Here is a 72,089-nt window from a genome sequence, read left to right as displayed (position 1 = left end):
TTTATTCATCCAAATATAATACATAGAAAAAAGCTATGGTGGGTACGCAATACAGTGTTCACCTCTGGTGCATGGGGTCCTTGGTTCGATCCCAGCTTGTTTCAAGTTAGCTTTTTGGTGCACAAACACTATGTGCGTGGGTTTTCTCGTGGTTCTCCTGCTTCTTCCCAGTTTCTTCATTCCACCATATTCATTCATTACTCATCATCACCGTCTCATTTAGTCTAGCCAGTATATTCGTTGGATGTAAAAACTTATAATAACTTTTATGTCGATATTTCAGTATTCAATAATCATATCACACATTATCCAATATTTTCGATATTTCATACAACTAAGATCCAACGGTTTCAGTAAATCCATATTTTAAGGCCAATCTATAACTCCTTTTCACTAAAAAAACCTCCGCTATATTTCAACAATAAACAATTCAGAAAAATAAGGTTTGTTCTCCAGTGTTTCTATTAAGATTTTTTATTTCCTTCTCCACCTAAAAACAATAGAAGAAATTAAGAATTCGTTATTTGCTGTATTACGATTTCCAATTACAAAATATACGTATAAAGTTTCCGTTTTACCTTCACTACTACATTTCATTATGGGTAATATGTTCAAACAATCTCGGGTCTCTTTTTATTGCTTTAGCTTTCAATATGAAAAACCCTTAAGTTCAATCTGCGGTAACTTTAAACGTTCTGTCGCCATATAACCTCATTGTTACACTAGCGTTTATGAAACAAAACACAACAGTTTACAATAATAATAATAATAATAATTCTTACCATATATTTTCTAAATACCAGTTATACGTCTTACACAATTCATAGCTACATATAAGTAACAACATCTGCTAAGCAAAATGTTTGCCGTACGGCTTTTCACGTGGAAGAGCTTTGGCTCGATTCCCGGGGGCGCATTCTGCAAACTCTCTCTATATTATATAATTTATATATACCGGTTATGTCTTACACAATTCATAGCCACATATAAGTAACAACATCTGCTAAGCATAATGTTTGTCGTACGGCTTTTCACGTGGAAGAGCTCTTGTTCGATTCCCGGGGGCGCATTCTGCTAACTTTCTGTACAATATATTTATATATACCTGTTATGTCTTACACAATTCATAGCTACATATAAGTAACAACATCTGCTAAGCATAATGTTTATCGTACGGCTTTTCAGATGGAAGACCTCTGGTTCAATTCCCGGGGCGCATTCTGCTAACTTTCTGTACAATATAATTTATATATACCTGTTATGTCTTACACAATTCATAGCTACATATAAGTAACAACATCTGCTAAGCAAATGTTTGTCGTACGGCTTTTCACGTGGAAGAGTCCTGGTTCGATTCCCGGGGCGCATTCTGCTAACTTTCTGTACAATATGATTTATATATACTTGTTATGTCTTACACAATTCATAGCTACATATAAGTAACAACATCTGCTACGCAAAATGTTTGTCGTACGGCTTTTCACGTGGAAGAGCTCTGGTTCGATTCCCGGGGCGCATTCTGCTAACTTTCTGTACAATATAATTTATATATAACGGTTATGTCATACACAATTCATAGTTATGTATAAGTAACAAGTTCGCACTGCAAGCAAAATATTTAGCGTACGGTTCTCCACGTGGGAGAATACTAATTCGAGTCCCGGTGCAATAAAAAATGTTGATTCCCTGTACCCTCCATATTACATTATACTATATCTTAGTCACGTTATAATTCCATAAAATTACACCAATTCATATCATTTTCAATGCCGGAAAATCCGCAATCAATTCCCGATTAAAACCAAACAGTTCCGTCCCCTTATACTCCAGACAATTACAATATGTCCCTTGTCCATATAAAAATGAACAAGTATAATACAAGAAAACTACAAAGTTAGTCCCTACTAATGATTTTTTCTTCCGGTGCCTTCTATGTATCAATTTTCTTCTTCCAACAGTATATTTGCGTTTCTTATCTCTTATGCGTTGTACGAATCATGCAAATAAATCGTTATTTTTATACCCTTAAATCTTTCCAGAAGTTTCGAGAGTGTTCTTTCCCCTATTCCAACAATAATAAGCTTAGAAAAAAGATCTGGAAGTTTCCACTGCTTTCTTTCACTCATACCAACGATCACAATTTCTAGAATATTCTCCAACAGCAGCTGTCGCGTTACATGTGCTGCATATTAATGAATTACCTTGTTCTACGTGTGTGATCTGCATATTTTATTTCCGAAAGCTTTTTTCTGTATTCTGCTTGTCCAATTAACATTTCTTTTCACCGGAAACCAATTTATTATGTGTCATGTTACCTCCGCCCGCACCTGCATACATTATGTGTCATTAATATGCGGGAAAAAGGGTGTATCCATTCTTCAAACTGTCAACCGGCCGTGTATTACCAAGTGCTACCATGTCAAAAAAGTAAACACTCATGAATATTCATGACTGTTTACTTTTGTATACGAATCTACTGACCTATTTCGAATTCCAGAAACTGTGGATGGTGGTTCTTATCAGCGTAAAGGAAGCTACACATTTAGAATCCAAATGTGCATATTGCATTAATTGTCAATAGGTGTAGAGGGTATTCCCTACAGGAGGTGTAATTCTCAGATATGCTCTCAATAGAGTTTTCAGATATACCCTGATTTCATGAAGGGTCCAAAGTAGGCAAAAGGTAAGCCTTGACAACAATGGACACCCAATGCTTCAGAGGGAATTCATAAGTGCTAGGAACCGGCAGCCCCATCTTTCTTTGTGTTTGGAATAACGTGTGATAATATGTATTTCGTCATGTTATATTTTACGTTTTCTTCACTTATAAGCGTGAAAGAATACATCGCAGCATGCGTTTTCCCAGGTACGAGAGACCATGCTGCTGACGATCATGAACACTTCCGACATCGCACCAAAGGATTCCGTCTTCGCTGCTATATCAATGCTTATCGTTTGCCTACTTTGGACCAATCATAAACTCAGAGCATATCCCAAAATTCGGTTGATGGCATGTCTGGGAATTTCACCCTGCAGGTAATACTCTGTACACCCATTGAACGTTAATGCAATATGAATTTTTGGATTGCGTATGCGTGACTTCCTTTACAATGATAAGGACCACCATCCACAGTCTCTCGAATTCGAAATAGGGCCTCTTGAAATTTGGCTTTTTCGCGATTTTGGATAGCCATAGCTCTGAAACTATGCACTTTTTAGCATAGGTCCATATGAGGTTTTTCTCTTATTTTGATGTGAGGAATCACCTCTTACGGTTTGTCGGTTAGATAGATAGATAGATATAGTTATAGATATAGATATAGATAGAGAGAGAGGGAGAGAAGAGAAAACCGGTTGTTAACGAATTTCAATACCACGACTGGGCGTTACCCGTGCAATTCCAGACCCAGCTGTCATGAACGTTCTTACTAAATTTTGACTTAAATATCAATGTTATTGGCTACGTCACAAATCTGCTTAGCGACCCCGAAAATTGTGAATTTGACACTAATTTAGGCATGGGTGCACACATAAATTTTTTCTGGGAGGATTCCATGCTTTGAGGTGGCTCAATAGTACAACCCACTACGTCTATGTAGTATTGAACGGATATTATTCTGCGATCGAAAAGACGATAAGTAATTGAAAAAATCCACCTTAGAGATGCTCACGAGACGAGTCGAGACAGGATTTTCCTGAAAAAATTCGAGTCGAGACACGGGCCTTTCAATAGGGAAATATACATTTTTCGAGTCGAGACATCACTTTTACAGCACATTTTCGAGACGAGATAGCCACAAATCTCTTCTCGTACTCATCCCTAATCCACCTATATTTTCAAAAAAAAAAAAGAAGAAGAAGAAGAAGAAGAAGAAGTAGATTGCTTTTATAAGAAAAAGAGTATAGATAAACTGTTAGATCAAATTTTCATGCTACATCAATCATTTCCCTTTTACATAAATATAGTTTTATTGGGAAAGTGTGCAAATGCGTATTGTGTTAGGAAATTATTTGGTAGGGTCTAGATCCGGTGGAACACCGCCATATTTTTTCCCGCTCGACCCTAGCCATAGGAACTAAATACAATTTTCTGATTGGTTGAAGTTATCTGTTGGCCCGCTCTCGTAGTACACATATTAATCGAGGTTGCACTACCCGAGTGTGACGTAACGTCACGTGGTATTATCATGTGGGAAAAGGTTGAATAAAATGAGCCCTGCTCAACTTGTAACGTCCTTCACTTGCTGACGCACGCTCAGCTATGTTTCGTAATGTAAGTGAATAACTTTTTTTTATAAGTAAAGTTGTGTGCACAAAGTTGAATAATAATCACGTGACATTATGTCGCGACCGGATGGTGCAATTTAAATGCATATTTACCTACATCCCAAGGAAGGCAAGAAAGCATATGCGTAACTTTCCCCCTCCTGGTCTCCGGCCCTCCTTTTCTCTAACTCCCTACTACCCCCTACAACCCACCGCTTTACAAGGGCCCATTTTCTTACCCTCCTGTTGGTTTATAACGTTATTGTTTATAAGAGCTAAGGAAAATTTAGGCATGATATATGACGTACAAAATCAAATGACCATTATTTTCAACTTATTTTAATGATAAAGGTGTTCTGAAAATTTAAAAAAATAAAGAAAAAAATCTTTCGTGAGGCCGGGTTTGAACCCATGCGAAATCGATTTTCAATACTAGCCCGTTTGCTACCATGTTCGGCTTCAAGGATCGACAGCAACTAGCGTTTGATTTGTGTTATATGTACGTATGTTACGTGGCGAGAAACGGATAACTCCAACCAATCAAAACCGTGTGTTTAGCTCCTATGGCTAGGGTCGAGAGTGATTGAAATATATGCCCACCGCCCGTGGATGCACCCCTAAATCTAGGTCATTTTGGACATTTTATTTCCATCTCTTCTCACGCCACACATTTTCTATGTCAATAGAGGCTGAACTTGAACTTAGATGGCATCAGAAGTTTCATTATTCATGTCAACGACCCCGAAAACTGTAGATTCGAATATAATATCGGTCGTTTTCAATTACTTTAAGCCTTAACCACTTCCTACCTCCCTATGGATGTCTTACCTCCACAGTATGTTTTCCAGATTGTAGGTCTATATGTGTAACGTGGGTTCCTGTCACCACATCATGGCACGTCCTCAGGTTGCGGATCGAGGAGAAGTCCTCTAGATATAGAGGTCAGCTGCGAATATACTGAATAAGCAGTCGCGGACAGACGACTAGGAGTGGTCCTCCAGCTTGGGGATTTGGGTAAGGCTAACAACCTCATCCTGTATAAAAAAAAAAAACACTTGTTCAGAAATATTCACGAAAGCCTCGGACAAGGACTGAAAACTTGGCACGACCTCAGCAAAAGAAAATGGACATGAGATTTGGAACTTGGAATATTAGAAGTCTTTATAGGGCAGGCGCGTTAAAAATCCTAACTCGTGAGTTAGAGAAATACAGGATGGAGCTAGTAGGAGTTCAGGACGTTAGGTGGGAAGGAAATGGATCTGTGAATTCCGGAAATTTTACGGGGAAGGAAATAAAAATCACCAGTTAGGAACAGGGTTTTTCGTTCACAAACGAATTTTACCAGCAATTAAACGGGTTGAATTTGTTACTGACAGACTTTCTTTTATTACTCTTAAGGGACGGTGGTATGATATGATTGTTTTAAATGTACATGCCCCAACTGAAGATAAGGATGATGATATAAAAGACAGTTTTGACGAAGAAGTGGAACGGATATTTGACCAACTCCCGCGATATCATATGAAAATTCTATTAGGGGATTTCAATGCGAAGGTAGGACAAGAGGATATTTACAAACTGATTATAGGGAACGAAAGTCTGCATAAGGAAAGTAATGCAGACTCGTGAACTTTGCAACATCCAAAAACCTAATCGTGAATAAACAAAATTCCCACATCGCGACGTTCATAAATACACTTGGACATCATCAGACGGAAAAACACATAATCAAATTGATCACGTTTTAGTAGATAGAAGAAGGCAATCTAGCATAATTGATGTCCGGTCGTTTAGAGGGGCTGATTGTGACACTGCTCATTACCTGGTAGCAGCGATAATACGAGAGAGATTATCGTTGAATAAAGGTAATATTCATTGTCCGAAAACGGAGAGATTCAATTTAAAGAAATTAGAAGAGAGCCAGGTAAGAGAGGAATATCAGATTGAAGAATCGAATAGATTCACGGCTTTAGAAGATTCGGAGTGCACTAGTATTCAGGATACCTGGATTGAAATTAGAGATAGCATTAAAAGTTCAGCAAAAGAAAAATTGAGACACGCGGAAATACGTAGGAACAAACCATAGTTCGACCAGGAATGCAGTAAACTAGCAGGGAAGAGAAAACAGGCAAAATTACGTTGCCTACAAAATCCGAATGAAATAACTACACAAAATTTCGCAGATACCAGGCGGGAAACTTCCTAAACTTTTAGAACAAAGAAACGCGATTTTTTGAAAGCTAAAATTAAGGAACTTGACGATAATAGTAAAAATAAAAACATCCGGAACATGTATAAGGGGATCAACGAATTTAAGAAAGGCTATCAACCTCATGCTTATATATTAAAGAAATCTGACGGAACAGTTCTCACTGATACAGATAGCACCTTAAATAGATGGAAAGATTTCTTTGACGATTTGCTTAACACGAACCAAAAACTAGTGTGCGTGGAGAAAAGGAGAAACACACCGCAGAAAAGTATATTCCAGAACACAACCGAATAGAAGTAGAAACCGCTATAAAGAAATTAAAGAAACACAAATCTCCGGGGTGTAGATGAAATTCCGGCTGAGTTAATTTTGGCTGGAGGCGGAAAATTGTGCAACAAGATACACAAACTCATTCTCCTTATCTGAAACAAGGAAAAATTGTCAAAAGAGTGGAAAGAATCAATCATTGTTTCAATTCACAAGAAAGGCGACAAAACTGACTGTAATAATTATCGAGGCATTTCTCTTCTGCAAACATCCTATAAAATCCTTTCAAACATTTTATTAGCGAGATTGACCCCATACGCAGATGAAATTATTGGAGATTATCAGTGCGGATTTAGACGAAATCGATCAACTATTGACCAAATATTTACCATTCGCCAAATACTCGAAAAAAAGTGGGAATACAACACCCCGGTACATCAACTATTTATTGATTTTAGAAAGGCGTACGACTCGGTTAGAGAGAAACATTATACAACGTTCTTACAGAACTTGAAATACCGAGAAAGCTAATTAGATTAATTAAGATATGTTTAAATGAATCCCAAAGTAAAGTCCGGATAGGAACATTTTTGTCCACGAGCTTTCACGTCGAAAATGGTCTGAAACAAGGAGATGCGTTGTCGCCATTATTATTTAACTTTGTTCTGGAATACGCTATAAGGAAAATCAAAGTTAGCATCCAGGGCCTAGAGTTGAACGGTATTCACCAGGTTGTGGCATATGCTGATGATGTAAATTTAATAGGGGATGATATGAGAACAATAGAAAGAAATGGAGAAAAACTAAATACATGGAAGAGCGTCGGGACCGTAACACGGCAAATTATGAATGCGTTAAAATATTAAATAGTACTTTTGATAAAGTGGATACTTTCAAAAATCTAGGATCAATATTAACAGAGGAAAATCACATTCACGAAGAAATTAAATATCGACTAAAAACAGGGAATTCGTGTTATTATTCAGTTCAAAATCTCTTGTCGTTGCGAATTCTGTCGAGGAGTTTGAAGTTTAAAATATATAAAACGATAATCATGGCTGTTGTTCTGTATGGTTTCGAAACATGGTAGCTTACTCTGAGGGAAGGACATAAACTGAAAGTATTTGAAAACAAAATCCTCAGACGAATATTCGGATCCAAGAGGAACCGGAATGGGGAGTGGCGAAAACTTCATAACGAGGAACTACATAAATTATACGGCTTACCAAACATTGTTAGGGTCGTCAAGTCTAGGTGGGCGGGTCATGTAGCTAGAATGAAAGAAAGTAGAAACGCTTTCAAAGTCTTGACTGGAAGACCAATCGGAAAACGATCATTAGGAAGACCTAGGCGCAGATGGGAGGACAATATTAAGATGGATCTCGCAGAGATTGGAGTACAAAGTAGAAAGGATGCAGTTAGCTAAGGATAGAAGTCAGTGGAGAGCTTTTGTGAACGCGGCATTGAACCTCCGGCTTCCATAGCGTAAAGCGAGATTGAACTGCAAAAGAGGCGTTGAAGATGGAATAAGAATACAAATAAAATTTCCTTTCACATTTTCATACACGGCAATAATGGCCAGGCCCTGGCAAACATTATTAATATATAGAGAGATAAACCTATTCAACTGAGTAAAATTACTTAAAATTTAGTAAAAATTAAACATATCTCTGCATCTGTGATAAAAGCTTAAGAACAGGCCGGTAGCCAACCCAAAAATGTAGGGGAGGTCCGGCTAAAGTTAGGGGGCCTGATCCTACCATATTATAATTCATCACCATATTATAGTTCATTTGCAAGCCTACAGTGAAAATTTTAGGGGGGGCAGCAAAAGTTTAGGGGGGCCGGCCCCCTAGACCCCCCTGGATACTGGCCTGCTTAAGAACAATTGAATATGTTATTTTTAATTGACAACTATTCACTGATCACCGTCAAGAACTTAATTGAATTGAATCTTTCAGTTTAACATTCCACGATTATGCCTCTTAGGCTAACAAATTCATCAACAACTAATGTATGCTCCATTGACCATTAAGTAAATAATGTCAATTATTACCTGGAGTCAAGCCCCGTATCCAGGGGGATCTAGGGGGCCGGGGCCCCCTAAATTTTGGCTGCCCCCTCTAAAATTTTCATGGTAGACTGGCAAATTATCTATAATATGGTTACATAGGGCCCTCCCTACATTTTTGGACTGCCTACAGGCCTGCCTGGGGTCTAAAGAAATGATCAACTTTTTGACAAAGTAATGAGATATTACTTTTAAAAAATGAATACAATTTTATTCAATTGAACTCTGAGCTAAAGTAACTTTCATCATAAGAATATCTATCATGATAAACTTAAGAAGAACATCTTAAGCTATACAGAGATTCAATTCAAGAATTAGAATAAATCTTCATATTAAATAAACTTAAATGGATAGTATTACAACAATTATAACAATCCTGGACAATATGAATATGTGTAGCATTACGCTTGGGACTAAATGTTTGCCACCCATTCACATGTGCGTGTCAAGATCGAGTGGACGAGAAAGGTTTACATGCTTTGAGCTGCATTAGAAGTGGTGGTAGAATTACACGACACACGGAATTAAACCAAATAATCAAACGAGCACTCGCCAGCATCGATGTTCCTAGCATCGTTGAGCCACAAGGATTGTATCGAAATGATGGTAAAAGACCGGACGGAGTAACTTTAATCCCTTGGAAAATGGGCCAGAGTCTTGTATGGGATGTAACATGTGTTGATACTTTCGCTCCTTCATACATAACACTAACATGTGAGGAAGCAGGAAATGCAGCAGAAGCAGCCGCTAAACGTAAACATACAAAGTACTCCAGACTGAAAGAAGACCATCTTTTTGTTGTCTTTGCTACAGAAACGATGGGAGTTTTTAGCAAAGAAGCCAGTGAATTTTTGAATGAGTTAGGATCAACTTTAATTAAGAAGTCAGGCGACCCAAGAAGCAAACACTGTTTAATACAACGAATAAGCCTAGCAATACAGAGAGGAAATGCAGTCAGCATTTTAAAATCCTTCCCATCAGTACAAGAGCTGGATGAAATTTTTTACTTAAAATAAGTAGTATAAACATGGTGATGGACAGCGATTTGTTTTTCTAAGTTTATTTAGTAAATCCGTTCTATTTCCCTTTATATTTCTTCGCTGGCATTATATTCTTATTTCAATTTTTTATCACTAATTCTGAAAAGATTTGCCTAAGATATTGAACTTAGACGGACTTCTTTCTTTTTAAAAAATTTATAGAGCTAAACTGTGGTCTCCAGTTCCTCTTCTGTGTTCTGGTAACATTGAATGTGTTTGTCGTTGTCGAAAATGGAGTGCTAAGTGTGTATTTTGTTTATTTTAATTCCAAAAACATTGTGATTTGCAGTTATTATTATAAGAATATAAAATTTAAATTTGTAATATGTAAAAAATAATAATAATAATAATAATATGCAAAAATATTAGTTAAAAAAAATATATGAAACTTACATTGACTTAGATTGAGGAGATCAAGAAGCTAACAAGGGAACCTTCCGAAAATGATAGTTGCAGGGAAAGATGTGACCTATGCCAATTGAAAGAGCTGTAACAAAGATGAGCATTCCCAAAAAATTAGCTGCCCATAGCAATAGGTTCAAGAAATATAAGAGGTGGAAGTTCGGGAAACAGCAAGGTTGGACAAGGGGGCAGGCCCGTAGCCAGCCTCGAAATTTAGGGGGGGCTAAATGTAAATTAGGGTGGGCACACACACAGATATATATATATATATATATATATATATATATATATATATATATATATATATATATATATATATATATATATATATATAATGTCTGTCTCTGTGTGTGATGATGAATAATTTCTTATGCTCTTAAAACTAAAACTACAGCCTGAAGGAATTACTATTAAAATTTTCCTCTATAGCGTTAGTACAATTGTACCTGAAAGCTAGAATACTATGTGTTTCCTTTTTATTTATTTGTTATGGCAACAAAATATTTCTTCCGTTTTCTCATCTTCAAGGAAATAAAAAAAATATTTAAAAAAAATAATTGGCCGAACGAACCAATCATTAAAATTTCCAAAGAACTAGTACAGGAAATACGTTTTTAAATTTTTGATGGACTGAAAAAATATTTGTGAAACTCGAAAACATCTAGAAAGTAATGAGATTTAATACTATCTTCAAAGAGATTCTACAGAGGAGGGTCTCAAAATCTTAAATCAATATTTTGAAATACATGTGGCCTAAACAATTATATGCATATTGGAAAAATGAAATTAACATCTCACCTGTATTATTATTTACATGTCCTTAGATACGAAACTTTACATTTCTTCAAATATTACGGGCTTTATTTTACACTTGTACTTCTAAACATTTTTTGATCAGTTTTTTATGGTGATGTTCGAAAGAAATAATGATATGTTTATGGGTTTTTGCTATCTACAAATTTATAAATTTTATAAGATTAAGAAACACAAACACAACACGCATATATACACTCCTCATGTTGGCACAGTATAATAGAAACAAGTTGAACATTTGAACAATCACTAACAACACAATCACAGTATAAGTCTCCTTGTTTTGGATGCTGCCAATCTTAGAACAATTGTGTCCAGATCGAGATTTCTGGTGATGTCATTGTTGTAACTCAACAAAACAAGATCGGCACGGTGCAGTTAATGTACAACTTCTTTTGAGAAAATGCTCTAACAAAGAAGGAATTCCTCTCACCTGAAGTAGTCCTACATAACGGTTGACAGGCTTCAGGGCAGAAATTTAGAAAAGAAAATATTCAAATTTACAAACGTAGGTATAATTTCTAATTGCTGTCTTTTTAGTAACTGAAAAAATACATTTTGCATAACAGCTGTGAGTTCCATTTTATCACAACACGTTTCAATTTTTACACGTCGCGGACCCCGTAGCAAGGTCACGCGGACCCTCGGGGTCCGCGGACTCCAGTTTAAAAACCACTGCTCTAGACTCTTTGGAACATACTATCAACAATCATTTAGGAAGATTGCTACTAAAGTCATGTTTAAGTAAAAATAATATGTTATGTTTTGGTACTCGAGCATTCAAATAAGAAATAACTCCAAAAATGTTCCCTGTTCTAGCGCAGTTACCTTCTTTCTCGAAACGAAATTGACAAGAGAAGTAACAATTTATTAAATTTTCTTTGTATAGTACAATTCATATCAAAGTATACATGAAATTCTTCTTTACATTGTACAAATAAGAATTCGACATCAGTTGCTTTCGTAGGTACTAAAAAAGTTTAAGTTAAGTACTAATGATTTAAACAGCTATTTTCTTATTTCTATTGAAGATATCTCTTCTTCAAAATGAAACTACATTAGCAAATTGTTACTTTTGTAGGCTACCCCGTAGCCTCATGGGTACAGCGCTCGCCTTTGGCGCGTCCGGTTTCGGGTTCAAACCGTACTGGGAGTCCTCGGATTCAAACCGATAGTGATTTGGATGTTACTTTAAGCTATAGGTCCCGTGTCTACATAGCCTCCCTGTTGAAGAGGGACGCTAAACTCCCCAACGCACCCTGTTTTAAGTCAAAGGTCAAATTTCAAATCTATAAAGCATTATACATATTATCATCCAATAAGGTTCAATTTTTAGTTGAAAATTCTGTTTTTCCTATAAGTGCAACTACTACCTCCGTTTACTTTGCTACATTTTTTGTTTACATACCAGAAGATTGCAAGGTATTCTTTTACAAAATAGTAACTTTGGATGATTAGGTTTACGCCTGATTATCTGCATGAACATTTGATTCTGGCACCAAAGATTGGCAACAATTATTAAATTATTTTAATAAAGTATCTAATAATTCATCCCCGAGAAAGATTAAGTGAATCGAACTTATCTTTAGTTTAAAGATATATTAAAATTATTATTTATCTATTCCAAGTTATTTAACAAATAGTCAAGTTGCTGATACACTACAATTCTCATTCTTCAAGTCAACTTCGGTGCATCTTCAGAAACCTGTATAGATCAACTTTCAATTACAACCATGTTCAACAACACAACAAGAGTAAACACAATTCAGAAAAGGAAACTTTTCTTACTCCGTTATCAAGTGACATAAAACGTAGTCAAAATTCCCCCCTCTCTCCATGTCCAATATACACAAAACAAACCCATACACCTATGTGATGATTAGAACGAAGCAGTTGCATCCCCCTGTTGAGGAATGCTGTCTTTTCAATCTCTTGCATATTGACAGAAAGCCAATGACTCACAGCAAAAGGATGTTTTCAGTTGCAAATTCCAAGAAGGACAGGAAGAAGTAAACCATAGCCGTCTTTAGATAGCTATGAGTAGCTATGAGTAAAATCTTCACCCGCAGATTAAGGTAAAACTATGTTGTTTCTGAACACAAATGCATGTTTGCCGATAGAATAACCATAAATTATTTTTCTCCTGCAGCGAGGGTCGTTTGCACACGAAGTATTAAAAAAAAGATAAATAAACCAGTCTCACGCTCAAAGAAATAATATAATAATTCAAAGAAGCGTAGCGCATAAATAGGCCAATACTTTAAATGAGGATAATAAAAGTAAATTTTAATTTAGCACTCTAGTACATTTGGAAATACAATTTCTTCCAACATTTAAGTCAGGGTTCGAATTAAACTTTCGAACGAGAGGGTTATGTTTATGTATTGTTGCTGTAAATGTAGAAGGCGAAAATTTATCCCAGAAATGGATGTTATGTTACTTCTGTGATACGAGCCGGACATACATTTTTACCGAAGGGGAATTTCCCCGGCATCCCCCGTTAATTCGAACTATGACTTTAGTAGGGGCTGCAAAAAATTTAGGGGGGGCTGAGCCCGCCCTAGCCCCCCCTTGACTACGGGCCTGCAAGGGGGGAAAATTCAAATTCCGCAAAAAAGTTGGCCACGGCAAAATACAATGCTGACAAGTGAGGCATAGAAAGAGACTTGCCACAGTAGGAAACAAATGAAGGCCACCAGTGGGGTTAACAGTGTTGCCAACTGCAATGAAAATTACATGTTTTGCAAAGAGCGCTATATGAAGTGAACGCAATATTCAGTGTCAACTTGTCATGTAGAACATAAGATATGACGTATATAATCAGTGGTACAATCTAACAAAAGAAAATAGAAAAAACATAAGTACGAAAAATACGGAAAAGACGGAGTTGGCCATAATGCGTCACATTTGATCACGAGCTGTGCATATTAGAATGAACAAAACAAGAAAGCACCAACTATGCAGGAAACCGACGCACCTAGAGTCGAAAAGAAAAACGAGTTCCAAAATTGGCAACACTGGCCATGAAAATCCAGACAATTCTAATATAGTTAGGCCACTCGCTTCACAAAAACAAAATTCCGATAACAGGCATTAGTCTTTGCATCATTTGTGCATGCTCGTCAACATTGCAAATGTAATTGTTCGATGAGACAATGGTTCCAAACAGAAGATACATTTGCAGTGAGCACAGCGGAATACTGCCAATCCGTCACACATGGTACAATGATCGCCTATGAATGTCTCGAAACAGTATTCTAGAGGTGTCGGAACCTTTGGTCGTCTTTCTATCACATATCTACACCTGTAGAAAGCAAACATAATCAAAGGCTTGAATAAACATGCCGTAAACTGGTAATGGGTTAAGGCTTGAAGTTTCAGAAAATTCTCGCTGGACCAAATGTTAAAGTGTCTGATAACACAAGCTCTGTAACGTAGCGCACAAAGTTCTTGTATGGTCTAAAAAAATAAACATCAAGTGGTTGTATCAGACCCGTACAACCAGGAGGGATCAGCTCAACTTTGACATTCGCTCCGGATGGTACATGCTCGTAGAGCAAGTTGGTGTCTTTGTTCGCTGTCCAAGTGTCAACAATAGCACAACACCAGTTAGGTTTCTTTCTGCCAAACTTGGCCAAAACACATTGGAATAAAACACGCTTAAATCACTCTTCTGCATGTTTGCGGTTGTATTTGGGAAGGCCTTAATATTCGGAAGAGTTGACAAAAAGTCTTTGGTCTTCTGGGGAAATGTTCCTTTGCCTTCTGCTACTTGCACATACATCTATGCGCTTTTATCCTTCAAAGTTGAGTTTTCTGCACTTTTCCTCAACCATAACTTGGAAAAAACTCCGCTTTACATAATATGCATTCACCTATTTTTTTTTCCTTTTTTTCTTTCCTCGTTTCAACCCCAAACGCTGACACTGAAATTACTGAACTCCTTGTATTGATTATGTGCATATGTTGCACAAAGTTCAGTTTTCTTGTATTTCATCACCACAAATGTTTTTTGTTGTACTACCCTTTACTACTAATCTAGCATGATCATTCGTACAGAGATTAATGCTTACCTTTAGTAGCAGGTTATGAGCCACCTTGACCAGTCAATTGCAAGAAAGCAAGTGACTTACGAGTGTTTCCAGCTCACTCTTTTCCTTTCCTGTGGAAAGGAAACATTTGTCTGTTTTTTCTACATCTTCTCCATCCCACTGATCTTATCGTTCTTACTTGTTCATCATCCTCCTTTCAACACAAGTAGAGTGACGTAGGAAACATCTTGTGTTGCTGTCTGCAGTACTATCACCGCCTATATGATATATCAAGAGTGTCCCACCTAACTCTACGACTGAAAGTTTCAAAGCGAAAAAAAATGTGACACATCCAGGTGTGCAGGAATGTACCCATGTCAGCGGGTGACAAACTTCTGTGAGACTCAAGTGACCCCAAGTCCCCCATCATAAGGTCCCAGGGGCCAACTTCAAAATTTCAAATGGCACCATCGGTCGAGTTATATTTCTTTCGATAAATCTTGGAATATGAAACAAGGCATATCAGAAATATTTACTATATGGGATTTCAAAATGACCGCCAAAAATACCTGCTCGGTGACAAGAACAACGTGCATTTTTGGCGGCCATTTTGAAACCCGTGCTTCATATAGCAAATGTTTCTTATAGGCGGTGTTGCATCTATCCAAAGAAATATCATCCACCCCCTGTTCCCATTTGAAATGTTGCTGTTGACCCCTCGAGCCTTATGATGGGGGCCCTGGGGGACTTGCATCTTACAACGTTTTTTATGCCCTCGACATGAGTACATTCCTGTTCAATTGGATTTGCAACATCTCTTTTCGCTTCGCAGCAATTTGAGATCACAATGTTCGATGACATGTTAAGACATAACATATATATGTGGCGGCCATTTTGAAAACCATGCTTCATATAGCAAATGTTTCCTATAGGTGTTGTTGCACATTCCATGATCTATCGAAAGAGGTACCACTCGGTCTCTGTTGCCATTTGAAAGTTTGAAATTGGCTCCTGGGGCCTCATGATGGGGATCCTCGGGGCACTTGCTTCTCACAGACTTTTATCAACCCCTGACATAGGCATATTCCAGCACAACTGGATCCGTCACATTTTTGTTCGTTTTGCAAATCTTTCAGGTCACAAAGTTTGGTGGGACACCCTGTATATTCCCACATACGACCCAACCATGACATAATGTTCACTACTTCTATTATCGGTTGTTGGCTCAACCCAACCATTTCATGTTCCCGACTTGACATTGCCTCAATCACTCCAGCATTGATGCATTCCGAGTGATGCCTGTTGCCGGAATTTTCTTTTTGTGAAGCGAGTGGCCTAACTATATTAGACTTGTCTGGATTCTCATGGCCAGTGTTACCAATTTTGGAACTCGTTTTTCTTTTCGACTCTAGGTACGTCGGTTTCCTGCATAGTTGGTGCTTTCTTGTTTTGTTCATTCTAATATGCACAGCTCGTGATCAAATGTGACACATTATGGCCAACTCCGTCTTTTCCGTATTTTTCGTACTTATGTTTTTTCTATTTTCTTTTGTTAGATTGTACCACTGATTATACACGTCATATCTTATGTTCTACATGACAAGTTGACACTGAATATTGCACTCACTTCATATAGCGCTCTTTGCAAAACATGTAATTTTCATTGCAGTTGGCAACACTGTTAACCCCACTGGTGGCTTTCATTTGTTCCCTATTGTGGCAAGTCTCTTTCTATGCATCACTTGTCAGCATTGTATTTTGCCGTGCCCCCCTTTTTTTTTGCGGAATTTGAATTTTCCCCCCCTTGTCCAACCTTGCTGTTTCCCGAACTTCCACCTCTTATATTTCTTGAACCTATTGCTATGGGCAGCTAATTTTTTGGGAATGGTCATCTCTGTTACAGCTCTTTCAATTGGCATAGGTCACATCTTTCACTGCAACTATCATTTTCGGAAGGTTCCCTTGTAAGTATAAGGGAGCATCGCTCTCATTTTTTATTACTAATTTAAATTTAAACAATTTTTACTTTAGATCAATTTAGGTTTGATACAATTATAAAAATATTTAGCACACTTTAACTGTGTTTGGTGCCTATTCCCCTTAAATACATAATGAATAGTGAAAAGCAAGACTACTTATAACCGGCCATTGGTCCATATTGTACGGGGCATTTTGTAAAACAATGTTAAAATTATGTATTTAGCGATATAGTCGACCTTGCTTACTTAAGACGCGACTTATAATAAAAAAATATTCATATCTATAGAATAGACCAAAAACAAAAACGTAATTAGACTGCACCTGAAGATAAATTTTGTCTTCTGCACTATTAATAGTGTTTAAGAGGCGCACCAGGTATCCAACAGTATGTGCTAGAAATGCAAAAAGGGAATTATAATTATTTTTTTCCAAATAGTGAAAATAGTTAGTAACAGATTGTATAAAGTTCCAAGAAAGTAATATGGTTCCCATCCTTTCGTAATGTTTTTGGTAGTCGATCTTCACTATGTGTACAATCTTTATCAAAATTATCTGTATCCAATTTAATAAAAAGATGAATAAAAAACAGTTTTTGATATTCTTGATTACCCATATTACTTCGCTGTATTCCATATGCCCAGATGAAAACGTTTGTTCAATAGATTTTTTTTTTTTAATATTTATGCCAGAAGTTATGAGGAAATGTATGAAACCTTTAATTGATGGCCAGTTGTTGGTTGATAAGAAAATGGTGCATATCCAAGGTCCATTTATGTAATTGTGTTAATAACTGTAAACGTAGATGTTGAAACAATTCACATTCAAAAATAATATGATTAATTGTTCCTGGCAAATGCACCTGAAGATAAACGTGGATAAGAGAAGAGAAAGAAGAAATTGGAATTTATATTCATAATGGTTAAAAGGTACACAGCAATAGGATATGATGCCTTCCTTAATGTGGTTCGAGATTTGGAAAAGTCGGGAGATCCGATTTTTCTATTATTTATAGCATCGAAAGGTCCCACAGGAAAGTCATGGCATCCTGAGTGTGAAAAAGGTATAACTCTTAGTAATTATACAGCATCAGATCTAAGGAATAATTTCCGCTCAGATCTAGGTTAGGAGTAAACTATTTGAATCTCCTGAAACATTAAAACTATTTTGAAGGGCTTCTTTGTATGCTCCTCTGACGAGTTTCATAGTTCTCTTACAACTTTCCATTTTTACTATCTTGAGCGAGAAAGTTATTTGATAAACTTCCTGGGAAATACTGTAGAATGAATCAATTATGCGAGCAAAGCAGATGGATGGTACGAGGTGGGTGCTGAAAAAAAAAAAAAAAAAAAAACGAAACTATAGAACACCAATAAATACTTTATTTTTCATAGCTCCCTTGGTGTTTCCGTGTTTGATTTGTCAAATGCTTTCGTGTCGTTTATTGTGCGTTATTGCTAACGCGAAATTCAACAGCGAAATTTGCAAAATTTTCTTAACTTACATTCATTGTTGATTATTGTGGTAAATGTTTAGCAGAAGGGTCCAGACGTACGTTAAAAAATACAAAATTTACGGGAGAAATGAACGATTAAACGATATAAGTACTTGGACCTAACATAACCTGAAGAAATTTATCCTAAACTAAACTAACTTAAACCAACCTGAACTAACCTAATATTATTCCATGTTCCGTTAAGGGGGTCCAAAACTACACTGGACCCCTTAAGCTAACCTAATAGAACCTAATATAACGTTATATTATATAATCAAACGAAAATCAATAGAAAGAAGTGGTGTCAAAAACACTGGACCCCCTCAACGGAACATTGATCCTAATATTAATAGAGATAAGCGAAATTCTATAATTTTTTCGAAAATTATGCTGGACCCCTACACTAATATAATCTAACATAAACTAACCTAACCTAATCTGAACTAACCTAAACTAGTCTAATGTGAACAGAAACTACCGAAATTGTATTCTTTTTTCAAAAAATAGCTGGACCCCTTCTGCTAAACATTGTCCATTATTGTATACCACTAATATCCTCGGCTCAGTTGTTTCTCGAAAGTGTTGTTTTCTTAAGCTCAGTTCACATTATGCCTTTTCCCAATGCGTTCTTAAGCGAATCAAGAATATGTAAAATGTCGGCAACGGCTTGAACTTGAAAGGACTTGATTTTATTCATTACGGCCTCTGTTAGAAGATGTTTATATTTGTCGTGTTCCTCTGCAGTTTTAGTTTGTTATTATGAACCGTGAGATCTTGAACAGCACATATGTATTGGTTTATCATCGGTTGTAAGTTAAGAAAATACACACGTTCAATAGCATTTCTTGAAGTTTCTGCAAGTTTACCTTTATGGCTTTTTCAAAATATAAACTCTCGTTTTTCAGCCTCTAGATTGTGTCTAATCTTATTTTTTGACGTGATACCTTAGTCTGTGGTTCATTCTCTACTTCACATGACCAATAAATAATTAGGTTACTATTTTTCTATTTCGCAATTATCTTTATATAGTTTGTTCTCTATCATCGATTTAAAAGCGCTAAATTCACCATCTTCATGAATGAAAGAAGCAAGAAAGAACTGAAGCAAACGGAAATTATATTTACATCGTATGTTTAAAATTATCATTCCTTAGAAGATACAGATTGTGAAGCCTTCCTATCTTAAATGTGTTATTTCTTAAAACTCACAGGTTGTAAAGAAGTTATATAATTACTTCAAGAAAATTCTCCCTTAAAAACATAGATTTTGATCCAAATCGGGACGAGGGGGCCCTGTGGCTCAGTGGTAGAGCATTCACCTCCGGTGCTTGGGGTCCCTGGTTCGATTCCAGCTCGCGCCGTGTGGACTTTCTGGTGGACAATCATCGTGCACGTGGGTTTTCTCGGGGTTCTCCCGTTTCTTCCCACTTTCTTCATTCCACCATTTCATCATCTCTCATCATCACCGTCTCCTTTGGCCGACATAACCATGGGACGTAAAACTTAATTTCCAAATCGGGACATCATCCCTTAAATTCATTTTAATCCCTTTAAGAAAATACAAGATGAAGAAGTGTAAGAAACTGAGTGATAAATAGGAGAATGTATGTCTCTTACGTGAAATGTCAACAGATATTTCTTGGTAATTTCTCAATTACATCATAGATAAAATATAACGAACAGAATTTAATGACAAAGTTGTAATAAGGGAATGGCGCGAAAGGCATTGATTTAGAAAAGGCCGAGACGAGGAAGGATACAAAATAAGTGCCAAAACCCGTCGATTCCGACTGAAATTAGTACGTCTGGCCAGACACGTCTAGGAACTAGTGAGTCAAATTGAAACTGACAACTACCAATGAAAAGTATCATAGAAGATATATTTTTTCAAGACAGCGTTGGTGTTAGTACTTTTGTTTACATTGCTAGAGGATAGAAAAGTGGGTATTAACGAGTTGTAGATTTAATCGGTGCTAGGCCGGTAGCCAGCCCAAAAATGTAGGGGGGAGGCCGGCTGGAGTTAGGGGTTGCCGACCCAAACATATTATAGTTCATTTGCAAGCTTGCCATGAAAATTTTAGGGGGGCATGAAAATTTAGGGGGGACGGCCTCCTAGACACCCTGGATACGGGCCTGATCGGTGCTACTATGAAACATGAGTCAAAATTTGCAAACTTTCGAAAAAGAATGGTTGCTTTACCAAGAAATGGTGCTACTGCACAATAGTTTTGCAACTTGATATGGCTAAGAATACATGATTTCGGGAAAATCATACGTAACTGTGCTCCCCTTATATCTCATAAAATAAATAGCAATGGTTTTTACATATCTCCTTTGTACTTTCGGCATTTTTTGTATACTATAGTATTTGTATATGCATCGAGGTTTAGGGAGGGCTGATACACTGAAAAAATCTAGGATTTAATGAGAATTCTTGGATAGAAATAATATTCCTTCTGGTTGGAACGCATTCCAAGACTGAAGTGCAATGTCCTCGAACGGTAGTGTCACCTAAAATACAAGTAAAACGCCCGTATTCTAGATGGTGATACATCTTCACTCATCTAAGCAGCAATAAATTATATTTTTAAAATCATCGATTATTCCTATAAAATGATATAATGTGAATTAACCCATTACAAGGGGCTTTTAGCCCTACAAAAAGATTACTATCCTAGTGGACAATTATTTCAAAAGTAACTAAATTATTTATCGGGCATTAACGTTTATTTTTAGAACATCGAAGATATATGAAATGTATGTAAGAGTAACTGCAACGTAAATATGATTACATCACTCTAACTTGCTATTTATACTTTTATCTAAATATTTATTTTTGAAGAATATTTTACATTGAGTAAATTCCTGTTGTAGAATATTGATGGAAAAGATGAAGGCAATATCTTTACAGTATGTACACTCATGTCCAAAATTATTGTCGCATGTCTATAAACATGTTGTTGTAGGAATATAATTTGATAACGAATTGTCCCGGTATTTCTTTTAATGTTAGTATGTGTATAATAGGCAAAGACATGTATGTGGCAAATTTCATGTCAAAAGAGCAGCAAATAAGAACAACAAAACGAAAATAAAACTTTCTTGTCTGTTTAGCAACATTTTGTTTTACTCATTCTAATTTTCGTATTTATAAATCTTTTCCTATGAAATTTACCACAAATATACATTTCCCGATCATACACATAGTAACAGTATTAAAAGTACCCTGCAAAATCATTATCAAATTATAGTCTTACAAAAAGATATTTATAGATATGCGACAATCATTTTGGACATGAGTGTACATGCAAGGTCGGATCCAGGATTTTCTGACGGGGTGCAAAAATAACTACTACTACATTTGAATTAAATTTGCTTTTTCTTAACGACTTTAGGCATCTGTGGTGAATAAAGAATATTGTTTTGCTTGGTGAATCCTTTTGCATCAACCTTCAGATAATCGACTTAAATTATTGCCTTGTCAAAGCTCTGCTTACTTTTAAGCCCCAAATGGAAACATGACTACAGAAAGTTTCGGAAAGTGTTGCTAGTTTCACTGCTAGCTTCTCATTTTAGATAGTGTATACTTACAACGAAGGGGGTGCATCGGTGCACGTGCACCCCGCCTAAATCCGACCCCGGGTACATGCATAATCAATCGTTTATTAAGATACGCTTTATTAATTTTCTGTTCTGCTCTTTACTTAAAAATCACTTTCAGTAAGTAAAAGATTGTCAGCATACAAACCTATATGCGTCTATAAATACAGATAAATCGTAAATATAAAGAAGAAATTGACGCCACAGACGAAGATTGTACTCAGACCGTCCGTGATAGAGGCATATCTGCAATTCTTTCAATGCTTCCAGATCAGGCGACCGTGGCATTGTTAGGTACACATGATGTTATCACGGATCTATAATATAACTTCACTCCCTCAACCCCTACATCTTCCGGTGAATCCATTAGCGCATACCTGTCGAAGTATAGCTCTAGAATAGGATGTTTCGCTCCCAAAGGCATTACCTTGATGCTGAAACGAATTTTGATGAAGAGACCAAACATAATATTTAACCGTTTGACGAGGTAGTCGCGGATTCAAAGTGGAACTGTGATGAGATCAGACCTAAAAACGTCGTCGAATCAAGGGAGGTATAAGTAAAATTTTGTTGGCAATCCACCAACCGGCTGCCTCTTGCTAATGGAGTATACGCTGTGTAGGCTACTTCCGTACACCATCCATTACATCACTTATAAAGTAGAACTCTGTGTCAATGTAATTTCATTATTGTCACATGTCATCAATATTACATGAAGAGACTGCAATACTTAATACACACACACACACACAAAAAACAAACAAACAAAAAAAAAAAAAAAAAAACACCGACAACATTTGGGAGGTGATTCCCGACACCAAGATAACACAAAAAGTATAGACCAACCTGCGTGTACAAATGTTTCCTTACGGAGATATAGGCTGCTGAAAACATTAAAAAAATAAACTTTAAAAGTCCATAGCTTCAATATTATTTGACCTACGTAGTCGGGTCATCCTTCCCTTAGGAAGTAGTATATGCCCTATTCAAATATTTATGTTTCAGGATCCTGTGGTACTTCCACAACAATTTTTATAGAGATAGTTGGGAGTACTTCAAGTTACATGCACGTAGCCGAACTCTGTATATAAAAATTGTTGTATGAATATCTTAGGATTCGGAAACATGGATTTTTAGATAGGACATATATTAGTTCCTAAGTGAAGTATTGACCCGACTACGGTAGATACCAGTTTTGGAGCTATGGACCTTTAAAATTCACTTTTTCATATTTTCGGCAACCAATAACTCCGAAAGGAAGCATTTGTGCACCCAGGTTGGTCTATACTTTTTGTCTTATCTAGGTGTTGGAAATCAAATCCCAAACGTTGTCGATGTTGTTTTGAAACACCCTGTGTTTATACAAGGTGTTAATGAACTATACCGACAAGCTGTAAGAGGTGATTCCTCACATCAAAATAAGTCAAAAAGTTCCTATGGATCTGTAGGGAAAAGTGCATAGTTTCAGAACTAGGGCAGTCTAAAATCGCGAAAAAGCCAAATTTCAGGAGACCCTATTTCGAATTCGAGAAATCGTGGAGTAGTGGTCCTTAGCGTAAAGGAAATCACGCATACACAATCCAAAAATGCATATTTCATTAATGTGCAATCGGTGTGCAGAGTATTCCCTGCAAGGTGAAATTCCCAGGCATGCCATCAACGGAATTTTGGGATATGCGCTGACTTTATGATTGGTCCAAAGTAGGCAAACGATAAGCCTTGACACCAGTGAGGACGGAATCCTTTGGCGCGATGTCGTAAGTGTTGAGAATCGTCAGCAGCACAGTCTCTCGTAATCGGGAAAAAGCATGCTGTGATGTTTTCTTTCACGCTTATAAGTGAAGAAAACGTGAAATATACCGTGACGAAATACATCGCATCACACGTTATTCCGAACAGAAAAAATAACGGAGCTGCCACTTCCGACTTCCCTCCAAAGCACTGGATGTCGATTGTTGCAATCGTTACCTCCTGCCTACTTTGGACCCTCCTTGAAATCAGGGTATATCTGAAAACTCTATTGAGAGCATATTTTAGAATTATACCCTGTACAGAATACCCTGCACACCCATTGAAAATTGATGTAATATGCATTTGGATTGTGTATGCGTGACTTCCTTTACGCTGATATGGACCACCATCCACAATTTCTGAAATTCGAAACAGTGCCTGTTGAAATTTAGCTTTTTCGCGATTTTGGACAGCCCTAGCTCTGAAATTATGCACTTTTCGCAATAGGTCCATATGAACTTTTTTGCTTATTTGTAGGTATAATTCATTAACACCCTATCTATCTATCTGTCTATCTATATTGTAAGGTTCCTCATGTCTTCATATCATGCGATAACCATGTGTGTACTACACGTGTTGACAGTAAACAAATACAACGTAGACGACGGTACCGAAGAGGAGTCGCCCACAATCGCCAGCAGTCGGGAGGACGGAGATCACCCAAGGTAGCCGACATTTTAGGATAAAAGACAGGAGCACTCCTCAACAAGCATCAATCTATCCAGGTTAATCAAACCACCTAAACCCTAAGGCGCCCAGCCATTGGGTTTCCTTTTCTCTCTCACGACGCCCGGTTACCGAGAGAGACACCTAATCACACAAAACTTATCCCCTCTCACGACGCCCGGTCAAAGAGAGAAACCTCACCTACAAAAGCCCTACGAACCCCTGGTCATTGGGTTCCTTCCACTATCTTACCTAAAATTATTCGAGGAACTACTTATTGTAATATATTTCTGTATTTAAGATCTTATATAATAAAAGGTGATGGGAAAGTCCAAATTCCCGTGTACGATAATTGCCCTACCTTACATAAACTAAGAGAATTTTACAATATATATATATATATATATATATATATATATATATATATATATATATATAATTTTCTTTTTCTCTTCCAGCTGAAGCTTTGATAAGTGATGCTGTTAGCTTTGCTCCAAAAGACTCTAATCTCGTGTTTGTGCAAGTGGGAAACCAAACTACGTAAGTTATCAATTACTTACGGAGAAAGTATATATAGTTATAATTATCAAAATAATGGAAAGATTAATGTACAGTAGGGTGACCAGATTCAGAATATATATATATATATATATATATATATATATATATATATATATATATATATATATATATATATATATATATATATATATATACATGAGCCTTTGTTCATTACAATTTATGTTGGTTTCTCTTTTGAGGCTACAGTGCGTACTCAAAGCTTGTGACGCATTCTTACATTAAACTTAGGCTAATTTTAGACGGAAGCTTTTATCGTAGTATTTCTCGTAGCAGATGTGTTACCAAAAATCTCGTATAATATTCTATGGCATCAAAAGTATATGGTGCTTTTACACGGTAGCATTTTGATAAGCATGTTGTTGTGACGAAGCAAACAAATCACTGGAGAAGAGCGCAATTATGGGTCTAAAACTAAGAACAGATTTCAATCGCTGTCTCTTCTAAAGCCCTTTGTCGCATATGCTTACTACGATACAAAGAACTTTTAACTTTGTATATACAAACAAGGATGCTCCTCATATTTTTCAATCAGCATAATAATAGCATCCCTAGTCCAACTCGTTTTCTTTACTAACAATTCAATTTCCCACACAAAACAAAGAGCATGGACATTTGGCACAGAATCTTTTGCTTCCTTTTAATACACCACGGCACTGCAATCGGACCAGAAATGCTGAGGAAAATGCTACGAAATAGAGCAGGTTCTATCGACAAGAAATGCTATAGGATATGCCATGACATGGGAAATGCTATAGAATTTGCTACTTTACACGGTAGGATATCGATTATACGATTTTTGCTACGAAGTTGTGACATTCTGTGCCTCTAAGAGGTGACATACAGTAACTTTAAGTTTTTGCATATTCATAATTCCCCATCCGAAAACAGAATTAGCTCTTTTAATTAAAGAGGTCCGCCAATATGAATCATTGTTTTTGTCTCACAAGGACAGATCGCCCATTGTTTTGTACAAGGTTGCTGTGTAATTTCACTGTATAGCCCCCCTAGTTATACAAATTGCCGCTCTAAGGATTTATCTTTTGCCCATACTGTACATAATTTACTACCTTCGGCTTTCAACAAATGCGTCATAGCTGGTGACTTCAATGTCTGACTTGCGTTCATATGTTACTAAAGCCATTACTCTCTCTTTTGTTTGTTGAGACCACATTACATCGATTGCTGTTCTTAAATTCCATCTAACATATCGCTCACATGTGGTTCTTTTAACTGGAAGATTAATAATATTCTGTTGACTTGCCCCGACAAATTAGTATGTTCTGACAAGTAAACCTTACGTTTGGGTGAATCGAGTTGCTGACTGAGACATATATGAGAAAGTAGTACTACATGTGGTCAGTATTTCAGTGAAGTTGTAGGTGCGAAGCTCCAGGGGTTTAGGAGATACAGCTACCAGAACATCACATGGAAGTATAGAATAGTCTTTATACAGTTGGAGGTAAAAACCCTGTAAGACCTCTTGTAACGACAAAAGGTGAATAACAAATATATGGGTACATATTAGGACTAGGGAGAAGTCATATAGTAAGGATATACCTTACGGCGGCCGTCTTGAAATCCGCCATTTTGAATTAAGGTTAAGTTTTTAAAGTAGGAATAGGTCATGTGATACATGATGTAAGGCGCAAATTTAATCAGAAGAACAATAGTGACGTTAATTTTGATTTAGGCGCAATTGGTAAAAAGTTACAGGGAAATTAAATATTGTTGCAGCATATGTATTAGTCCTTTACTCCACCTTGTAAATTTTGTGTTAATGATAATAATTAAATAAAATGCAGGTGGATAAATATTAGGTGTATGGTAAGAGTTGCCTTGGTGGCGGCCATGTTCAAATCCACCATTTTGAATCAGACAAGTTTTAAATAGCGAGCGAGAAGTAGATGTGAACAGGATACAAGAAAAACAACGAAATGGCGTGCAAGTACAGCATCAAACAACTAACATTGTAACGCCACCATTGTATTTTTGATTAACTTCTAGCCCGAAGTCATGAATTGCATTACTCTATTCCCATTTAATTTTGTGCTGGTTAATGATAAAGCAAAAATGGTTATACCGTTGGATTTATGGTAAAATTTACGGTAAAAAAATAATAATAAGGTGTCACTGTTATGCGTTTTGTTTAAAACTTTTGTCTGATTCAAAATGGCGGATTTGAACATGGCCGCCATCAAGGCAACTCTTACCATACACCTAATATTTATCCACCTGCATTTTATTTAATTATTATCATTAACACAAAATTTACAAGGTGGGGTAAAGGACTAATACATATGCTGCAACAATATTTAATTTCTCTGTAACTTTTTACCAATTGCGCCTAAATCAAAATTAACGTCACCATTGTTCTTCTGGTTAAATTTGCGCCTTAAATCATGTATCACATGACCCTATTCCTATTTTAAAAACTTAACCTTAATTCAAAATGGCGGATTTCAAGATGGTCGCCGTCAGGTATATACTTACTATATGACTTCCCTCTAGTCTTAATATGTATCCATATATTTTTTATTCATCTTTTGTCGTTACAAGAGGTCTTACAGAGCTTATACCTCCAACTGTATGAAGACTATTCTGTACTTTTATGTGATGTTCTGGTAGCTGTATCTCCTAAACCCCTGGAGCTTCGCACCTACAACTTCACTGAAATACTGACCACATTTAGTATTACTTTCTGATATTTGTCTCAGTCAGCAACTCGATTCACCCAAACGTAAGGTTTACTTGTGAGTAAAAGTGAACAGCTTGGTTTCGCATAATACTACTTTGAAGTATTGTGGTCAGTGGCGTAGCAGCTACCCCCGCAGTGCGGGGGGCCCCGAGGTATAGGGGGGCCCCGAAGTCTTGCGATGAATAAAGATTTAAAGAAGTAGAACTTCTGTCGGCTTTACAACTAGGGCTCCTTCTCTATACTTTGCGGGGGGGGGCGCAAAAGTGTGCTACGCCACTGATTGTGGTGGAATGTCTTTTTAAAGGCCAAGATACGTAGTGTCTATCAACGGAGATGTCAGGTGGCCCGGCGTGAGGACACTTCTCTGTATGAATTTTTATTCAGTTTCGGTGGAGTTATGGAACAATGTTCTCTCGTTGCAAAACATACTGAGTATTTAACAGCATAAACAATGACATAGAACCTTCAAAGTAATTATATGTTCCGCTCCTATATCTCCGAAGTTCTTTCTTATCACTTACCGCAAGAAGCCACCTCGATTTTTCAGGTTTCAAGCTTTTACGACAACGCCGTTCTAGTCATCTTTCTTTGGGCGTTGGTACTATTACACACAATATCTGGAAGATTTTTAAACAATATTACTATAATCTGTTTCACGTAACCTGATAGGAAAAAGAAGTTTTTCCCCTCACCACTCTCAAGTAAAGGTGAATGTTCATGTTCCGTCTTCCAGCATCAGCCTCCGCACACGGAAGTATAGAGTATATCTAAATATGACTAAATAATAAATTACAATCTTCATAATACAAGGTCTGTATGATAAGTAATGAGACTCGCCGCGCCGCGGCGCGCGTGTCGCTGGAGCGGGTTTGTCGGTGATGGAGGATGTAGGGGGGGGTCCGAGCAAAGCAACGCACCGCGCGTCAGTTGGCTCCGAGCCTTAGTGGAGCGCGGACAAGCCTTGGACAAAGCCCTTGTGAACATTCTTGTCACGGCGGAAAATCAACAAACATGGAGGGTTCCATCGAACAGCGTTATGCGATCAAATTTTGCGTTCGCCTGGGGAAAACGGCTACTCAGACGCTTTCTCTCATCACGGAGGCCTACAAAGAGGAAGCCCTATCCAAAGCCCAGGTGTTTCGTTGGCACAGTGCGTTCCGGAACGGCCGGGAAAGCGTTGAGGATCTGGAGAGGGCTGGACGCCCGACAACAGTGACTACGGACGAAACTGTGGCAAAAGTGAGGGATCTCCTGAACTCAGACCGTCGATTATCGTTGAGATTGATTGCTGATGAACTCGATATGAACCACACAACAGTGCACAAGATTGTGACGGAACAATTGGGAATGAGAAAAATCTGTGCGAAACTGGTGCCGCGAGTGTTGACTGACGAACAAAAGCAACGACGTGTTGATTGTTGTCAGGAACTGTTGAACCTCATGAACAGTGACCCTAACTTTGAAGATGACGTCATAACAGGTGACGAGTCGTGGGTGTTCCAGTACGACCCTGAAACGAAACGTCAAAGCGCGGAGTGGCACACTCCTGCGTCCCCGCGCCCCAAGAAGGCCAGAATGTCGAAGTCAAAGGTGAAAACAATGTTGATTGTTTTTTTTGACAATGTGGGGGTGGTCCACAAGGAGTTTGTACCCCAAGGACAAGCCGTCAACGCCGCCTTCTACAAACAAGTCCTTGAGAGACTGCACAGGAGCGTCAAGCGGAAAAGACCGGCGATCGCTAGCCGGTGGAAGTTGCATCACGACAATGCCCCTGCCCACACCGCCTTCTTAGTGACCTCCTTTTTGACCCGGATTGGGGTGGAAGTCCTTCCACAACCACCCTACAGCCCAGATGTGAGCCCGGCCGACTTCTTCCTCTTCCCGAAGCTGAAGCCACGCTTGAAAGGAACCCGTTTTGCAGACGTCACAGCCATCCAAGCAGCCGTGACCACATTTCTAAAGGACATGCCGGCTGCTGACTTCCAGGGGGCGTTTGCAGCGTGGAAACATCGATTGCAGAAGTGCATCGACGCAAGAGGAGAGTACTTCGAAAGCTTTTAAGTCCCTGTACAGATCAGATCAATAAAACAATGTTTCCAGACCTGGTCTCATTACTTATCATACAAACCCTGTAACATTTAATTTCATTTGCCTGTAATTTAAAACAATTTCATTTGCCTAAAGTATTGGTGAAGTAACACCTGTTATTATAATGGAAATTTTATTGAACAGTTATATTGTTTATTTTTCTTCTTCTTGGCAGTCGAGCTTGAGACACTGTTGGAATAGCAAGGGATGGCAGGGTTGGTAATTGAATGGGTGTTTACTTATTAATACAATAATGTCACCGAAAACCGAAAATAAAATCTTTATCAGTTTTATGTCCCACGATTATGCCTGCTAGGCTAAAGGAGACAGTGATGATGAGAAATGAATGAAACGATGGAATGAAGAAAGTGGGAGGAACCGGGAAATCTCCGAGGAAACCCACGCACGCAGTGTTTGTTCACCACAAAGTTCACTTGGTGCGAGCTGGGATCGAACCAGAGACCCCATGCACCACAGGTAAAACGAGGAGGATTGAATACTGCACTATTGATGAACGTTGATTGAATTAATGATTTATCGTTTGAAATGATAGTTTTTATATTGTTATGGAGATTATTATTTTTTTTTTTTTTTAAGGAAAGTACTTGTTTTCCATTTGTTTCTGATATAGAGGAAAATATGTTTTCCTTTTTTTAAATAATCACCTTGAAATTGTTTATATAACATATTTTTGATTGTTACTGGAAATTTTATTTATGTGTTATTATTTTTGCAACAAGGTTATAGGATTTGTTTTTGTTTTTGGATTAGTTTCTTGTCTTTGCTCTTGGATTAGTTTCAAAGATATGTTCATAGATGAAACATCTCAAAATTCACGTGAGTATAGTTTTTTTTTTTTTTTTTTTTTTTTTATTCCTCATGTCCAAATGAACATGATAATATACATGTCTGTTACTTTTCAGTTGCGGGTTAATTGTAATCTTTCTGCAACCATTTCTCTTGCACGCGGTCTTCGACAGTTCTTAGAGCTTTAGAGCCTTTAATTCGGTGTATGGCATAATTTTCGATATCACCCTAATATCCCTCTCAAAAGTTTCTAAGTTCCCAAATTTAAATGTTTTCGAGTATACACATAATGGGAGTCAACGGGAGTCGAACCCGCGCTTATGATACAGGTGTTACAACTCCTTACTTAATTTGCCTCATGCTCGAGATTACGTTATAATATTCATAAAACATGTATTTTGCCTTTCAATGGTTTCCTTTTAGCTCCCACTGACGCATTTGGAGATATTCCACATGTCACTTGTCCCAATATTTTAAGGATAACATTTACTTCTACTGGGTCTTTTTACATGAGATATCTGGATCCCTCTTCAACAGATAACGGTGATTCTATAACTTTTCCATATTATGCATCTACTTCATCGCATTCAATTCCATAACGTTTAGGTTGCATTGAAAATATTACGCTTATAACTACCGCTATCCAAAATCATGCCTTGAAAGATCGAATCTGTTTTTCTGTGTTCTATATGACTTTGATTTTTCTGTAGCTTATATGACTTTGATTTTTCTTCATCTTAAGTGTGTGGATGTTCATTTTCCACGGCTTTATGGTGAACTTGGCATAGTACATATCCGGGTAAAATGTCAAGCTCTTTATATGCTTGGATTTTATCCTTCTGTTATTTCTTTTACCCGGCAATGGATATAAGAGTACTGTTCCTGTTCGGAGCGACATTTTATGACAGGAGTGCCGGTCCTAAGTTCGTTCATTACCTGTTCCTAAGACTAATATTGGGATTCGAACCTTGGATCTCTTTTGGAGTCTTCCTTTAACATCATTCATTTGTAAAAGACTGATAGATCCAATAAGGAACTGGCAAGTAAACAAATAGTCTCACTCCTACGGTCCTGGGATTCGGGCGTTAAACATCAGAGGCATGAGCTGTATACCCACCATCACTGTTGCGTCAGCTCCAAAATATGCTGTTCGCTGCCTGTAAGAGAATACAAAGTGGGATAGCAATGCATGATTTACGCCAGATGGATAGTGGGAGACGAAAGTAATGTTTGTCCTTCACTGCTTGGAAGTACCTTACCTGTTGATAAACACTTTATGCCGTGTATACTTTATCTGGTACACATTTGAACCGCTAAAAGAAAACTTATTACGTATTAAACACATTTGGTTAGCACTATCATCACTTTTAGAAATGATAACAAGAATTGTGAATAATTTTGTATTAATATGCACTATGTAGGTTACACTACATATGATTTAGAACAATACTAATATTTTCATATTACTTTCAACATTTCACTCGAAAAGAAATTGGCCCAAAGATTTCGGCACGACGCGTAAGCGCAAACAACGATATAGACGGACGTAACGACGAACATCCATACACGTTCATAAGGGAGATTTCGTTTATATTGCTACTTGAAGATGACAGCTCGATGATTCCATTTCTGGAATGCACAACGAATCAAAGAGGAGTTTCTTCATTAATCTTAACTGTGAAGATATTCATTACAGTAATACGATAAAAAACATTATTGATTTCACAATATCACCACTGTTAAATATGCAAATTTGGTGTAGCACTATTCAATTCAATCAATTAATTCCACTTGAGAGCTTGTTTTTAATCAGTCCGTGTCGTTCTGCAGAAATCGATGCTCTCTCTTCTTCACCGCGCGTCACCGTTGCCAGTTCATAGCGCAAGGATACACTGACTAAACTAAAATATAGTTCGTAGAGAACATTAAGTTTTTGTATTATTATAATGTTAATAATATATAATGAATGGTTCATAGGTTAACAGAAATCACATCAAAAACACTGATTGTACCAATAAATTGTACAATCGACGATTATTGATAGACTTCACATTGTCACGTAAAACTCTGTCATCGTCATGAGGACTTGTGCGTGGGCGTTTCTCTCAAGGGTAGCAAAATTACTCAACCTTATATGGACTGACGGGAAGAAGCAGAGCTGTCTGGATAAGTGAGGTACCTTTTGGGTGACAAATTCTTAAGCATTGTTCTTTTCCAACTGTTGATTAGTCGCATTTCATTTCCGAGAATTGATGTTGGAATAATACGAGGGTTGGTTTAAAAAATTCATGCCAATCCATACCGTTACAACTGGCGGCGAACGGACTGTCCACTGAAGGTATCACAGAAGTGGGCAAGAACCCTGGAATCCAAGTCTTCATAATCCCACTGCCACACTACAGCAATCACAGCACTCCATTAGTCCATAAAGGGTTAATGTCATTTTGAGTTCATTCTCACTGAAGAATAACAGTTTGTAGCTTCACTCGAACGCACATAATCGCGAAATTCGAAGAATAACGAACGCGAGGGCCATTTACGATAACACGAGGGCCATTTCGTAAATGTCTTTTGAGTCCTTTCATTTTTATTATTTGTTTATCTTTCATTTATTTCAATTATTCCTTGAAATGTAAACACAAGATAATTTCAATATTTGAATATAAATCAATAGTTATTTGTAATTCAAAATACTATTTAACATTATACTTCATAATGTTTTTCAAAATTCAAACTAAATTACACAAACATATTAATATATTCAATGCAATAATATATTCAATAAAGCATATTGGTAAGGTATTGTATTCAATGCCATGCTTAACAATGCACAACAATACAAACTAAATGTATATCAATAAATTTGAAATAGTAAACTTGATTTAATAGTTTGCAATAATGCTTCTTAATTCTAAGATAAAACACATACTATCACTCAAGAATAGTATATATCACTAAATAGTTCAACTTATCATGATTTTACTTTCCATAAAGATAAAATATTCCTTACTACTATATGTGTAGAAAATTTATTGTATTTGAAACACCAATATTATTCATAAAATACAAAAATGTATGTTCATTGACATGCTAACACGAAATATTTATCAAGAATATTCAAAATAATTCAACACAACTAAAACATATGATATAATACACACAATTGATTCATTTTTATTAAGATTACATATTAAAAGCACATGTGTAAATATAACACTAAAAATATTTCATTTACTATGAAATGAATGACTGGGCACATGTGAGCTCGTCACGCTCAAAGTATATGAAAATATACTGCCAGCATTAAATTCACAAGACCCTACCCCAATTATTTATTAATATGTTTCCATCCCCGAAGCAAAGTGAAAAGATAGGATGTTTGGTTAAAATTCAAAAATAATATAGAGGGGAGTAATAAGAAAATTGCCTACTCCGGGCATTACATAATATGGATAACCCATAATATTGGAGGAACCTTTGCTTCAATGTCTTCAAGTTAAGACTTGACATGTTTTCGTATTCAACGAAAAAATTACTATAAAGTGAATGCAACAATAGTTGCTAACAATTATCATATGCACAACTTACTTGGTACTCATTTATAGTAAGATGTCTCATTGTATTTTTTTTAACTAAACAACGCGCCATGAAGGTGGGTACAGGTAACTACCATAACTTACCACACCAAAATTCAAGTATCCTCAGCTGATTAGTAATCCCAGAGGCATACTGATTGGTTAAAACGAAATAACTTGATATAACACATCGTAAATATACATTACTATTAATTGACGCATAGTTGTTATTTAGAAATTGAGAAATTTCACTAATTAGTTTCGAATATGATCATTCAGATTTATTACCGAATGGTTTCTCACCAAAATATTTAAATTTGTGATTCAAAACATTTTTAATTTTGTAAAATTGTAACACTGTGATGGAATATTCTGTAAAGATTTCCCACATCTTCACAATTTAAATTTTATTTCCTTTCACTATATTTGAAAATTTTCACTACGCAAATTCACTCTTGCACTTCGAAAAGAAATACTATATTTTCTATGATTCAAAAATAAAATTTCGTGGTGAAGCATTAACGAAAAAATATACTATTACAAATAATTTCGTAGCAGGTATTTTTGAAATATCAAGATTCTAAAAATGGTATCTCTCCTTCAACATTTTCAATATATTATAAGGTGAAACAATGTGTGAAACAAAAAAATTAATATTCAAAATTTTCCTGAATCTATTGGCTGCAGCCATTAACGTGACACACACAATAAAATATTATTGTTTTTATTTAAACATACAAAACTTTGTAAAACACTAACAGTGTTGAAAAATATTTATAGTATGAAAAATAATTACTAACAACAAAAAGAATTTTGTACAAAATTTTCTGCAATGGATATGACCAAAATTTATTTTTCATTGCCATGTCAAAATATGGAAAATGGGCAATCCGGCTATGGGTTAATGTCGTTTACCCAATTCCTTTTCGTATTGGATTTATTACAACATCGTAGAGTAAAATTCTCATGCATTCAAAAATTTTAAGTTTAACTTCCATACTCGGCATCCCTTGATTTTTGTTAATACAGGAACGCAACATTCGGTAAGCAGTAGATTTTTGTGTTACCTTACTATAAGAACTAGCAGTTACCTTACGAATGGTTTGTACACTCGGGACATTCATTATTTGAGTGTCATTACAAATGTTCGTAGCAAAGAATTTACACTTTCTACGTATGCGTAATACCTTACTTAATTTACGGACCTTTTTGCCAATTCTCAAGTTATTTTTCATTTTCGCACGGTGGAAAAACCTTTTGCTTTCCAAACAAAAATTTCTGTTTCTAAATTTATCAACAACATATCGAGTTGAGTACAAAGTACTGGTTGGTGTATAATCAATCTGAACGTTCTGACTTTGTTCAATACACTTTTCCTTACTTTTTCTGAATCTAAATTTCATAGATTTACTAGTTGCACGATGTATGCCAAGCGAACATGGAATGGTTTCATTTCTGTTAAAACATACAATTACGAATATGCATACTGTACCTTTCAGCAACAATAAAGATATATTACCACTGGAAAAATTATACAACTCACCAATCTGAAAAGGTTGCCTAATGCAGCTTACTTTAGGGTAATTCGTAACATGCCGTGTATACACCATAAAAATTACAGGGCTTACAGACAAACATTTTTTACGAACAAGTAGCATTGAGCCGGAGGGGGGAAACAGCTGATCCACCCACATCCTATCACATAAGGGACAAGTGCAGACTTTATTCTTGTCTAAAAATACTACAACAGTATCACTTTTTATCTCCCTAGTGGTGGTTACGCTAACCACACTCGTACTACTGTTGGAGGTAGCCTCCATAAAATCAACCTGCACGGTGTTTACGTTTACGCTGACATTTTCATTACTTACTTCATTTCCCTGAGCAATTACATTATTACTCTGTAAAATAGAAATACTTTCCAGCTTAGTTGTAATGCTTTGTAATTGTACAGTGTTATTATCCAATAACTGAAACACTTCATTCCATCTCACATTTTCACTTTCATTAATTTGAACATGCGACTCTTGGACTTCAGATAACCTACCTTTCTTAACAAGATTTGGATAAAAATCAATATCATCGGCAACATTTTCCAATTTCCTCTTACACCTTTTAGTTCTAACCTCAAAAGGACAACTATGGCGAACATGTGCTAACAGGTCAACATTAAATTCATCAGTAAATCTAACCTTTTTAGAGATTTTATTTTCCCTTTCGGTTTGATCCACATTACCTGACATAGTATGTAAACTGACATCCTTGTTACGTTTTTTGAGGATAGATTTGATACCATTGGAACTAGTTTGAGGAGAACTTTCAACATTACTTGAAAATAATTCTTTCTCCTCTCCATTGAACGTACTATCATAATCACTAAGAGAGCTAACATCATTAGGATACTTTTTCTGTAGCCGTTCGACTATTATTTCAATGACTTTATTCTTGACATTAACGTCATCACATTGAAGTTTCAACTTTTTTGCTACATACTGAAAATATACATTTTTGCCGCGAGCACATTTCTCTTTCAATTCTTCGTACTGAATTGATTTCCTAATACCACGTACACGGAGATTAACCTCCTTTTCTACGTTTTTCCTATATTCACAATTAAAATTAAATACATATTCGCAAATTGCGAGTTTCGTTACTCTATTGAGACTGTGAGTTTCTACATTGAGACCTAAAACATTTTGAAACTCTTCTAAACAAAATGGAACAGTACTATACTTATATTCATTTATTACGTTAGCGTACTGTAACTCTATCTGTGCTCTTACATTCATTAAATTCAGCGCTAGCATTTTGTACGTGGATTTATGAATTATATATTCTAAAACGAACACAAAAATATAAAAATGTAAATAACACTACATATGAAAGAATGCAAGGATATATTTCTTTCGCAGAACATTAATTGCTAAGTTCATAATTTGCATTTTCAGTAATTATTTCGCATTCTTGTATGCATAAACCAGGACCTACCTGCGTTTGTACTGCAGTGTTTGGCTGATTTAACAGCTCATGAGAATTACTTTCAATCTTTTCGCGTAATTCAACCACTTGTAGTTTTAGATTATTAAATTGTTTAGTCAACTCTTTATGATTTGATTTTAGCATTTGGTTAATGTTAGCTAAATCTACGTATAATTGTTTCACCGCTTCAAGCAGTGTTTCCGTTTCACTAAGCGTTGACATTGTAAAATATTATACTACAAAACACAACACAAAAATCACTAAAATGGCATTGAATATAAAACAGTGAAGTTCAAAAATTCGCTTTCTTCCCACTAAAACATCTGTCTTTGGTCGGGGCGTCATTTATGAAAGTACTGTCCCTGTTCGGGCGCCATTTTATAAGAGTACTGTTCCTGTTCGGAGCGACATTTTATGACAGGAGTGCCGGTCCTAAGTTCGTTCATTACCTGTTCCTAAGACTAATATTGGGATTCGAACCTTGGATCTCTTTTGGAGTCTTCCTTTAACATCATTCATTTGTAAAAGACTGATAGATCCAATAAGGAACTGGCAAGTAAACAAATAGTCTCACTCCTACGGTCCTGGGATTCGGGCGTTAAACATCAGAGGCATGAGCTGTATACCCACCATCACTGTTGCGTCAGCTCCAAAATATGCTGTTCGCTGCCTGTAAGAGAATACAAAGTGGGATAGCAATGCATGATTTACGCCAGATGGATAGTGGGAGACGAAAGTAATGTTTGTCCTTCACTGCTTGGAAGTACCTTACCTGTTGATAAACACTTTATGCCGTGTATACTTTATCTGGTACACATTTGAACCGCTAAAAGAAAACTTATTACGTATTAAACACATTTGGTTAGCACTATCATCACTTTTAGAAATGATAACAAGAATTGTGAATAATTTTGTATTAATATGCACTATGTAGGTTACACTACATATGATTTAGAACAATACTAATATTTTCATATTACTTTCAACATTTCACTCGAAAAGAAATTGGCCCAAAGATTTCGGCACGACGCGTAAGCGCAAACAACGATATAGACGGACGTAACGACGAACATCCATACACGTTCATAAGGGAGATTTCGTTTATATTGCTACTTGAAGATGACAGCTCGATGATTCCATTTCTGGAATGCACAACGAATCAAAGAGGAGTTTCTTCATTAATCTTAACTGTGAAGATATTCATTACAGTAATACGATAAAAAACATTATTGATTTCACAATATCACCACTGTTAAATATGCAAATTTGGTGTAGCACTATTCAATTCAATCAATTAATTCCACTTGAGAGCTTGCTTTTAATCAGTCCGTGTCGTTCTGCAGAAATCGATGCTCTCTCTTCTTCACCGCGCGTCACCGTTGCCAGTTCATAGCGCAAGGATACACTGACTAAACTAAAATATAGTTCGTAGAGAACATTAAGTTTTTGTATTATTATAATGTTAATAATATATAATGAATGGTTCATAGGTTAACAGAAATCACATCAAAAACACTGATTGTACCAATAAATTGTACAATCGACGATTATTGATAGACTTCACATTGTCACGTAAAACTCTGTCATCGTCATGAGGACTTGTGCGTGGGCGTTTCTCTCAAGGGTAGCAAAATTACTCAACCTTATATGGACTGACGGGAAGAAGCAGAGCTGTCTGGATAAGTGAGGTACCTTTTGGGTGACAAATTCTTAAGCATTGTTCTTTTCCAACTGTTGATTAGTCGCATTTCATTTCCGAGAATTGATGTTGGAATAATACGAGGGTTGGTTTAAAAAATTCATGCCAATCCATACCGTTACAACTGGCGGCGAACGGACTGTCCACTGAAGGTATCACAGAAGTGGGCAAGAACCCTGGAATCCAAGTCTTCATAATCCCACTGCCACACTACAGCAATCACAGCACTCCATTAGTCCATAAAGGGTTAATGTCATTTTGAGTTCATTCTCACTGAAGAATAACAGTTTGTAGCTTCACTCGAACGCACATAATCGCGAAATTCGAAGAATAACGAACGCGAGGGCCATTTACGATAACACGAGGGCCATTTCGTAAATGTCTTTTGAGTCCTTTCATTTTTATTATTTGTTTATCTTTCATTTATTTCAATTATTCCTTGAAATGTAAACACAAGATAATTTCAATATTTGAATATAAATCAATAGTTATTTGTAATTCAAAATACTATTTAACATTATACTTCATAATGTTTTTCAAAATTCAAACTAAATTACACAAACATATTAATATATTCAATGCAATAATATATTCAATAAAGCATATTGGTAAGGTATTGTATTCAATGCCATGCTTAACAATGCACAACAATACAAACTAAATGTATATCAATAAATTTGAAATAGTAAACTTGATTTAATAGTTTGCAATAATGCTTCTTAATTCTAAGATAAAACACATACTATCACTCAAGAATAGTATATATCACTAAATAGTTCAACTTATCATGATTTTACTTTCCATAAAGATAAAATATTCCTTACTACTATATGTGTAGAAAATTTATTGTATTTGAAACACCAATATTATTCATAAAATACAAAAATGTATGTTCATTGACATGCTAACACGAAATATTTATCAAGAATATTCAAAATAATTCAACACAACTAAAACATATGATATAATACACACAATTGATTCATTTTTATTAAGATTACATATTAAAAGCACATGTGTAAATATAACACTAAAAATATTTCATTTACTATGAAATGAATGACTGGGCACATGTGAGCTCGTCACGCTCAAAGTATATGAAAATATACTGCCAGCATTAAATTCACAAGACCCTACCCCAATTATTTATTAATATGTTTCCATCCCCGAAGCAAAGTGAAAAGATAGGATGTTTGGTTAAAATTCAAAAATAATATAGAGGGGAGTAATAAGAAAATTGCCTACTCCGGGCATTACATAATATGGATAACCCATAATATTGGAGGAACCTTTGCTTCAATGTCTTCAAGTTAAGACTTGACATGTTTTCGTATTCAACGAAAAAATTACTATAAAGTGAATGCAACAATAGTTGCTAACAATTATCATATGCACAACTTACTTGGTACTCATTTATAGTAAGATGTCTCATTGTATTTTTTTTAACTAAACAACGCGCCATGAAGGTGGGTACAGGTAACTACCATAACTTACCACACCAAAATTCAAGTATCCTCAGCTGATTAGTAATCCCAGAGGCATACTGATTGGTTAAAACGAAATAACTTGATATAACACATCGTAAATATACATTACTATTAATTGACGCATAGTTGTTATTTAGAAATTGAGAAATTTCACTAATTAGTTTCGAATATGATCATTCAGATTTATTACCGAATGGTTTCTCACCAAAATATTTAAATTTGTGATTCAAAACATTTTTAATTTTGTAAAATTGTAACACTGTGATGGAATATTCTGTAAAGATTTCCCACATCTTCACAATTTAAATTTTATTTCCTTTCACTATATTTGAAAATTTTCACTACGCAAATTCACTCTTGCACTTCGAAAAGAAATACTATATTTTCTATGATTCAAAAATAAAATTTCGTGGTGAAGCATTAACGAAAAAATATACTATTACAAATAATTTCGTAGCAGGTATTTTTGAAATATCAAGATTCTAAAAATGGTATCTCTCCTTCAACATTTTCAATATATTATAAGGTGAAACAATGTGTGAAACAAAAAAATTAATATTCAAAATTTTCCTGAATCTATTGGCTGCAGCCATTAACGTGACACACACAATAAAATATTATTGTTTTTATTTAAACATACAAAACTTTGTAAAACACTAACAGTGTTGAAAAATATTTATAGTATGAAAAATAATTACTAACAACAAAAAGAATTTTGTACAAAATTTTCTGCAATGGATATGACCAAAATTTATTTTTCATTGCCATGTCAAAATATGGAAAATGGGCAATCCGGCTATGGGTTAATGTCGTTTACCCAATTCCTTTTCGTATTGGATTTATTACAACATCGTAGAGTAAAATTCTCATGCATTCAAAAATTTTAAGTTTAACTTCCATACTCGGCATCCCTTGATTTTTGTTAATACAGGAACGCAACATTCGGTAAGCAGTAGATTTTTGTGTTACCTTACTATAAGAACTAGCAGTTACCTTACGAATGGTTTGTACACTCGGGACATTCATTATTTGAGTGTCATTACAAATGTTCGTAGCAAAGAATTTACACTTTCTACGTATGCGTAATACCTTACTTAATTTACGGACCTTTTTGCCAATTCTCAAGTTATTTTTCATTTTCGCACGGTGGAAAAACCTTTTGCTTTCCAAACAAAAATTTCTGTTTCTAAATTTATCAACAACATATCGAGTTGAGTACAAAGTACTGGTTGGTGTATAATCAATCTGAACGTTCTGACTTTGTTCAATACACTTTTCCTTACTTTTTCTGAATCTAAATTTCATAGATTTACTAGTTGCACGATGTATGCCAAGCGAACATGGAATGGTTTCATTTCTGTTAAAACATACAATTACGAATATGCATACTGTACCTTTCAGCAACAATAAAGATATATTACCACTGGAAAAATTATACAACTCACCAATCTGAAAAGGTTGCCTAATGCAGCTTACTTTAGGGTAATTCGTAACATGCCGTGTATACACCATAAAAATTACAGGGCTTACAGACAAACATTTTTTACGAACAAGTAGCATTGAGCCGGAGGGGGGAAACAGCTGATCCACCCACATCCTATCACATAAGGGACAAGTGCAGACTTTATTCTTGTCTAAAAATACTACAACAGTATCACTTTTTATCTCCCTAGTGGTGGTTACGCTAACCACACTCGTACTACTGTTGGAGGTAGCCTCCATAAAATCAACCTGCACGGTGTTTACGTTTACGCTGACATTTTCATTACTTACTTCATTTCCCTGAGCAATTACATTATTACTCTGTAAAATAGAAATACTTTCCAGCTTAGTTGTAATGCTTTGTAATTGTACAGTGTTATTATCCAATAACTGAAACACTTCATTCCATCTCACATTTTCACTTTCATTAATTTGAACATGCGACTCTTGGACTTCAGATAACCTACCTTTCTTAACAAGATTTGGATAAAAATCAATATCATCGGCAACATTTTCCAATTTCCTCTTACACCTTTTAGTTCTAACCTCAAAAGGACAACTATGGCGAACATGTGCTAACAGGTCAACATTAAATTCATCAGTAAATCTAACCTTTTTAGAGATTTTATTTTCCCTTTCGGTTTGATCCACATTACCTGACATAGTATGTAAACTGACATCCTTGTTACGTTTTTTGAGGATAGATTTGATACCATTGGAACTAGTTTGAGGAGAACTTTCAACATTACTTGAAAATAATTCTTTCTCCTCTCCATTGAACGTACTATCATAATCACTAAGAGAGCTAACATCATTAGGATACTTTTTCTGTAGCCGTTCGACTATTATTTCAATGACTTTATTCTTGACATTAACGTCATCACATTGAAGTTTCAACTTTTTTGCTACATACTGAAAATATACATTTTTGCCGCGAGCACATTTCTCTTTCAATTCTTCGTACTGAATTGATTTCCTAATACCACGTACACGGAGATTAACCTCCTTTTCTACGTTTTTCCTATATTCACAATTAAAATTAAATACATATTCGCAAATTGCGAGTTTCGTTACTCTATTGAGACTGTGAGTTTCTACATTGAGACCTAAAACATTTTGAAACTCTTCTAAACAAAATGGAACAGTACTATACTTATATTCATTTATTACGTTAGCGTACTGTAACTCTATCTGTGCTCTTACATTCATTAAATTCAGCGCTAGCATTTTGTACGTGGATTTATGAATTATATATTCTAAAACGAACACAAAAATATAAAAATGTAAATAACACTACATATGAAAGAATGCAAGGATATATTTCTTTCGCAGAACATTAATTGCTAAGTTCATAATTTGCATTTTCAGTAATTATTTCGCATTCTTGTATGCATAAACCAGGACCTACCTGCGTTTGTACTGCAGTGTTTGGCTGATTTAACAGCTCATGAGAATTACTTTCAATCTTTTCGCGTAATTCAACCACTTGTAGTTTTAGATTATTAAATTGTTTAGTCAACTCTTTATGATTTGATTTTAGCATTTGGTTAATGTTAGCTAAATCTACGTATAATTGTTTCACCGCTTCAAGCAGTGTTTCCGTTTCACTAAGCGTTGACATTGTAAAATATTATACTACAAAACACAACACAAAAATCACTAAAATGGCATTGAATATAAAACAGTGAAGTTCAAAAATTCGCTTTCTTCCCACTAAAACATCTGTCTTTGGTCGGGGCGTCATTTATGAAAGTACTGTCCCTGTTCGGGCGCCATTTTATAAGAGTACTGTTCCTGTTCGGAGCGACATTTTATGACAGGAGTGCCGGTCCTAAGTTCGTTCATTACCTGTTCCTAAGACTAATATTGGGATTCGAACCTTGGATCTCTTTTGGAGTCTTCCTTTAACATCATTCATTTGTAAAAGACTGATAGATCCAATAAGGAACTGGCAAGTAAACAAATAGTCTCACTCCTACGGTCCTGGGATTCGGGCGTTAAACATCAGAGGCATGAGCTGTATACCCACCATCACTGTTGCGTCAGCTCCAAAATATGCTGTTCGCTGCCTGTAAGAGAATACAAAGTGGGATAGCAATGCATGATTTACGCCAGATGGATAGTGGGAGACGAAAGTAATGTTTGTCCTTCACTGCTTGGAAGTACCTTACCTGTTGATAAACACTTTATGCCGTGTATACTTTATCTGGTACACATTTGAACCGCTAAAAGAAAACTTATTACGTATTAAACACATTTGGTTAGCACTATCATCACTTTTAGAAATGATAACAAGAATTGTGAATAATTTTGTATTAATATGCACTATGTAGGTTACACTACATATGATTTAGAACAATACTAATATTTTCATATTACTTTCAACATTTCACTCGAAAAGAAATTGGCCCAAAGATTTCGGCACGACGCGTAAGCGCAAACAACGATATAGACGGACGTAACGACGAACATCCATACACGTTCATAAGGGAGATTTCGTTTATATTGCTACTTGAAGATGACAGCTCGATGATTCCATTTCTGGAATGCACAACGAATCAAAGAGGAGTTTCTTCATTAATCTTAACTGTGAAGATATTCATTACAGTAATACGATAAAAAACATTATTGATTTCACAATATCACCACTGTTAAATATGCAAATTTGGTGTAGCACTATTCAATTCAATCAATTAATTCCACTTGAGAGCTTGTTTTTAATCAGTCCGTGTCGTTCTGCAGAAATCGATGCTCTCTCTTCTTCACCGCGCGTCACCGTTGCCAGTTCATAGCGCAAGGATACACTGACTAAACTAAAATATAGTTCGTAGAGAACATTAAGTTTTTGTATTATTATAATGTTAATAATATATAATGAATGGTTCATAGGTTAACAGAAATCACATCAAAAACACTGATTGTACCAATAAATTGTACAATCGACGATTATTGATAGACTTCACATTGTCACGTAAAACTCTGTCATCGTCATGAGGACTTGTGCGTGGGCGTTTCTCTCAAGGGTAGCAAAATTACTCAACCTTATATGGACTGACGGGAAGAAGCAGAGCTGTCTGGATAAGTGAGGTACCTTTTGGGTGACAAATTCTTAAGCATTGTTCTTTTCCAACTGTTGATTAGTCGCATTTCATTTCCGAGAATTGATGTTGGAATAATACGAGGGTTGGTTTAAAAAATTCATGCCAATCCATACCGTTACATGGATTAGTTATTTCTGGTCATCCTACGAATGCCTGTCTTCCTCCCTCTTCACTCAATTTGGCTCCAGCTGCCCTCCCTCTCTATGTGCACTCTCATTTGTGCCTGGAGATATTCAATGGTCCCTTTTTCTGCATGCCAGTCTACGACACCCATGTTATATTTGCACTTCTTGCAACTTCCCTTTCGTCTTCCTCTTTGCTACGCATTGTCTCTCACTCTCTACAGATTCAATAGGCTCAAATTTGGGACGTATTTTTTTGCTCCTTCGTAATGCTCTTACGCGATTATTAGGATTGGTTTGTCGAAAACAACCTCGCTTTTTTCGGCCACTTATATTTTATTTCCTGATTTTACCTTTTTTCTTCATACCAAACATTTCGCAGTTCTTTGGTTTATGACATGTTCTGTTATCTGTGTGCACCGGTTCTCACCTCTACTTGACGAGGCTACATGTTTGAATTTTTATTGCGTTTATGACGTAAGCAGAACAAAATTATTTTAATACTTTTTGGCCAGAGGTTTACGTCATTTACTTCCCTAGAGCGACGGTTTTATGTAATTCTTTAGTTCAGTGCTTTCACATATTTTTATCTGTTTGACTAACTTGTGTCATCTTCGTCCTGTAAAACCTTTACTAGTTAATGCAATTTTGTTTATCTATATACGAGTATAATGCTTCTGTATATTGTTTGTATATGTTATTTTCTGCTTTTTTAACTGAAGGATTACTTAATCCCTTCCTTTTTCTTTCTTTCTTTTGATTGTATAGTCATGATTTCAAGAGATGTTCCTCAGTATATTTTATTTCTCAACTGTCATTGTTAATTTACTGTAATGCTTGTTTGTACTTTTAAAAACTCTGATTAAGCGGTAGATTGTTGTACTGGTAATTTAAAGGTTTTCCGTTCGAACACTGATCGGTAAACACAGAATTCTTTCGATTTAAATGTTGAAGGAAAAATGTTCCCTTCAACTCGTAATCCTGGATGGGGACATTAGGATGCTTAAAAATACTAAAATAAGATAAGTATACAAAAATTAAGAAAAGAGATTGAAATTTCATTATTAGATTGGCAATTTTAATCATTTTTAGGACACTTTTAAAACTGCAAATTTTTAGATATCATGCTTCTCTCTCTTATCTGCGGGTAAATCGCCTGTAATTATTTAGTGAGTCAAATTGATATTATAGACGTTATATCTCTTTCTTTCTCTCCTCTCTACCTCAGCAGTGGAAATGAATGTTTCAAAAAATAGACTGCAGAGTCTATTTTCAAATATAAAAGTACCTACATTATATCTAATGCATATTGTGACACTTACCTTAACGTATTAGACGTATCTAAATCGAGACAGTGAGAATCCGAATCTTTACAGAGATAATGTTTTACTGATGCTGTGAATTTTGAGCCTTTACTAAATAGACCTACTTCTCTAGTCAAATCAACAACACTATAACAGATTCTTATGGAACCTGCCTTCCTATATGTAAGTCGTGGTCACATATGGGAAAACACTTTTCATCATGAGGATACAATGAGTTTAATTGATTATCTATCTATCTATCTATCTATCTATCTATCTATATATATATATATATATATATATATATATATAGATAGATAGATAGATAGATAGATAGATAGATAGATAGATATCTTCAACCGGTCTAAATGTAACGAAAACGTTACATAGAGACCTGTCAAGATATGGATATAGATATAGATATTTCTTTCCAGGTGGGAAGACCCTGAATGTTTCTTCCGTACGGATCCAGTTCTCCGGTTGAGGATTCTGCCTACATTGGTCTTGTGGGGAAGTTCTAAAAAACTGCAGGATAAAAAATGTGTTCAAGCTGAAGCTTTGAGAGTATTTTTCGAATCATCATAACAAGCAAATCTATAAGAAACTAAAAGGTCAAGTTAAGCATTTGAAATCAGGTATTGCTAAATTTCGTGTGAGATTGAAGAACGTCCAGCAAAGCTACTTTTACTGACTTTATTTCAAGAAACTGATGATACTTGGAAAATTGCTCTGACAATTATATGTAAAACATGAATTCTGCCTATATGTTAATTTTACAACATGAACTGGAAACTAGGTATTTGGATTACAACACAATAGCTGAATAATGAACATATATTCTATATCTAGTATATGAATCCGTTCGACCACCATTCTCAAAGTCTAGTTATTTGCACACTGACATTTTTAAATTGTAAGTAAATAAAATGTTCAAAAAAATAGTATTTTGAATTAAAAAAGAAATTATAAATCACATATGTTTGATACGTTTTCAGATAATGTTATAATCAAAGTTTCTTCTGCATATGCTTCAGAACCCTTCTAACATCTAATAAAAAAATTCGAAGAAAATTTCAAATGTAGCTGTAGTCATATTGTGGTGTAGACTGATGAGCTATCAGCAAAAGCTTTGGGGACATTAGGGTTCAAATTTGCTACTGCAGATGAAAATGAAACACTTAAAAATGTAATTTGAAATGGCATTATACCCAGGGCTGGCCCTAGGTGATTTGCAGCCCCGTGCAAAGGCATCATTTGCCACCTCTCCCTTTCTCCAGAAAGAGCAAATCTTAAAAGCCATTATTTATGTATGCTACCCCATCATGAACAACGAAGGGGAGAGAAAGATCACTCGCACACAGAAAGGCCTAAACACTAGAAATACAATATCGTTGTATCTGTTTTCTCTTTAAATAATAATATATTATGTTGCTGAGAGATGAAGCAAATGTACTTGCAGAGGAAAGGTGGTAATCCTTTCTATAGAATTAAATATCGAGCTTCCATCTCAATATATCAGTTTGCAATTTCAGTGAAACAGCTCTTTTATCTTTATTTCTTGATTTTTCTTCTACATGTTAATTTAAAAAAAAAAAACTTGTTTCCACCTTCAATGATAAGGAACTTGTTTGTGACAAAGACAAGACTAGTTTTCATATGAAAACTCATAACTAACTAAATGGAACAGGTGTTCGCTACTGTTCGAGAATTGAGTTCTTGTATTTGGCAACAATTAACCAATTCATGCTGGATTTGTTAGTCATGGACCTTTAGCACTGTCCATATGACCCTAAAGTAATGCGACCTAAACATGATTTATGAATGTAGTATTCAAATAGAAGGTCAGCTTAGTAAATTTAACTATCATCATCATGAAGTCTGTTTCCAACAAGAAATATCTATTATAAATAATATAGTTATGACAGATTTTGCCGCCTTGTGCAAATGCACGTGTTATACATATGATAGAGCCTGCCCCGATTATACCTTTCCATACCATAGTGAAGATGTTGTTCCTGCATACAAGATAATGAAAACAGTGTAAACCATTACGTGGCCAATGGAACCATTATTAATGACGCATGAGTGCTTACATTATTTTTTGATGCTCTGTGTCTGAGAAATTATATCACACACACACACACACACAAACACACACACACACACACACATATATATATATATATATATATATATATATATATATATATATATATATATATATATATATATATATGTAATACCATATACAGGGTTTTCATAAAGTCTGGACGGATTTAATTCGCTTATAATTTACATAAAAATGCTCATATTGAAATCAAATAAAGTGCAAACGGTAGCGGAAGGATTAAATTTTTACCTGTAATCTGCACCAGCTCAGTTCATTCACCGCCACACCTCCAACTGGGCGCCATTTACGTGACTTCTGTGGGCTGTTGATGATGTTTTCCGTTACCCTGCTCACTGATGCAGGCGATGTTGGCGGCCTCCCACTTTGAGGACGGTCCAGGACGCTTCCTGTCTCCAAGAACTTAGCATGCCACTTTCGGATTGCACTCTCAGTCGGTGCCGGCTTTTTGAACTCTTTGGTGAACTTTCGACACACCAGAATTGGTGATTTTAGCTCTGCGTACCACAGAACATATTGCGCTTTCTCTTTCACCGACGCCATCTTTGATACGGTAAAAAAAAATAGTCTTCTCAGAGGAGTTTTTCATTTATTTATTTCTTTAAAAGACACAAACACCAATACAGCTTACAACTTACTTTTAACAGTCAACATTGAAACAACCATGGATGGAATTTGGTAAGAAACTGACCCTTGCCCTCCCTCTCCCTCTCTCAACGTGTTCAGAGTTGCCGCTTATCTAACAGTGTTGCCAACTAAAAATTTAATCCTTCCGCTACCGTTTGCACTTTATTTGATTTCATTATGAGCATTTTTATGAAAATTATAAGCAAATTAAATCCGTCCAGACTTTATGAAAACCCTGTACATATATCTATCGTATATATAATACGATAAAAATGAATATTATGTTTAATACAAAACAAAATAATTTTCCAAGAAGCACATTAAGTCTTGTGATTATAAGAGTGTCACACAATAAACAATATGCATGAGTACAGTATATATTCTGTACTTTGATACTTGTGGAATCTTTGAAGTGTACATTAATATGTTCGCCGCCGTATATGACATTGGTCGGATTTAGATTGACGTCTATAGCAAACCTTATCCGACTAAAGTCAGATTTGAGTAAGCGCAAAGATTTTGTTTTAAAAGCACACCAGATAAATCTACTTCGTCCTATTTCTCAGAGATGGCAGATTAATATTCTTTCTACTAAGCAAACACGTTTTTCAGTTATTTCCCTTTCTTTAAGATCTGTTTTGTAAATATTTTGTCAACAAGTGACACAACTTACATACGCATCTGCATGAAATGATGCTCTTTCTTGCATTTCGAATATTTCACAGTTATCGCTATCATCACCCTACTTTCGGTATATACACCTCTCAAGAAAGTGCCGTCAAAAGACCCCTTATGTCGTTTTATGGCAGCACGAAATAGCATACTTTACTGAAATTTCCTCCCATAAAAAGTGACAAACCCCCCACAAGACAGTGCAAAGTGTGCCTTAAAAAGAAAACAATCAGTGAAACTAGATGGTAGTGTAGAAAGTGTGGTGTGTCTCTTCTCCCTGCAGAGTGTGATACCAGATACCACGCACTCAAACCATACTAGATCATTATCTGAAACAGCAGTGCCGACTGCTGCCAGGGGCGGCTCTAGGATACCCTAGGCGAAAATCATGTCTGCGCCCGTAATCTCCTTCAGCCCCAAACACAAACCAAAGTGAAGCCTTGTCACCCCTGACATTTTCACCACATCATCATATCGTTACTATTTATTTAAGCATTAAATAAAATAAAATTTACCCCTAATGCTTCTCTCTATGGTACTAATAATTGAATCGGTGAGTAGAAAAAGGAGAACATTCCCAAACATCTTACTTTCGGGAAACTAAAAAAAACTATTTATTGAGAAATCTGTTGCTCTGATATGATTCTGTTGCATTATAAACTTGTAGTATATGCTAAGGGTTATTATTTGCCATAAAAAAAAAAAAAAAAAAACATTTAAATATTTTATATTTCTGGCTACACAGGAAATTTGTTTGCGGAATATTCTCCTTTTTCCACGCAAGAGATAAATGTTCTCAAAAAAGGATACAAAATATACAGAAAAGCCAATGTTATTTCTAAACACATGGTTGAAAACCGTCAACTCATTAATACATTGTACATTTAGTGCAAAACTTATTTAAATTTAAAGTTTCAAGTCAATATTAGTGACATTTTCTTAAAAAAAAAAAAAAATGAAAAGGTATTTATAACATCAGTTTAGATGCGATTCAAAAATAGAAAATGTATAGTAAATGCATTTAGAATAAAGTTTGTTTAAACAAAACACCTTTGTATCTACTCATTATCAATGTCACTACTAGCATCTTCAGAAACTGGCAACTGTATGATATTGTTATAGAAATCTTAATATTCCTCCGGCACGTAATGCTTAACTTTTTCACTGTCTATGAGCTTCTTTGGAGATTTTTTTATACAGCCTTTAGTTTCACTATTGTACACAAGATGTCTATATTGACTAATAGAAAACTTTTCACCTTTTTTCTCAATATCTGTTGTAGTCTTCTTAAAATAGTAAGGCCACCAATCCTCATTAATGATAAGCTAATAATATCATCATTTTTGACACTCCTTACCTTAAACTGTGGAAAAGTCTTTTTGGCTGTTTTAATGATGTCTTCACATTGTTTTCGTGTATAAACGCGGTCACACCTTTTTTTATTGTCCTGTTAATAACTGAGAAGTTTCGATCACAGCAAGGGCGCCCATTAGGGGGAAAAGGTGGAGCGTTCGCCCCACCAAGAGAATTTATACTTGCGAGAATCGAAAACCCAATAGAATTTTTACATTAGTTACAGCAAAATTTGAAACTATATTTGAAACGTACTTGCCCCCCTTGGAAACCACAACATGGGCGCCCTTGGATCACAGGGCAGAAAGCTGTGGCCCCGGATTTGAAAATAATGACTAACCACTTTAAATCTATCATTCATGGTTAGGCCCAAAAGTAATCTGCTGGTTCCGGGTGGTGGTTCCGGTTCTGGCCCCCATAAGCATCGCTAAATATATACAGTTCTTTAACTTCATCTGGGATGTTATTAATGAAACTGTAAATGAGTGAAGATACTTCATTAGGGCCCTTCTTCGGCTCTCCTTCAGTATATGTAAAGAATACTGATTTCTGTCTTCTCATATCGTGGATATTAGAAACGTAAAACCAAAGTTGTCGTAAATAAAATATTTCCTGAACAGAAATGAACGATAGAAGAAGATTCTGCATATAGTCAAATGTTATGGCCATGACGTCATTTCTACTTTTACAGATGTCACTGACTTCCTTGAATTTACAGTAAAATTTGTTTGCCCGCCTTTTATGGACAAGTAATTCTGCTACTGCAACTCTTTTTGCTATATCACTAAGAGTTATTTCGTGCTTAAATCTTCACATGTGGGACACACATTCACTTGTGGACGTCTAAATCGGTAACCATAATTTTTACGAAAATAACGTAAATAGTACTCATATTTAACAACTGTTTTTAACTCTGTGTATTTTTCTACAAACAGTCCATGCATCGTTTTCATTGTTAAGTCTGATTGTAAATAAGTAGGGCCTAATGGGCTGAGAGGTGTAATGTAAAACCTTTGTGAGGAATGAGGCAATAAGCTCATCTAATTTATTCAAAACTATGACATGTAACGGTTAGTGTTTACCTCTCTTCAGTGTTGCCACAGTCCCATCTCTGGAGTGGGCTGAAAAATAGTACCAAATTGAAACAAAAAGGGCTGAATTCATTATTTTATACCAGCGTAATACATGGCTCTATACAGTGGCGGCGATTGGATGTTAAAAGTGGGGGGGGGGCAAGACGTGATCTGAATATTTGTATATTAATATTAGTTTCCCTGGTTGATGCAAACACTTTTTTGATGAAAGGTTGCATAACTAATAGGATACTATCTTTTTCAGTTAAAATACCGTATATCGTATTTCACATTTTATTAAGGAAATTGACAAAAGCAACGCAAGTAGATACTAGTCTTTGTACAGTCATGAAAGACAGTATTCTTCAGGTGACTAAATTTCTTTTCCTAATAACTCACAATAAATTAACCTATTAGAGTACCGACTTTGGCAAGTTGTCAACAACAAAAACAAGGTCCAAGGTAAGGATAACAACAAAAAGATCCAAATTAATTAATTTGTTCCCGAGTTATTGGCAAAAGAAAATTTGTCAACTGTCAAATATTTTCTTTTCCGTGTGTGCTCTTAAACAACGAAGATGTAAGAAGAGATTTGATTTCTTGCTTATGAACACCTTAAAATTATGTCTGGAAAATTGTGTGATCAGATTATTTAGTAACAAATTTGCAAAACAAATAAATGGAAAGGATAATATTAATCATAGTAATGAATAACGAGGTTTGTTTTGTAAAAGTTATATTGAACTGAGGATTAATGAACAATTTATAATTTTAATTAAACACATGCTATTAAATGCATGTTATTACTCTTTGAAAGACAGTAAATATTACAAGCATATGGCACGACATTTAAAGAAGTACTTTTGCAGCTTCCCGAAACATGTGAAAATGAAAATGAAATCTTTCAGTTTTACGTCCCACGATTATACCGGCTAGGCTAAAGGAGACGGTGATGAAGAGAAATGAATGAAATGGTCGATTGAAGAAAGTGGGAGGAAATGAAAGAGAAAACTCACGCAGACGGTGTTTGTCCATCACAAAGTTCACTTGGCTTGAGCGGAGATCGAAATAAGGATTCCAAGCACCAAAGATGAACGCTCTACTACTGAGTAGTGATGTGAGGCGGAAAATTTTCCGCTATATTTTTCCGGAAAATTTTCCGTTCTTAACAAATATCAGTGATCAAGTAACAATTCCTCAGCAATCATGAAATTGATTGAATTCATGTATAGAAATGTTAAAAACTGAAAGACCGTTTAAAGAATCTGAAAATTTTCATGGCTCAGACAATTTTCAGTACTATGTAGGAACAAGTTAAACAATTGTTCATGAATCGAAATATTTCCTGCCTTACATGGAAACATTGAAGAATTATTTATGAGTCGGAAAGTTTTCATCATTTCGAAGCAAGAAGTAAAACAACTGTTTTCTGAATCGGAAAGTTTTATTGCTCTGTAGAAACAAGTGAGAGAATTTTCATAGATCGGAAAATTTTCATCACGATGTAGAAACAAGTGGAAAACACTTTTCATAGGCCTGACAAATTTGGATATTATGTATAGTGATGTTAGGTGGAAAATTTTCCACTATATTTAACTGCACATAGAGCTACAAAATTGAATTTCAGTAGAGGAAAGTTAGTCAGCAACAAATTATAATTTTCCAATTAGCTTTCGGGAACCGGAAAATTTTGTATTTCAAGTTGGGAAATAAACTTTTACAACAGTTTTTCTCTCTATATATAGAAGAACATTTTTCACCTCACATCAACGATGTAGGAATAAGTGGACTATTCTTTTACGAATCGGAAAATTTTCCGTTCCAAAATTTTCCGGAAAATTTTAATCACTGTACAGGACAGACAATTTTTCGATTCATGGAAAATTGTTCCACTTGTTCCTACATAGTACTGAAAATTGTCTAAGCCATGAAAATTTTCAGATTCTTTAAACGATCTTTCACTTTTTAATATTTCTATATATGAATTCAATCAATTTTACGAATACTGACGAATTGTTACTTAACCACTGATATTTGTTAAGAACGGAAAATTTTCCGGAGAAATATAGAAGAAAAATTTCCACCTCACATCTTAACTAGACAACGATGTAGGAATAAGTGGAGTATGTTTTTATGAATCGGAAAATTTTCCAGAAAATTTTCATTGTACAGGACAGACAATTTTTCGATTCATGAAAAATTGTTCCACTAGTTTCTACATCGTACTGAAAATTGTCTGAGCCATGAAAATTTTCAGATCCTTTAAACGATCTTTCACTTTTTAACGTTTCTATATATGAATTCAATCAATTTTATGAATACTGACGAATTGTTACTTGATCACTGATATTTGTTAAGAACGGAAAATTTTCCGGAAAAATATAGAAGAAAATTTTCCACCTCACATCTCGACTAAACAACGATGTAGGAATAAGTGGAGTATGTTTTTATGAATCGGAAAATTTTCATCACTGCTACTGAGCTACCGCGGCCCTTCCGAAACATATTCGTTGCTATTAGGTGCAGTTTTCACTTTCTTGGAATACATCAAAACTCAACAATACTTAAAATCACTCCATACTGCAATTATACAAAATAATCCTAAAACCTAGAATTATGTTAAATTCACTGAATTTAATTGTATATGCACTTGTACACCCCTAAACACACCACTTCACTCGTATATTACACTGCAAAACAATGGAAAAGGTAGAAGTTGTTTCTTATGACTCTGTTTTTAATCAATATTCCTTACTATTAGAAAGAAGAAAAGACATTTTAGGTACTGTCAATTTTTGTTCATTTAAAGAATAAATTTATAAGAGACTTTTTTCTGTGTGCGCGTGTGTGTGTGTGAAATGTTATCCCAATTAGTTTCAAAGCGGCTGACTAACATATCGAGCCCTTGTAAGAAGAAATTAAAGTACACTGGAATTGCGCTCCAATAGATTAATTTTTGTGCCATTATCCGTGGCAATCACAATGCAGTTCTTGTAGCTTTCTTAATTCCACGGGGAGACAACCAATACGTACTCACACAACAGCAGATATTATATGGCACCATTTTTTCCTATGAATCAGTAATACATATTTGGTCTAGGAATTAATTCGTGCGGTTGGTACGCACACATTGAAGCTGTAGTACAAACACAAAATACATAAATACCTTAAGAAAAATATTGTCCATCGCTAGCCACCACTTTCGCCCATCTGTCAGGCAATGTACGGATTCCGTGGCGAAAGAAGTCCTCATCCTTGGAAGCGATCCATTCAGAGACCCATGTTTCGATATCTTCTGAAGAAGTAAACCGCTGTCCAATCAAATCGTTGTTCATGCAATCGAACAAGTAGTAGTCCGAAGGAGCAACGTCTGGTGAATACGGCGGGTGGGGTAAAACTTCCCATCCGACATTTTCTAAATAGGTTTTGACCGGTTTTGCGACATGTGGGCGAGCGTTATCATGTTGAACAATAAGTTTATCATGTCTGTTCTCCCATTCTGGTCGTGTTCTGGCCAGAGCTTGCTTCAAACGCATTAATTGTCGTCGATAACGTTCTCCATTCATAGTTTCACCCGGTTGCAGCAGCTCATAGTACACCACACCTTTCATATCCCACCATATGCACAGCATAACCTTTGCACAGTGAATATCTCGTTTTGGTTGTGATGGACCTGGTTCACCTGGTTTCACCCAGGCCTTTTTTCGTTTAGGGTTCTCGTAATGGATCCACTTCTCATCACCTGTAATAATACGATGCAGAAACCCCTTTCTGCTCTGTCGTTGAAGCAGCAATTCGCAAATGGTTTTTCGTCTTTCAACGTCTCTGTCTTTCAATTCATGTGGAACCCAATGTGACATCTTTTGAATCATTCCCATGGCTTTCAAGCGTTTGGAGACTGTTGTTTGATCAATGCCTAATGCTGCTGCAAGTTGTTCCTGCGTTTGACACGAATCCTGCTCGAGCAATGCTGTCAATTCTTCGTCTTGAAATTTTTTTGGCTGTCCAGCTCGCTCTTGGTCTGCCAAGCCGAAATCACCACTTCTAAACCGTGCAAACCACTTCTGACACGTTCGCTCAGCTAGAGCATGGTCACCATACACTTCCACCAAAATACGATGACTTTCAGTCGCACTTTTCTGCATGTTAAAGTAATGCAGCAGGACACCCCGCAAAAACACTTTATCAGGCACAAATTGCGCCATGTTCACTTAACTACAAACTGCTGTTGTTGACGCTTTAATCCACTGCCCTATACTACGAACGATACGCGATGACAGGGGTTTGCAACACATGTGTGGATACACGGAACTGTGGGACGCTCCGTTCGTTGCGCCATCTCTTGTCCAACCGCACGAATTAATTCCTAGACCAAATACAATAACTTTACATTTACAAATGAAACTAGATATATACATTAATGGGTCAAATCAAAAAAGTGGGGGGCAACTGCCCCCTTTGCCCCCCCCCTAATCGCCGTCCATGGCTCTGTAACATGAAACTAAAAGTGGTGAAGTTATAGAACAATCCCACTCCCCTCTTCCAAGAGTGGAAACCAAGAAAGTACTCTTTTTTGAAAATTACTTTTTAAAAACATCCAAATAGGAGTAACCCGAACAACCGTGGAAGTAGATGAAACTTTTATCGCACGTAGGAAGTTTAACAGAAGATGCAAATTAAAAGGGAAAACAGTTATCATCTTCGGTATGTATTGTAAGGAAATCAAACGCTCCTCTATTTTAAAGTGACCAATAAACCAAAAAAGTGTTATGGCCATATACACTGAGAAAAATCCATTCTCCGGACAGCGTTATATTGTACAAATATACGGAATCCTCTTGCTTGCAACAGAAATCAGTATAGAGCATACGTCATCCATATGCTACATACGCGCTGCCCTTAAATGTTACCGGTACATCATGCCGCTGCAGGATGCCTGATATCTAACAATTTTCCGTATATCACATGCATATACTTATGTCACATTCCCCAGCTATATGTTATATACGTCCACTTGTATGTGAGATCCTGACCGCCTATATTATTTCATATGGAAAGTACGTATAGATGGAACACTTATACGGAAAGTATTTTTAAAAAAACATACGTTTTCAGTTACACGTCTGCTGTACGTTAAGTCCAAAATCTACAGGAATTACGCATGTAACTTAGTTTTTTAAATACGCCACCTACAATTTTTTTCGAGTTTGTGTGTAAATAGTACGTTATAATAAAATATTAAAATATAAATTATTGCTTCTTATTCTTGCTCATTTCACTACCGATGGAGAATAATAGAATGTAAGAAGAATATAAGGTAAGTAAACTGCCATTTGTAAAAAAAAAAAAAAAAAAAAAAAAAAAAAAGAGTAACCAAGCTGATTACCCACAGTCACTAACGGGTGTCCGCGGTCCGTCGCATAGGGTCCTAGAACCTTCCCTGAAAGACATCAAAAGAAAGAGATGTAGGAAAAGTCTTACTGACACTTTTGAAAATGTGACAAGTAAGTCTTAATTGTTAAATGGTGCTGAATTGGGTAGAATTGTACCAATTTTTTCACAAAAGGGGCTGAAAATGCCAGCGTGGTACCAACGGGCCGATGAATGACAAAAAGGGCTGAATTTGGTACAATTGTACCAAGTGTGGCAACAGTGCCTCTCTTATCCTCTGGTTTCTGATTTGTTTCTACTAGCTTAGTTAAACGTTCAACAGTTTTGTTACATTTAATAGCATGAAGCGCCATGTACGCTTTGCGACAAATCTCTATTCTAGTATTATATTTCATTAAAAAATATTTAAAAGATCAAGTATTACGGTTAGATTTAGTTGTCAAAGGACGATGACATACATCATGCCGTTCAATTAAGCCTACAAGATACGTATCACGTTCGTTCTTAGGACGTCCACAGAAAAGAACATTTATAATACATCATTTTTCTTCAGTAAACTTTTCCGTACTTTTTTTTTTTTTTTTTTTTGCGAGAATTACAATCATTATCTATTAATCTTGCTTCCACTAAATGTTCCTTACTTGCCACAAACTCTTCTCCGCGTTGTCTAGCTTGTTTTACAATTTCTTTGATATGCTGGTCTTTATTGCGTTTACTCTTTTTCCTTTTAGGTTCATACCAAGGGCTCCCATGTTGTGGTTTCCAAGGGGGAGCAAGTATAAGCGATGTTTCAAAAATAGTTTCAAATTTTGTTGTAACTAATGTATAAATTCTATTGGATTTTCGATATTCTGAAGTACAACTTCCTCTAAGGGGCGAGAGCCCGCTTGACCCCCCCCCCCCTGATGGGCACCCTTGGTTCATAATATTATCCTCTGACGAAGACATTGTTGACACACAAGTTTACAGAATACTTCAAGGCACTAGAATATTATTTTGCAATGTTCACAACACATTCCGCGACTGATGTGAAAGCCTACCTGTGACTGGCGCAGCATCTAGTGGCCGATCAGGGAATTACTGGTGTTGCGTGGAAAAAGGAGAATCTTCCAGGAATGTTCTCTTTCTTCCACTCAGCGAAAATTTCAAAGCAATATCTAACAATGGATAATGACAAAATCATTTTCTTTTTACGTTCATTCTATGTATTTACAGATAGAGAACAAAATGGCTATTTCAGTTTGTTTTCGCTATTTTTTGGAATATTCTCCTTTTTCTCCTCACCGATTCAATTAATCTATAAGCCAATTATTTTTTAAAAAACATTTTTACTGCTGTAGCATTTGGAATGAAATTTTATTTGAGGAAGTTCGGGTATCATGGAATACCATTTTTGTTTCGCTTGTAACTCAGTTAAGAATTGCACATTGAAACAAAAAGAAAAACAAATATACGCCTTACATATTTGGCTTCATTTATGCGTATCTTGATAAAGAAGTTTCGGTACAGCTACAGAGGTGGGCAAAACTTATAATTTGTAAAGAAACCACTTTGGAGGGTAATATGGAATACCAAATTCTATATAGAAAAGAAACGAGTTTTCTGTTGAACATACAATAACAATATATGAAAATTCTGCATGCCAAGCCATAACTGAATGTGATTATGTAACGTCGGATGGAGGCCTCGACCGTAGTAGTAGTCCCCGACGTTGGCGCGAATGACTCATCCTCACTCTCTTTTATGACCGGGGTGAAAGGTCAATGACCTTGGCCCGGGGTCAATGACCTAGGGGTACATAGGACCACCCCCTCTAAATTTTGGCAGGAGTACCATGGCCCACCCCCTAAATTTTGGCAGGGGTACATAGGACCACCCCCCTTAAATTTTGAAAATTGCCAAATCTAAAAATTTGGTGTGGTAGCCTAGGACCATAGTATGTACCTCTATCAGTATTGGGTGTCTATGTCGTTCCCTTTCATGGGTAAAAAATTGCCAAAAATTCAAATTTCGGGGGTTTTTGACCTAATTTATCCCCTTTGATGAGGTATTATTAACCTATATAGTTATATGGGCGTATACAGGGGTCCATTACCTTTCATAACATATGGGTATATTAATGCACCCCTTGAAAAATTTGGGAGGGGTACTTTGGCCCACCCCTTATATTTTGGAAATTGCCCAATTTAAACATTGGGTATTATAGTACCGGACCCTAACATGTATTATGATAAATTTGGGCGGTCCACCTCGTTCCCTTTTAGGGGTACAAAATTGCCAAAATATAAACGTAAGCAATACGTTGTACCACGTGTTTGGTCTTTTGGCCCAATTTATCCTCTTGGATGAGGTTCTATTACCTTATATGGTTATATGGTTATGTATAGGGGTCTATTCCCTATCATAAGACATAGGTACATTTGTGCACTCCTTTAAAAAATTGGGAGGGGTACTTTGGCCCACCCCTTAAATTTTAGAAATTGCTCATTTATATATTTGGTATTATAGTACTGGACCCTAACATGTATTATGATAAATTTGAGTGGTCCACCTCGTTCCCTTTTAGGGGTACGAAATTGCCAAAATATAAACGTAAGCAATACGTTGTACCACGTGTTTGGTCTTTTGGCCCAATTTATCCCCTTGGATGAGGTCCTATTACCTTATATGGTTATGTATAGGGGTTTATTCCCTATCATAAGACATAGGTACATTTGTGCACTCCTTTTAAAATTTGTGAGGGGTACTTTGGCCCACCCCTTAAATTTTAGAAATTGCTCATTTTATATATTTGGTATTATAGTATTGGACCCTAACATGTATTATGATAAATTTGGGTGGTTCACCTCGTTCCCTTTTAGGGGTACGAAATTGCCAAATTTTAGTACAACCACGTGTATGTTTTGGCTCAATTTATCCCCTTGGAGGAGGTCCTATTACCTTATATGATTATATGGTTATGTATATTGGTCCATTTCCTATTATAAGACATGGGTATATTGATGCACCCCGGGAGGGGTACCTTGGCCCACCTCTTTATTTTGGAAATTGCCCAATTTAAACATTTGGTATAATAGTATAAGACCCTAATATATATATGTTACTATAAATTTGGGTGGTCCATCTCGTTCCCTTTCATGGGTACGAAATTGCCAAATTTTAGTACAACCACGTGTTTCGTTTTTGACCTAATTTATTCCCTTGGATGAGGTCCTACTACCTTATATGATTATAAGGTCTTGTATAGGGTCCATTTTCTATCATAAGACATAGGTACATTGATGCACCCCGGGAGGGATACCATAGCCAATCCCTTAAATTTTGGAAATTTTTCAATTTAAGCATTCGCTATCATAGTACATGACCTCAATATGTATCATGATAAATTTGGGTGGTCCACCTTGTTCCCTTTCATGAGTAAAAAAAATGCCAAAATATAAACATAAGCAATATGTTGTATCACGTGTTTGGTTTTTGGCCCAATTTATCCCGTTTGATGCGGTCTTATTACCGTATATGTTTATATGGTCATGTATATAGGTTCATTTCATATCATAAGACATGAGTACATTGATGCACCCTTTAAAATTTGGGAGGGGTATCTTGACTCATCCACTCAGTTTTAGAAATTGTTTAATATAAGCATTTGGTATCTTCGTACAGGTCTTCAATATGTACCACTATAAATTTGGATGGTCCACATCGTTCCCTTTCATGGGTAAAGAACTACCAAAAATCAAATTTCGGAGGTTATTGACCCCTTTGATAAGTATTTAGCACGTTATATGGTTTATTACCTCTATATGTTTGTTCTCTTTTAAATTTGGGAATTATAAAATAACAAAATTCGGTAAACGTTTTCTAGCACCCATTGTAGATGTTGGTGTTCCTCTTATGGTCAAATATTCAAAATTTAAAGGTTATTGACCGGCTTTATTATTGAATAACTACAGGATTTATTACTTTTTCATAAGACACATGTGTATTTGTGTACCAATCTTAAATTTTGGGAGGGGTACATTTCTTATTGTCATATCAATAATTGGTAATTGTTCTTAAAATTGGATAGTATCTCATTCATTGGGTAAATCATTGTGAAATATGAGTATGATCACGTGATCAGTTATTGACCTATGATGGGATTAGGAGTCCAGGACATTGGTACATTTAACCTTTGTAGGATAATTTGAGAATGCGTCATTGGTATTGATTATTACAGCCAAATATAAACGTAAGCAATACGATGTACCACGTGATTGACCTTGATGAGGTAGTGTACAGGGATACATAGCTAACCTTATTGAATCTTATGACTCATAGTCTTAAGGGAATACATGCTACAACACTGGCAAAGATATTGTTGATGCAATTTGATTGGTTGATCACTATCTTTCATGCAATCTGATTGGCTGATCACTATATTTCGTGCAATCTGATTGGTTGCTGATTTTCAAATCTTTGCTGCATTCAGTTTTAAGTTTTGTTTAACATTTAAAAATTTTGGTTTCGTTCAACATTTTGCACTCACTGATAAATATGATCAAAACCGTTTATTTGTTAATCGAATAGTTAAAAACCGGATCAAGTTTGACGGTTAACCGTGAAACGTAAATTTTTTAGTTTGAAATTTTTTTGTTTGAAAACTCTTGTTTCAAATTTGTTTGAATTTTTTTGGTTTCAGAATTTTGTTTGAAATTTGTTTCAAAATTTTTTGTTTGAAATTTTTGTTGCAAAATTTTGTTTGAAAATTTTTTGTTTAAAATTTTTTGTTCGAAAATTTTTGTTTTGAAATTTTTCGTTTCCAAATTTTTTGTTTCGATTTTTTTTCAAAATTTTGTTTGAAATTTTTTTCTTTGAAAATTTGTTTCGAAAGTTTTGTTTGAAATTTTTGTTTCAAGGTTTGATTTGACATTTTTAAAAGTTTATGCACTCATTAGTAAAGAACCGAAACTGTTTAGAACAAAACCTCTGGCAACATTGTGGTGCAATAGTACACGTCAGAACATGATAATGCAACGTCATCAGTTTTGCATCATATATAAGTATCTTTCGAGTTAGTATTCATCATAACATCATCATGGCTACTTGTCTGCAGTTTCTAAACACACGTGATGTGATGAAATCATTTACCAAGATTACTGATTTACAACAGAATGTACCTTATAGTATCTTAGCTAGCCAAATGATTCCTACAAAGTTTGGATTAAGAATCGTAGTGAAGCTTGAAAATGATAAGAATATAATTTTACCAGCAAGATATTTACCCATGGAGGCATCAAATCAGGAAGAACTGCTGCGTTTCTTAAATACTGGATCTGTATCTTTATGTTACAAAGGATTCTTGGGTCGAAGTCATCAATTTGAATTTAGTACACAGCCAGATTCGTCAGCAATTGTGATGAATTCATGAATTCAAACGTCAGCACATTCCTTTGACGTCAGACATAGTTGTATGAATTTGGTTGGTCATCATGACGTCAGCAACTGTGATGAAACCATGAATTCAAACGTCAGCACATTCCTTTCCAATGACGTCACTTGTAGTTCTATAAATCAACCAATACACTGTCATCCCACGAAATCATTTGAGCAAGTGCTTTTCAGGAGGAAAGATGTGTACTTCTAACGATAAAGAGTTCATCTTCGCAAGCTATTATCCAATAAATATATTTCAAACAAAACATGTGATGATTGGTATCAGTGCTAGAACATTTGAACCAGTAATTCGATTGGGCAAAGCAGAACAATTTGGTGTACAACTGACCTTTGAAGAATGGCAAATATTATGTTCACGAATCGACCAAATGAACGATTATTTTCATCATGAGCTAAATGTGACCATAGTCAAATCATTAGGCTCAAATCATGAAGTGGTGCTGCGTACAGTCCTCGAAGAGAAGATGGTGCTGTTACGTAAAAAGAGTACATTCCATGTCCCTCGCAACATGGTGTATCTAACACAAACGGAATGGAACAAATTCATCAGCGTATTTCAGTGTGTTAAACATGCAGTGGAAGTGTGCAACAAAACAAGTATATTTCTAAAAAAGTACTATTTTGAAAAATGTGTTATGCATATTGTACAACATGTATCTAGATATTGTGATGGTTGTCAACATCGTTCGTGGGTGCATACATGTATTGATAAACAGTTTATTTGTGATCAAATGGACATTGAGTTTCCACCAATTGATATTGCAATAGACCTTAAAAGACTTCAATTGGAATTAAAATTATACGCTAAAGACAAACTAGTGCAAGAAGTTCAAAATACATTGTATCGACAATATCCAGAACCACTATCTGGTATGGATGTATGTGGAGTGTAATAAAATGATCCATTTCAATGAATTGTTTTTTTTCATTTCAAGTACAACCCCATATTCTGATGTGTACTATTGCACCACAATGTTGCCAGAGGTTTTAGTTCTAAACAGTTTCGGTTCTTTACTAATGAGTGCATAAACTTTTAAAAATGTCAAATCAAACCTTGAAACAAAAATTTCAAACAAAACTTTCGAAACAAATTTTCAAAGAAAAAAAATTCAAACAAAATTTTGAAAAAAAATCGAAACAAAAAAATTTTAAACAAAAAAATTTGGAAACGAAAAATTTCAAAACAAAAATTTTCGAACAAAAAATTTTAAACAAAAAATTTTCAAACAAAATTTTGCAACAAAAATTTCAAACAAAAAATTTTGAAACAAATTTCAAACAAAATTCTGAAACCAAAAAAATTCAAACAAATTTGAAACAAGAGTTTTCAAACAAAAAATTTTCAAACTAAAAAATTTACGTTTCACGGTTAACCGTCAAACTTGATCCGGTTTTTAACTATTCGATTAACAAATAAACGGTTTTGATCATATTTATCAGTGAGTGCAAAATGTTGAACGAAACCAAAATTTTTAAATGTTAAACAAAACTTAAAACTGAATGCAGCAAAGATTTGAAAATCAGCAACCAATCAGATTGCACGAAATATAGTGATCAGCCAATCAGATTGCACGAAAGATAGTGATCAACCAATCAAATTGCATCAACAATAACTTTGCCAGTGTTGTAGCATGTATTCCCTTAAGACTATGAGTCATAAGATTCAATAAGGTTAGCTATGTATCCCTGTACACTACCTCATCAAGGTCAATCACGTGGTACATCGTATTGCTTACGTTTATATTTGGCTGTAATAATCAATACCAATGACGCATTCTCAAATTATCCTACAAAGGTTAAATGTACCAATGTCCTGGACTCCTAATCCCATCATAGGTCAATAACTGATCACGTGATCATACTCATATTTCACAATGATTTACCCAATGAATGAGATACTATCCAATTTTAAGAACAATTACCAATTATTGATATGACAATAAGAAATGTACCCCTCCCAAAATTTAAGATTGGTACACAAATACACATGTGTCTTATGAAAAAGTAATAAATCCTGTAGTTATTCAATAATAAAGCCGGTCAATAACCTTTAAATTTTGAATATTTGACCATAAGAGGAACACCAACATCTACAATGGGTGCTAGAAAACGTTTACCGAATTTTGTTATTTTATAATTCCCAAATTTAAAAGAGAACAAACATATAGAGGTAATAAACCATATAACGTGCTAAATACTTATCAAAGGGGTCAATAACCTCCGAAATTTGATTTTTGGTAGTTCTTTACCCATGAAAGGGAACGATGTGGACCATCCAAATTTATAGTGGTACATATTGAAGACCTGTACGAAGATACCAAATGCTTATATTAAACAATTTCTAAAACTGAGTGGATGAGTCAAGATACCCCTCCCAAATTTTAAAGGGTGCATCAATGTACTCATGTCTTATGATATGAAATGAACCTATATACATGACCATATAAACATATACGGTAATAAGACCGCATCAAACGGGATAAATTGGGCCAAAAACCAAACACGTGATACAACATATTGCTTATGTTTATATTTTGGCATTTTTTTTTACTCATGAAAGGGAACAAGGTGGACCACCCAAATTTATCATGATACATATTGAGGTCATGTACTATGATAGCGAATGCTTAAATTGAAAAATTTCCAAAATTTAAGGGATTGGCTATGGTATCCCTCCCGGGGTGCATCAATGTACCTATGTCTTATGATAGAAAATGGACCCTATACAAGACCATATAATCATATAAGGTAGTAGGACCTCATCCAAGGGAATAAATTAGGTCAAAAACGAAACACGTGGTTGTACTAAAATTTGGCAATTTCGTACCCATGAAAGGGAACGAGATGGACCACCCAAATTTATAGTAACATATATATATTAGGGTCTTATACTATTATACCAAATGTTTAAATTGGGCAATTTCCAAAATAAAGAGGTGGGCCAAGGTACCCCTCCCGGGGTGCATCAATATACCCATGTCTTATAATAGGAAATGGACCAATATACATAACGATATAATCATATAAGGTAATAGGACCTCATCCAAGGGGATAAATTGAGCCAAAACATACACGTGGTTGTACTAAAATTTGGCAATTTCGTACCCCTAAAAGGGAACGAGGTGAACCACCCAAATTTGTCATAATACATGTTAGGGTCCAATACTATAATACCAAATATATAAAATGAGCAATTTCTAAAATTTAAGGGGTGGGCCAAAGTACCCCTCACAAATTTTAAAAGGAGTGCACAAATGTACCTATGTCTTATGATAGGGAATAAACCCCTATACATAACCATATAAGGTAATAGGACCTCATCCAAGGGGATAAATTGGGCCAAAAGACCAAACACGTGGTACAACGTATTGCTTACGTTTATATTTTGGCAATTTCGTACCCCTAAAAGGGAACGAGGTGGACCACTCAAATTTATCATAATACATGTTAGGGTCCAGTACTATAATACCAAATATATAAATGAGCAATTTCTAAAATTTAAGGGGTGGGCCAAAGTACCCCTCCCAATTTTTTAAAGGAGTGCACAAATGTACCTATGTCTTATGATAGGGAATAGACCCCTATACATAACCATATAACCATATAAGGTAATAGAACCTCATCCAAGAGGATAAATTGGGCCAAAAGACCAAACGCGTGGTACAACGTATTGCTTACGTTTATATTTTGGCAATTTTGTACCCCTAAAAGGGAACGAGGTGGACCGCCCAAATTTATCATAATACATGTTAGGGTCCGGTACTATAATACCCAATGTTTAAATTGGGCAATTTCCAAAATTTAAGGGGTGGGCCAAAGTACCCCTCCCAAATTTTTCAAGGGGTGCATTAATATACCCATATGATATGAAAGGTAATGGACCCCTGTATACGCCCATATAACTATATAGGTTAATAATACCTCATCAAAGGGGATAAATTAGGTCAAAAACCCCCGAAATTTGAATTTTTGGCAATTTTTTACCCATGAAAGGGAACGACATAGACACCCAATACTGATAGAGGTACATACTATGGTCCTAGGCTACCACACCAAATTTTTAGATTTGGCAATTTTCAAAATTTAAGGGGGGTGGTCCTATGTACCTCTGCCAAAATTTAGGGGGTGGGCCATGGTACTCCTGCCAAAATTTAGAGGGGGTGGTCCTATGTACCCCTAGGTCATTGACCCCGGGCCAAGGTCATTGACCTTTCACCCCGGTCATAAAAGAGAGTGAGGATGAGTCATTCGCGCCAACGTCGGGGACTACTACTACCGTAATTGGAAGGAATGTAGAACATTTCTGATTTTTCTTATTTATAATATAAGTGTAAAACCAATTTCGATTGAGGGAGGTTTTAATTAGGAATATCTTTGGATTGTCATACTTACACCCTTATAGGCTATATAACTTATATCGGTACGGCGCTTTTGTATATTGAGCTCTTCTTTAATTGAGTCGATGATTGCAACAAGGCCCTAAATAACATTTTCTCTGAAATTTGGTTTATGAACTTTTCCATTTTTCTAGGGATATACACAGCTCTGAATATAGAAAGGACAAGTGTAAAATGTGTTACAACGGTGTAAATATAACATTGAACTATGGGTCGAGCCTAGGAAAGGTCTGCAGTCCTGGGTTTAAACAGTTTTTCTTTAGTATCTCAAAGTTACACAAAATAGACTTGGATCTTTTCTGTAATTACCGATTCAGTAACTTTCCACGTTACCCGTGTTATATTATTTAACTGAAGAATCTTCATATAAAGATTATATTGCAATATTTCAACATTTTACGTAACCATATTTATACTATCTGTAATTGAATTCATTCATTTCAAGAGGGTGACACTTCCTAATTTAGTTGTATTTTAATGTGTTTACTATTGAAACTTCAGGTGTAAATCATTTTATATTTTCTGATTTGTTTTAATTAAATTATATTCTATTCGAAATGAATTTTCAAAGTAATGTTTTATAGTATTATGTATTATATTCTTCATTTTTATTGGTTAATTCATAAATATTATCATACATCTCCAGAATAAATAAATAAGTAAAATAACTAATTCTACTTGAACCAACTATTAATTATACGCATTTCATTTGTTTTCGCGGTAGTTAGAATAGTTTGTTTTAAAATATTTACTTTTTCAATTTGTGCTTCATGATCTGTAAAGCCTGTATTTATAATTTCTGATTCATAATTTATGCTTAATAGGTTTCCAGAATCTGGCCAATGTTCGATTTCTTTGTTATTGTTGTCAGTAATTTGATTGTAGGAGTTCATCATAAAGAAATTCATCATAAAGAGTTTACCCAAGTCAGAATTAATGCTCCCGTGTCTATCAGACAATTAAAACGTTTACCTGTCATATAAACAGGAATAGCTAACAAATTTTTCAATTCGACCTTATTTTGATTCATGTCTGTAGTATTCTGATTCGAACAATGAGGTTTAGAATAGGTATCGTTTGTATATTCCACTTACAAACATCAGAACGAATAGAATGATATATTGCATTTTTTTTAGACATTTACAGGCTCACGAGATTGCAACACTACTTGTTTTGTATTCTTAGCACCGATAAAGGAAGACGGTTTTCGGTATAGTACCAGGTCCCGTATAAGGCCTACTACCTCCCTGATTACGTAACCTATAATAATCTTTACGATTACAATGTAGAGCATCATAATATTCTGCAGCTAAATACAGTTGATTTAAATTTATAGGCTGTAACGTTGATTGCTCACACATACAGCCGTGGTCCCGTGATCAACTTGTCCACAGGTAAAAGTCAAACCTTGCCCAATAAACAGACACAATTCCTTCCTTTACCTGTACACAAATCAATCACAAGCACACTAGTCGAGTTAGATTTCCCCGATTCTTGTTTTGGCAATTGCAGAGTAAAAACACTGAAAAATAATATGTTTTTCTTTCCTTGTAGCAATCAAGCTTATTTAGACTAGGAGATATATGTAAACTCTCAAAATTCAACTTGAACAATTTATTATAAACAAAATATATATATATAACAACAACAAGAAACTTCCAAACCCCGTAGCAAAACGATTAAATACTGCAATTACTTCAAAAACTTTCCAACAAATGAAAATTCGAACGATTAACATTTAATTTTTCCAAAGTTTACGAAAGTATCAAATTCCTTGAACATTAATTTATCAAAAAGAAACGTTAATAATTTCAAAAGATACAATATTACCCGTATACACATTTACTATTTCCATTTACTGAAAATTACTACCATTCCGGCACTCAGTGACAATCCGGATCCACGTGTGAATTAATTTTTCGTTTCCTTTCCCCAAAACTTACAATGTTTCTTGGTTAGGTTAGGAATTACCAGTAATACGTCCACTCGGGTTTTTACTCGTTTATTCTTATGAAAATTCCTACTTAAATATTCTCCCATTAATAATTTTTGAGTTGGCATAATATGTGCTTATTGGGATCCGAACCCAGCATGCGCGATCCGAACCAATATATAATGGGATCCAAACCCAAGAATTGGCAGTCCCATGCACTGCTCTGAAAAATAACGAGAGGACGAATAAATTTCGAATCTCCTTCTACAGCCAAAAGAGGTTAAATAATTCGTCCTCACTTTATTCCCCAGGACAGTACTAAGTACAAACCCAATACTCAACTTTAGTAGAAAATAGCACTCTACTTACCAAAAACACAAGAAATTCTATACATATACTAATATTCAAAATATTCTTAAAACACACTAATTGAAGCAATATTATTCATGTAGTATTAAGCCAACCATAACGTAATTCCAAACCATTTTGTTCGAAAGGGAATTTCAATGTTATAACATACGGAAAATGAATTTAATTTACTTCCCCAGACTTCAAACCTAACCCTTACCTTTCCAATCTTCAAGTGACCGAGTTGCTGGGCAAACCCACCCAGCAGCTACAGCCACAAGTGCTGCCATCTCTTGAGATTCGAGGGAACTCCTCGTAACTAGCACTTATAAGTGAAGTGGAAGGGCATCTAGTGAGTAGAAGCCGTATTACTTAACTCCTACCTTTACATCCAATATACAAATATAATTCAATCAGAAATCCTTTTTTTTTTCTCTTTTTTTTTCTTCGACGGAAACGCTAATATACGTTACAAGGCACACTTCTTTCTGCTAATAATTGGTTACCATATTCGTAACCAAACTACAAATGGTGGCCTCATCAAAGGACATATCACGAACATGAATGATAGACAATTTATTATCTGCGAATTCATATAACTATTGATCTTCAAGCATTGGAATGTAGAAAAATAAATGCATAAACTGTGTTCTTCTAATTGTCGAAATAAACCGTACCACTAAATGCCTACGTACAGTTTGCCAAGGGGAAGAATCTCTAATAAACGATTGTATTACCTCTTGCATTTCTCCTTCTGTATAAGAAACACAAGCAACCAACACTAAGGCTAAAGGCAAACCCTTACTCTTGACAATACTATCAAGCTTTAATAAAAATTGGAATGTAGATTCAGTATTGATACCGTCTATTATTGATAAGTTATTTACATCATGCAATAACGATTTAGAAATTCCTTCCGATGCATATTTCTCATAATTTAAATTAAATGAATCCGCTACGACTGAAGGAACATTTTTGTATTTATTTCAGAAGTGCGTATTCCCTCTTGCACCTAAGTCCGGCGATGAAATTCTCATTTGTCGACGTGATTCCACATTATTTTGTAGTGCTATCTTATGACATTAACCCTGAGTCTGACCCAGAAAGCGGCCTTGTAAAGTTTCGTGTAAATGATTTTGACCACGGGCTGATGGCCCCTGACTCCCAAATATACGGTTAGTAAACTCATAAGAATAGCCAAAAAATTCATCCTCACTTGAAGTAGAAGAATCTGATAATATTTGTTTAACACCCGTGTCCTTACAATGTGTCATCCTTACACACACACACACACAACAAAATATGAAGACAAATATACAAGAAAAATAAAAATTATCAAGTTTATTTATTTTTCTTAAAATTGTTACTTGTAATTCAGCGTTCGAAAGAGACCACAAATTTCTTAAACGAACCAGAAAACATTTCACATAGTATTCTGTGGAAATCATTCATAAAATATATATATTCCTTATTAACCAACAAGAATCCTTTTTTTAACGTATAATAATATCTGGCACAAGAAAAGGCATTTAAGGCGGGCTATACACAACGAGATCAATCCTAGGAAATATCTTAGGATTTATCTTCGGAAAAATGTTATGACATATCTTGTAGGAAATCCTACCCTTTTGTGCCATACACGTGAAGAGTTTTCCTGTCTGATCGAATGACGTTTATCAACGGTAGTTCTATTTAATAAAAGTACAAAGTTGAAGAATTATTATGCTAACCAGACTGCACATCCTACTGACAATTTCAGGCGCTATTGTTAAATTGGATACCTCTTTAAAAAAAAAAAAAAAAGCATAAAAGTCAGAAGGGTGCTGGTAAACTTTTGGCGCACCACATTTTAGAAGATTTACAAGTAAAATTTAATACTTTGTATGAAAAGACATATTTATAAGGAACAAATTTTTTGCAAGCAACATAACTAAATACAAAATAATACACCTGTATTTTATGTTTACTTAGGGTTACTAGTGTAAAATCATTATAAATGTTTTAACGACGGATAAAATAGGTGAGAGACAATGTTTAGCAGAAAGAGTCCAGCTAATTTTTCTAAGAAAAGTTACAATTTCGGTAGTTTCTATTCACATTAGTTTAGTGTAGGTTGGTTCAGGTTAGTTACACTTATGTTACGTTACTGGTATATGGGTCCAGCACAATTTTCAAAAAGC

At 35.5% G+C, this 72,089-nt stretch overlaps 1 protein-coding gene across 1 annotated transcript; it reads left to right on the top strand.

Annotated features, from left to right (window-relative positions):
• Nucleotides 1-17,973: 17,973 nt before the first annotated feature.
• On the top strand, nucleotides 17,974-47,434 carry LOC145694497 (thioredoxin domain-containing protein 17-like). The gene is made up of 3 exons (XM_081770801.1): nucleotides 17,974-18,142; nucleotides 25,089-25,170; nucleotides 46,986-47,434. The coding sequence occupies exons 1-3, from the start codon at nucleotides 17,998-18,000 to the stop codon at nucleotides 47,134-47,136; spliced, it is 378 nt and encodes a 125-aa protein (XP_081626927.1). The 5' UTR covers nucleotides 17,974-17,997; the 3' UTR covers nucleotides 47,137-47,434.
• The last annotated feature ends 24,655 nt before the right edge of the window (nucleotides 47,435-72,089 follow it).

Source organism: Thermobia domestica, chromosome 9, assembly GCF_964235325.1.
Source record: "Thermobia domestica chromosome 9, izTheDome1.hap1.1, whole genome shotgun sequence".
Classification (NCBI taxonomy): Eukaryota; Metazoa; Arthropoda; class Insecta; order Zygentoma; family Lepismatidae; genus Thermobia; species Thermobia domestica.
Note: the sequence above shows the minus strand (reverse complement) of the source record. Positions and strands in the feature narration are given on the sequence as shown.

Excerpts from the sequence above, each read along its gene's own strand:
- LOC145694497 (XM_081770801.1), top strand. The coding sequence starts at position 17,998 with ATGGTTAAAAGGTACACAGCAATAGGATATGATGCCTTCCTTAATGTG. Across the intron at positions 18,143-25,088 it reads GCATCCTGAGTGTGAAAAAG|CTGAAGCTTTGATAAGTGAT; the intron begins GTATAACTCTTA and ends TTTCTCTTCCAG. Across the intron at positions 25,171-46,985 it reads CAAGTGGGAAACCAAACTAC|GTGGGAAGACCCTGAATGTT; the intron begins GTAAGTTATCAA and ends ATTTCTTTCCAG.